This window comes from Lissotriton vulgaris, chromosome 11 (genome assembly GCF_964263255.1).
Source record: "Lissotriton vulgaris chromosome 11, aLisVul1.2, whole genome shotgun sequence".
NCBI classification, from domain to species: domain Eukaryota; kingdom Metazoa; phylum Chordata; class Amphibia; order Caudata; family Salamandridae; genus Lissotriton; species Lissotriton vulgaris.
In genome coordinates this window covers 501480344-501552432 of record NC_141699.1, presented here as the reverse complement: position 1 = coordinate 501552432, position 72089 = coordinate 501480344, and positions in this window count along the sequence as shown.

Sequence of the window (72089 nt, the reverse complement as noted above, 5' to 3'; positions counted from 1 at the left end):
CAGGTAGCGGCGGAACACTGGCTGACCTTACCGGTACCCATAAAAGAAGCACTGTACACACCGACAGAGGGTAGGGACAAAACGCCGACCACTGTTATGAGCACAGTGCATGCATGATCTTCCCTTGGGAAGATGCTGGGCTTGACAAGGCTATACTCCCCCCTACTGCCATTAAGCTACCACCCTGCTATGCCTCTACTCCAGGAAGCACTATTCCGTAACCTTAAGACGCGCATACGAGTCACAACTTGGGGAGATCTTTATCACGAAGGCAAAGTCCGGACACTAGACCACCTTTTTGCGGGGGTGACCAGAACACCCCTAGATGTCTTTTTATACATTAGACTCTGACAGGGAATGAGAGCTATTGCTCCAAGCTGGTATACACTGTTTACAACGAAGTTTTTACAACGCACTACCATTACAACGCAGGCATTACTACGCATACCATTACAACGCATTACGCTGGGGGGCGCTCTAGGATAGGGAATAAGTTTAATTTTCTATCCAACACCTTCCCTAGTGTCCACGGGGACTGGAGTTGGAATAGAAAATTATACTTACCACTATCCAGCACCTCTAAGCGCTATGCGTGGTAACGGTATTCGTTGTAAATACCGCGTTGTAAAGGTATGCGTGGTAAAAGTATGCGTTGTAACGTCATACATCCCTCCAAGCTTTCCCGATGAACCTCCGGTCTTTGAGCCCCTACAGAGGATCTTGCAGGGGGAACAGGCTAAAAAATTGGTGTCAGTAATCTACAAAACGGTACATGGATTAAGAGATCGCCCAGACCCCATTGCTAGAGCCACATGGAACCAAGAGCTGGGAATAACACTTACTGACGAACTATGGGACTTCTGCGCACAGCAGACAGAGAGGGTGTAGGCTAACAGTAGACTTAGAATTATACACTATAGATACCTACATAGGCTTTATTGTACACCTGCACGGATGCCCAGGCATAACCTGCGTCACACAGATAACTGCGACAGATGTCATGCTCCAGGAGCTAATTTTCTACACCTCGCTTGGAACTGCGAGAGCGTCAAGGCATACTGGACACAAGTCTTCAGCGCGTTATCCACAATGATAACTACTGTCATGACTTTATCACCAGTTTTTGCACTCCTGGGACACGTCACACCACTACCAGCAGTGAACCATAAATTTGTTGCCTTTGCACTGCTAATGGCAAAACGACGGGTGGCTTGTCGAGGGGGATGAGGGAGGGCACCTTAGTTTAAGGATTGGCTGAATGACCTGATTTATTGTCAGGAACAATTATTGACATATGCTGAACTGTTACCTGTGACCTCCAGACCGACCGACATCTGGGCCCCCCTGAATTGCTACCTGCTAGGGCAAGATAGGTCCGATACCCCGACACAACAATGTGCATCTGCATAACATACCCGCTGATCTGGTGGGAGTGACCACAGCACATACAATGGCGTGATGATTGAAATGTACAAGAATAAGATGTGAAGTGGTGTCTTGTCGCTCTATATGCCCCAGGACGCACTACTTATGACCAGTATTTGTTGCCATCTGCATTGCTTATAATATGCTGTCTGTGCACTGTGTTTGTTATGATAACCTATTATGCTGTGTATCTGCACCTTCTTTCTTACTTATGTACTCTGTATGCTCTACAAAACCCAATAAACAAAGTTTAAAAAAATAAAATGTTACACACTGGTCTCGAGAATCCCTAAGGGATGCAATCTTTGGGGAAGCCAGCCTCTTTGAAAACTGGGGCAAAGAACTGTGGGTTCCTCCACAACAAAAACATCCCCACGTACTTCTTCAGGATGACTTTGTGGGGCCGTACATCAGTGTTCTGAAGGGGACTCGGGGTGCAACCCATGTCTGGCTTCCAGATGCTTCGAAAGCGGATAACCTCATAAACATCTCATGTAACAACAATCAACGTCTGGTGAGCTGTAAATCCAGTCGCCCGGTCTCCCACGCCACTCACAGCCGCTATGGGTACTCCAATCGAGAGCCTTCAACCGCATTCTTCCAGCAGCACTCCTCCTAACGGGGAAGCTAAATGGTCAGACTCCAAACTGACCATTTCATCTTGGAATGTGGCTGGGTTATCCAAATCAGCTGTGGAATTTCTGAATAAAAGTGATATCATTTGTTTTCAAGAGACTTGGTCTCTATCTCCATCGCCTCTCCACGGCTATTACAAACTTTTTCAATCAGCTTCCAGGCCTAATTCCTATGGAAGACCCTCTTGGGGCCTCTCCATTTTCATCAAACACAGGTGCAAGATCGCAGTCACTCCCATCTATCGGAACTTAACGGCAGGGCAGACGGTATTAATGACCGGTCTTTCAACCTAAGGCATGGGCATTTCCTTGCTCTTAATTAACTGTTACCACAACATAGCCAAAACTTCAAAATCAATGGCAACAGCTTTATTGGGCAAACATCTGGAAGAACCTTTATTGGAATTCGCCTCTGCAGAAGTACTGTTACTAGGGGATTTCAACATCAGAGACCTGGCTACCAACTCCCTTTCATTCACCAAAACTAAAGAGCAAGAAGCCATGACTACTTTTTTAACCAACTACAACTTACGTTCTGCAAAGCAAATCACATTGGAACAGAATCCTGGCGCCCATCTGTCGCGAACATTTAGGAATCTTTCGACCATTGACTATATTTTTTTATCACCATCTCTGGCCAATAAATTAATCATGATGGAAATCCCCACTCGTACCGAGAGCGACCATAACCTTTTAACTGTAACAATGGGCCTGCAAGTGCCTGCCGGAATAACTGAAGTGGGGCACTCAACGCAGGTCGAACTCCACACCCTAGTCAGACGAATTAAATGGGACGCCTCAGCTTCTGATAACGTGGGCTCCTGGCTTATGGGAGAAACTCCAAACTCCACGCACAATGCCCCCACAGACTTTCAGCACTGGTGGGACAACGCCATTGTCAAACTACGAGACCTCTTAACAGGCCCTGAAGCTCACCACAGACCCCACGGGCCTCGCCTGAAGCAGACTTCTGACCCGGTGTTAGCCAGTCAAAGAAGAGCCCTAAGGAGGGCTGTTCGCCTGCACAAATCGAAAGGCACTGGGCACTCTGCTAACAATATGGCCTCACTGTGCAAAGCCTTTAAAAAAATCATCAAAAAATCATCATGGGAAGCTAAGAGACAAAAAGAACAGAATGAATGGCTAAAAATATTTGCCTTGCTAAAGAGAAAAAACCTGTCCCAGTTCTGGAACCACATGAACAAGCTTCGTTCCTCCAGCAAGAACAGAGGGAAAGCGGTTCCTGAAGAAGATTGGGCTCAGCATGTGATTCAACAATACTGCTGTGACAACGTGGACCCTGCGGAGACCGAACTTAGAGACTGTGTATTTACTAGGCAGATAGAAATCCATGAGCTGACTACTCCAGCCGAGGTCTCTAAGTACCTGAAAGCCATGAAAAACGATGGCGCTCCCGGGCCCAACGGCCTTCCATCTGCGGTATTCAAATGTGCTCTGGATGAGTGGGCCAAGCTTTTGGTCCCCTTATACTACCTGTCGGCTACCAGACTCATGGTTAAGCTCGATCCTATGCCCAATATTTAAGAAAGGAGATCCCTCGCTTCCAGCTAATTATCGACTCATTGCCCTATTAGATCTCGAGGCTAAGGTATACGCCCGGTGTCTTCTTAGGTCGCTAGAAAAATGGGTAGCAGAAAACAACATCCTACCATATTTTCAAACTGGGTTTTGATCCTCGGCCTCCACATTAGATAACATCACCACTCTAGCTATCCTGAGTCAACAAGATGCACAAAAAAATCATCTACCTCTTTACTGCTGCTTTATAGACTACAGCGCTGCCTATGATAAAGTGTCTCGTAACACCTTATGGAGGAAACTAGGCAAGTGGGGGATCCCTCAGAGTCTGTTAGGAGCCCTTATCTCCTTGCATAAGAACACATGGGTGCGAGTTAGAACTGGCCCAAACACAGTCTCTGCAAAAATTCCAACCTCAGACGGCCTAAAGCAAGGTTGCGTTCTCGCCCCCCTCTTCTTCAACCTTTACACCGCTGACCTGGGAACATTCCTGGAGAAAAGCAATCTCCTTCCGCCAAAATTGGGCCTTGCAAAAACAAACCTGCACATCTTGCAATATGCTGATGATATTGTTATAATGGACAAGGCAAAATCTGGTCTTCAACGAGCTTTAAGCAGGCTCCACAAATATAATACTGCTAATACTTTAAAAATCAACCAGGAAAAGACAAAGGTTCTGATAATCGGCTGTTGCAAGAACAAGAAAAATGTAAGGTGGAATATCGGGCCAGCAAAGATTAAAACAAAATCAAAATATAATTACCTGGGGGTCTGGTTTAGTGAGTCCTCTAGACCATCAGCTCATCTAGCTGCCTTGAAAAAGAGAGCAGGAGCAATAACATGCTCTCTGATCCCACTTAACCAGTCCCTGAGTAGTCCTTCTACAGAACCTATTCTGAAAGTGATTAAAGCCACTCTTCTCCCCGCCTTAAATTATGGGCATCAGGCCTTCCCCGGCACATGCTCTGCCCGGCTAAAATAAACTCTTGCCAGCCCTGGGAATCCATGGGATCGTCAAATCACAAAGGCCATAAGAACGCTAGACATCGATAACTCATTACTAACCACAGACGTTATTCCATACACAGTCTGGAAAAAGGTTATCAATAAGCAGGTTAGACGAATTTCCCATCGGATGAACTCCCGGGCTTTAAAAACATCCACTGTCTTGCTCCCCCTGAATAACTCATACCTCCCTGGGGTACCTCAATCTTACCTCCTGGAAAATATGAATGCAGTGGCTCAGAAGAATATAATGCTCATGAGTCTGCTAGGTCTGTGCTCCACTGCCTTCAACCAATGGGCTTCAACAAGTGAGGATGGGGCCTGCAGACTGTGCAACTACAGGTCCGAATCATGGTTGCATCTTTTGTGCTGCTGTCCCGCCCTTGACGTTCCCAGAAGACTTCTTTTAAAACCCTTATATTTAAAATGGGGCATCAGGTCATGTTGGGAGGCATCGGCCCTGTGCTTTACTTCCTTAGACACTCAAGTGCTTGTAAGGACTGGAAAATACGTGAGACTCCTGGACAATCTTTTTTTACCCTCCTTGGCCCCTGCTCTTCCAGTTCCTTCCCCCCAAAAACTCATCACAGACTTTTTTCATCCCCTGACCTAGTATTCCCGTATTCATTTATTTTATTTTAGGCTTTTGAATTCTGTATGTGATTACAATGGTAACTACATGATTGCCTTTTTAGTTACATGTATAGGAACTCAAACCTTGATGGTTTTCTTAGTTTTGATTTTTAACGTGATAATTGAGCTAATGTTGATACTCTATAGCAATGGTTTTAATTAACTGTGCTAATTTAATAAAACCTTCACTCAACCAGTGATTTGGCCGTCTCACTTATCACCGCCTGCCAGTAGTGGGTCAGGGCCTGGCAGCTCCACATCATATGAATAAAATTTGCTCACATCTCCCTACATCTTGGGCACTCCGATTCATCCCTATGGAAAAAGCGAATGATTCAATTTGGGGAAATATATGCCCAGTGAAGTATTTAGAAACTAATCAGGCAAAATCAGGCATTTCTGGAAATTCAGGCATCCTCTGTAAGATGTTCTTCCAGTCCTTGTCCTCTATGGGCCTTCCCAGGTCTTCTGTCCAGGAGTTTCTTAACATGTCTAGTGTCTTAGTAGAGTCATTACATATCACCCCATACAGGCAGGTGACCACCTTTATGGTGCCCCCAGCTATTCCTATGTACTCTCAAGTGGCATGTCATCTCAAGTGTACCTGTTCTCCAGTGCTGACTCATGGCTCCTATAATTGCCCAAAGGAGCAGGAACTGACCCTGAGGGATGTCCCAGTCTTTGCTAAACTCTTCAAAGAGTAACAGTTCCCCATCTCTGCATAGGTCCCTCATTTTTGTGGCCCCCACCTGTTCCCATTCTTCCAACCCTCTCTAGTGCCCTCCATGTGGTAATGCCTGAAGCATTGTCAGAGGCAACTCCGGTGAGTATGGATATTTGGTCCATGTCTTCTGGAGGCATCTATTTCAGCATTGTTGTATCATCTTATGTTCCATTGTGTATATATGTGTTGTGGTTTTGCAGTTTTCAAGAGTGTGCAGGTTAAGGCATCCCGTTCAGGGTAAAGTGGCCCACTCTCTATCTCGTGTCATTCTCCCTGCTATCTATTGCGTGAGTCTCTGTAACTGCCCTGCCAGGTAGCACGCCTCAAAATATTGGACCACTAATCCCCCCTCCGCCGATGGTCGCTTTAATGTTGCCAAGGCCACCCTCTTCCTGCCTGCACCATATGAATGCCGAGATGCATGAGTCTAGTTCCCGGAACTTTGCACCGGTAATCCACACTGGCAATGTAGTAAAGAAATACAACAGTCTGGGGAGGGCCACCATTTTCAACAGATCAATCCTTCCCGCTACAGAGATAGGAAGTCTCCCCCAGAAGATCATGTTGTCGTTTAGTAATCTCAACTCTCCCCCTATGTTACTAACCTGTACATCCTGCAGATGCCCCAAACTCCTGCATCATATCTCTAGCCCCTCGCAACAACTCACCAGGTTTCTTCAGGAACAGGAGGAGGTCATCAGCCTATAGGATATGGTGTGCACCTGCCCTCCCAGATGAAATCCACTGTATCTGCTGCCTGTCCCTGCCAAGTTGGCCAGCGGCTCCACAGCTAGTGAATAGCAGGGGAGAGAGAGGACACCCCTGCCGTGTGCCCCTCCCCACCCAATATTATTCTGAAATCGTGTGACCCGTCTGCACCCTGGCCAGTGGGCTCGAGTATAACAGTTTCACCCATCCCAGGTTGTCAAAGGCTTTCTCTATGTCTATGGTTAAGATCACCCCCTCCTGCTCCTCAATTCTACCACCCTCTAGGATGGAGAAAGGCCGACGTATGTTCGGGCCGTATTTCTACCCGGTATGTACCCCGCCTGGTCCGGGTGAACCAGAGGGTTCATGTGAAGGAGAAGCCTTGTTGCACATAATTTACTTAAGATTTTAAAGTCGAGGTTAAACATCAACACTGGCCTCTACACCGTACATTTGAGAGGGTACTTGTAGGAAGGTAGGATCTAACTGCATGGTTACCCCCACTTTTTTGCCTGGTGTTTTGCTGATTTTAGACTAGTCTGACTGGGATCCTGCTAATCAGGGCCCCAGTCTATCTCCTTTCTCCCTAAATGTGTTGAGTTATATACTTAGGTACAGGATTTAGTGTATTGGGGCTGGGTGGGTGCACTGCCAAAGTGCCTGAAAATCTGCATCTGCAGCACACTTGGTGTCCCTGTGCATAGTCCAGTTCAGACCAGTCCTGGGATACCGTTGACTCTTGCTCTGGCGCAAAACTGGACAAAGGTCATGGGAGTATCCTCCCCACTATCAAACACTCTCCTGTGGGTACCAAAGGGCTTACCTGGCTGTAGGACCCTAGATTTGTCGTGGACAAGATTCTGATCAGAAACCACTGAACCTCGACCGTCTGGTTACCCTGGACTTTGCTGGGCTTCAACTGGGCCTGACTTTATCTCCCTCTCTGTTCAAAAGCATTGTCTGTCCTGTGCACCATACAGGCTCCGTGCAGAACGTGTGGAGCATCAAGGACAACTGAAGTTACACCCTTGGGGGCGAAGAGTCACTCCCCTGCATTTGCAGGCATAGTAACACAACTGACTGGTCTGCTGATCCTGATCTCCTGCAAACGTTGAAGGCTCCAGCAAAACAGGATGTAGGGTCCTATGTTCCTAGAGCAACCAGGGGAGCCCAGGAAAATCAGGATTGTCCCTCAAATGGATCCACAGGCCGAAGGCATAGAAGTTGCAAGGGGACCTCTAGCAGTTTCACCAAGCAACAGCTTGCAGGGCACAGATTGTGAAGAGGCCAACGTCTTTGTACAAACTGTGCACATAGAGGGTATACCCTGAAGATTCCAGAATATTAGATGATATGTTGTCTTTTTATTCATTTTTCCTTACTCTCCCCTCTCTCTACCTATCCTGTTATTATGTGCCTCCAATGAGTAATATAAACAGGTGTGATTGGCTTACACTGATATCGATTCCAGGGTGTGCTTTTTGCAGTGACCCCAACTTAAAAGTATATAAACATCTCAACTCCCCCTCCTCAGGACAAGTGAGGATCTCTCTCCCATCCAAACTATGCGCTTTACGTCCCGATCTGGGAGTCACAAATGGAAGTTCTTGGCTAGCCCCACTGTGCTGGAGCTTTGTTCTGAGTCCGAATCCCTTGGATCGTCTCCGGCCATTGATGTAGCATCTTGTCTTCCAAGTGCGCTGAAAGATGCTGTTGTGTTTCCGCTGCTGTAGGAGGACTGGCAGCTCTCCCTCCTCTCCCTCTGTGTCTAGCCATGCTCTGTTCCTGCTTCTCTTGCCTTAATTCATCTTGTTCCTGTGAGGCATGCTGTTCGATCCATTCCCATACTTCCTGTGGTGAATTGAAAAATGTTGTCCCCTCATTAGATATCATTCACTGTTTGGAGGCGAACACCATGGAATATTGCAAGCCCAACAGCTGCAGCTTCTTTTTGGCGGTAAAGTACGATGCTCTCTGTTTTTGTACTTCAAGAGAGAAGGCTGGAAATATTCTGACAATGCTATTGGCCACTTTGGGTTGTCCTTTCAGTCAGGTCTGGCCTAGCATGTGGTCCTTGTCCTTATAAAATAGCAGGTGTGCCACCAACGGTCTCAGTGGTCGTCCAGGCGGGGGTGCCCCTGCAGGGACCCTATGTGCTCACTCCAGAGCAAGTATGGGGACAACCCCTCCTCTGCCACACAGGTGTGAATCTACTCTTCCAGGTATACCCCCATATTGCCTCTCTGTCTTTTTCCGGCAGACCCACTATGTGCAGGTCGTTGTGCAGCGCTCTGTTTTCGGCATCTTCTGCCCTGATTTCCAGTGCATGTATTCGCTTCTCCATGTCCGTAAGATTGTGCATATTTTTGGTCACCTGAGGTTTCATATCTTGGATCTCCCCCTCAGTTTCAGTGACCTGCTCCACCAGCTTCCCATGATTCCCTCTTAGGAGTCCTCTCTGAGGGTATCAATTTTGGTTTCTTGAGGTCTCAATTGCTTGAAATATGTCATAGAGGGAGGGGTCCTACTGGGCAATCCTACTGGTATTGCACCCGGATGTCTTTGAACCTGCACCCCCAGCATCTTCCCTGCCTGATCCTGCTGCTCCAGTAGCATTTCTTGGACACCATCCCCATGGTGGCTAGTGCCATGTGTCTGACCCCACTTGTGCAGATTTCCTGTCTCTTCTTGGCCCTCTTATTAAGCACAGAGGCCAAAGCACTGGTTCAGCCCTTATTCAGAGCCCTGCTTTTTTTCGAGGGCCCCGGTGGTCCACCAAAGCAGGTCGCAGTGGCTCCTTTACAATCCAGATGCAAACAAGCTGCACCATCCTCTCTCCTTCACGCCACTCCTATTTCTGTGTGCTCAGCATTTCTCCCAGTCACCCCAGTTGATGACTCTGTGTGAGGCTCAGCAAAGTGAGTCAGCGTCGCCTCTCTACCAATGCCTTGAAGGCCCCTTCTGCCGCATCCACTGATCCTCTCTGCTGGGGTCGGCTCTGTCACCTTCCCCACGTGAGGTGAGGGAGATCACAGTGCACCGTTTTCTCTGCACCTCCGCCTTGGCTAGTGTTCTTCCCAGCCTTCAGCCCCTGCTCTTGTTTGCTGCCTCACGAGGGGGGTGCTGCCAGCTGACACACACCCCAGCACCGGTGACCCTATATGTGTTCACCCTGGGGACTAGTTCCACTCTCCCCACGCTTTCAGGATTATGGGCTTCAATTTCAGTGAGTTCCGCTTTTGGGTTTTCCTTGCCGTGCTGCGGCCACTCAGGAACAACCCCCCGGGTCTACCGACCCACCGTCGGTGCCATCTTAATTTTCTTTGTGGCTCCGCTATCTGGGCTTTCTTCACCCCATTGTAACTTGCTTCCTGCACCAGTGGTAGCTGGTGACATTTGAAATTGGTGGAGTGAAAAAGTATTGTCGTACTGCACTGCGGCGAGCGAGCGTAGTGAGCGAGCCTGAACTACCAACATATTGAAAAAAGAGTGGGCAAATGGTGCGATTTTAAGCAAATTTGAGGAAGCAGGAAGTTTAATAAAGCAATATGATTTAGTATTTATCATTTAAGAAATTGCTAATTTTTTTTAGCTATAGAGGACGGTCTTCGTGTATGCTGATGTTATCATTTACCCATATAAATTTTTGAACACACTGATACACTTGTAATGGTTTTAACTATACAATAAATACATTCATTGACTGTGTAGTGCTGTACATCGATACGATTACACTATATCCTTACATCAATTTTCTGTTTTCATGCAAGAAACACCATTTTAAAAAGTAAAGTGCAGAAAATATGAATGCATTTCAAATAGTACTCTGTGTAAAAAATGCCTGCATATAACAGCAAAGGCTTCCCATGTTATTGTTTCCCAAAATTCTCAGTAAAAAAGCAATCCCACGTTGTCAACAGAGGCTCCCAAATTATCAGGTATGAGCAGATTAATAAACCCTAATAAATGGAAGTGGCCAGGGCGTTCATGCAAAGGATTCACCTGCACTAATGGACTCAGTAGACCTGCGCAATCAAATAAACTGAGGTGCTAAGAGTGGTTTAAAGCAACACACAACATTCAGCAAAGCATGAATTTCTGTCCAGACCTCAGGCTACTTTGACTTTTTATGAATTTGTTTGAGGTCTGGCCTGATAACTTTAGCTGCCTGCCTGGCTCTTGCAAATAATAGTACATACATACAGAGAGGAGCTATTAATACTGGTCAGATACTTTTGCCGTCCTTCTGCGGAGTGAGGGGCCAGAGCGGAGGAGGAGACCATCAGCAACTGCTTGCCTCAATTATCGGGACCAGCTTTCTGGGCAGACTCGAGGAGTGGTGTGTTTGGCAGGCAGAGAAGCGCTGCAGGGACTCGCTCTCCCAGGAGTCCCTGCTTGACCGTTTGCACCTGGTCAGCGCTCCCTGCCCGACACGCCCACAGCCCACAGCAGCACTTAAACCTCACGGTGTTTATCTGACAGTGGGATACTTTTGCCGTCCTTCTGCGGAGTGAGGGGCCAGAGCGGAGGAGGAGACCATCAGCATTGCCTCAATTATCGGGACCAGCTTTCTGGGCAGACTCGAGGAGTGGTGTGTTTGGCAGGCAGAGAAGCGCTGCAGGGACTCGCTCTCCCAGGAGTCCCTGCTTGACCGTTTACACCTGGTCTGCGCTCCCTGCCCGACACGCCCACAGCCCGTCACATGCTCTATTTGTTGGACACAGACCACCGCTGCGCGGGGCGAAGCCCGGGCAAAGGGCGGGCCATCTGTGGCCGTCCGGGGACGACCAGGGACTTGACGGGCCACCCCTCTTGGACATATTGTGACAGGTACTGTTCATCGTGGTTCTGGACTGGTCACCTCCATTTAAGATTACTAACGAAACTGTGATTCCAAACTGTCGCGGTATGAAGAGGGGGGTCAGGGGCCTAAGTCAGGATAGTCATATGTTAAGTATGTTAAGTGTTGAATCACTGAGCAACCTAATATAAGGATTCGTGGCTGCCATTTGGGGGAGGAAAAGAGGAGAAGAGCTAGACTATAATATGTCCAACCATCCTAAAACACGCTCGGTCATGAGTAAAGCCCGCAAAACTGAAACCCCCAAACAAACGGTGGCGGAAACAAAAGACTTAGCCCCAAGCAAAGGGAAGAAACCCACCGCAATTGACCTGATGCTAAAGAAGGTATCTGGGGAAATAGAACGCATGGAAAGGAGCTTATCTTCCTCACCTAACCCCATTGTAGCTACTCCAACACCCTCTAGAGATCCGTCATTAGCTGATAGCCCAAATATGACGGGGAATGTAGCCTCACCAAATAAAGCAACTGAGAGTGTTCCCTGTGCTCAACCCCCACCCTCCCCGGGGATAGAAACCCCCGGGCTTAGCGAATTGACCCCTCAGAGAAAACCAAAATGACAGGGGAGGACTAAGGGAAAACAGAGACAAAATAAGCCACACACAGGAGATGGCCGTGCTAAAAATAGGCAAGAGGTTATCCTGGTAGAAGATAACGTGCACACAAATATAAACCCTCCAGGATGGATTGAGCTAGTCCTAGGAGACCTCAAAAAACATCTAGAAACCTTTATAATTGCTCAGTTAAAACCCATTATAAGCAAGGTGGACAAAATAGCGAGTGAGCTGTCTAAACAAAGCAAGATAATAGAACTCACAACCAAGAAACCCCCCACTGGTCCTAACCAACCAAGTAATTTGGTCACTAATGACAACACTGACAAAAACACACTGCCAAACAACAACTGTGTTAGCCACACCCAACACACAATTGCCCAGATACATGATGTGCCGAAAACTCCCCAAGACCAGAGAGGGGGATCCAACCAAGATCAGAGAGGGGGATACAATCACCAGATGAGCTCTAAAAACATGGATAAAGCCCCTCTACAACCTCTAACGCAATGGGGGCAGGAAGACTACTATCCAAGAAATGGTATTCACAGCTCATCCCATATGGATTTCGACCCTTTCCCCATCACAGATAGCCCCCCCCACACATAAATCTTCCTCCAGATGCCAGTCCATTTGTAATAGTATTTGCAGAGGTTCCGGAAATTAGGGCCTCAGACAAAGAATCACACTCCCAACTACATGCGAAAATCTCCAAGTGTTTGAACATACTTAGACCTTTAAATAAGGGGGAAAGAGGAGAGATAGTCCATGTAAGAAGAGTTAATTGGCTTGGTGGTAGGAAAAAGGACATAAGAGGGGATTGCATAGTAGCAAATTTCAGAGACACTAGACTTGTGGATTATATCCTGAAGAACCCCAACAGAAATCACACTAGCACAATCTGTGCGCTCCCGCTTTGGTATTTTTACCCAAGGAGTTGGAGTAGCAACAATGCTGACTATGTTGGGTGGAACCCCTGGAGACCACAATACACACATAGAGCCAGACCCACAAGCTACCCTGATCAGTTTCTACCCCTACAAGATTATTCTCAGTGGAGAAACAGATTTGCCCCTCTGCAGTCGCTTGAGGAAAATGACTGACTACCTTCTATGAAAAATAAGCCTGTAACACCCTCAGCAACCGGGGAATCCTTATGTCCTGCAACAGAGGTTGGTCGTGTCAGCGCTGGGAATGAGCAAAAATTGAGGCTAGAAGAACCCCCTAAACAGTGGGATGAGACTAAAAACGCCACAGAGCCCATAGAATCAGGTGACTGTAGAATAAAGGAACCCAGCACAGAGGGTAGGAAAGTGAATAGGGCCGGACTATCCGTTCTGTCCTAGAATATAGCAGGCCTGGGGGCTAAACTTAAGAACAAGGAGTGGAAAGAATACATAAGGGGCTTTCATATTATAGCTATTCAAGAAACATGGGCGCGAGACTCTGACTCCTGTCAATTGGAGGGCTATAAATGCTTTTTTAGACCAGCCAAAGAAGTGAAATCTGGGAGAGCAAAAGGAGGCCTAGTGATATATGCTGATCTAGACCTAAAGGGCACTTGGTCACAACCAGACTGGCCGTCAGATACATTACAAGCAGTCTTACTCCAGGGGCAGGGGCAGAGACTTCTAATCCTAAACTTTTATAATCCGGGCCCAATTGATGGAAATTTCACTATATTACTAGAGCTCGAGAGTAGGCTAAATGAGGAAACAGATCTAAGGCAGAGAGGGCTTGAACTAACTGTCCTGCTGATGGGGGACTTTAATTGTCATCTGTGCCCTAAGCTACTCCCCATCTCTCCTGATTGGTCTTCCTGCCCTGTAGAAAAGGGTCCCCATTTTGAACACAATAAAGAGGGCACATTGTTGATGAAGCTTCTAGACAGCTTTGCGCTTACCCACACAATGGATCTGGTTCCATTGAAAGCAGGGGAGACTCCCATACCCACATTCAAAGGTAGAGGCTGTGTGTCTATAATAGACTTTATAGTAATCTCTGCCTTTGCTAAAGAACAGATCATAAGAGTAAGAACGGAGTGGAGCCCCTTTAGCGATCATAATCCCCTCTCCCTGGAAATTAAATATAATGATCTACCAGTGAAAAACTTGGGGGGCGATATCGCAATCCACCCAACGGACCAAGGGAGGCGCATAAGGTGGGCAATGATCAACCCACAAGAATTCTACACCAACCTAGTGGGTAAAGGGAAAGAGCACATAGAGACCTGCCTAGACCTCGCCATAGAGGACAGAGGAGTGGTTCTGGCATTTGAACCTCTAACCAAAATAGTGGAAGGGTTATTAAAAACTAAGAGGCCTATCAAGGAACCACCTTCACCAAGATGTTTCGATACGAACTGCTCGAGGGCATTAAGAGAATTAAAACAGAGTTTAAAGAAGGCCCCAAGAGACAAGAATGAAATCGCCCATTGTAGACAGAATTACAAAATGCAGGTTAAGAGAAAGAAGAGTGTTCTCCAAAAGGAAGTCTGGGCAGACCTTAGAGACGCAGGAGAAAATAGGGACTATGCCCAGTTTTGGAGAATTATAAACAGACCCTGTTACCAAGACTCAAACTCCCCAGTAATCAGTACCAATATACTACCAGACCAATGGATTAACCACTTTAAAACTCTGTATAACCAATAGGAGGTAGATATTGGAGATGGGATTTGGGAGGGACCTAGGGCAACCGAATTCGAATTCTCTTCGGAGGAAGTTCTAAAAGCAATGTTAGGGCTGACGCGAAATAAGGCTCCTGGCCCAGACGGCACCCCCCCAGACCTATTTTTAAGTAATTCTGATCTATGGGCACCGATTATGACTCGAGTACTTAATGCTGCAATTAAATCTCGTCTACCGTGATCTTGGTCAACTGCAGTCATCGTCCCCATATACAAGAAAGGCTGCAGGGACAACCCACAGTGTTACAGACCAATCTCGCTGATTGATGTCTCAGCCAAAGTACTAGGTAGGGCAATTCTTAACCGCCTGATACAGTGGACTGATACTCATAATACCTTGGCGGACACCCAGTACGGGTTTCGGACAGGCAAGTCAACAAGTGACCAATGTCTTAATTTATACCTTCTAGCGGCTAAATACATCAAGTCGGATGACGGGACCCTGTACATGGGATTCATGGACCTGGCAGCGGCATTTGATAATGTTAATAGAGCTAAACTCTGGGCACTCATGTTTAGATTGGGAATTGATCCAGACCTGAGCAATATACTTAAGGAACTGCATTGGAACACCACTGCCAAGGTCCGTTACAGCGCGGGGGGGGCTGAGCACTGATCCCTTCCCGTGCTCTGGCGGGGTGAGGCAGGGGTGTATCCTGGCTCCATTCCTATTTTCCCTCTACATAAATGACCTTGAGAGTGCCCTGCTGACTCTGGGGACTGACTGCCCGAGAGTGGGATCGCGCCATATACCGGTACTCTTGTATGCGGATGACGCGATCCTCCTCGCCGGAACAGCAGTGAGTCTCCAGCTTCTAATCAGTGGATTTGCCGTATTCATGAGGAATCTGTATCTTTCTGTTAATCTGACTAAGTCTTTCATCATGGTGGATGGGAAAAAAACCACACAAGAGATTTGTGTTCAAAATAGGAAATCATGTCTTGGACACTGTGACCACTTTCCCATATCTGGGTCTCTTGTTTGATGAAAAGATTAAGTTTGCCCCACTGATTGAGGAAAGGTCCAGGAAACTTGTTTCAGCAAACTGGGCCATACTAAACTTCGCACGAAGGATGGGCCGTTGGTCTCCTGAGCAGGTGATGACACTGTACAGAGCGGTCAGTACCTCTAAAGCCACCTACGGAGCAGAGGTGTGGGGTTTTAGGGATGCACACCAGATACAAGGAGAGGAAGACAAATTTTTAAAGAAACTATTAAAGCTACCTCAGAGCATCCCGGCAGCACTTACACATAAAGAGCTTGATACCCCATATATATCTGACCTGATTAGAGTGAGACCAATTTTGACCTGGTTTAGAATTTGGCTAAACGCAAACGCTGAATTAACTAGACAGATCATCAAGGATTGTCTCTGGAGAGACAGATGGTTGCAAATCCCCTGGTTAAAATATATCAAAGAAACCTTAGAGTCTATCGACCAGGAAATGTTATTTTCTGACCCCTTAAATATGGATACCTCTTGCAAACATTATGTCCAAAAGCAGCTAATGGAAAAATATGATCTCAGGAGGAATGAACTTAACTCTAATAAATCCTCGGTAGTAGCCTACTCGCTTGTAAGCAATGAAATGGGCATGGAACCGTATCTCTTTTTAATGTACAGTCAGCATGAGAGGTTTTTAATGACCCGTTTTAGGCTCAATTTGTTGCATAATATTTTAGCTTACCCGTCTGGTTTTACGTTAACAACTGAGCAGAAGGGTGCCTGCGGCTGCGACAATGGGTCTCCGCAGGACACCCTTCATTTTGTATTACTTTGTTCTTTTTATAAAATTCCGTGTCGAAGATTTCTGGTGGACATTTTAAAGGAATCTAAAATTTACCATGCCAAATCTGCTTTATTATTCTTGCAAAGAGCAACCGAGATGCGTACTTTGTGTGCTATCATGAGTTTTTTTAAAATTGTGGTCAAACTAAGAAATACAAGGGGTTGATGGAGGATGATATGAATTTATTGCTCCCTTTTTTGGTCAAAGCTTGTAAATAATAACAATTTTTTAAAATTTGTTTTTATTAATTGTAATGTTCAGTATGATTATATGTGGATATGTAATGTTATGCATTTTTATGATGGTTTTTACCCACCGAAATAAATAAAGAACTGAACTGAACTGAACTGAACTACTGGTCAGTTCAAACAAGGCCCGTGACTCCACATAAGTTTTATCGAAACACAGAAAAAGAGGTTTCAAGATCAAAACAACTAGCTGCACAAAAGCATGGCAAAGTGAATAATGTAAAGCCACATAGCGTATTTTAAAAGGAAAGAAATACCTGCGGCCTAGTGCCACGCTCAGAGACCCCTGGAATACTGCACTCCTCCAGCAACACCAGCACCAGTGGTCTTCTTTCTGAAGAGACTCCGATAGAGGTCACACCCTCTCCATCAGGCAGTGCAAGGTGCACGCTGCACCTTCACAAGACAAGCGGCTCCACAATCCAAACAGATGCAGCTCCGAGGTAAACACGCACAGAGGCAAACCTGCAACCAAGGGGTGGCTGCACACATAGGTCAGTGAAACGCTGCTGTTGTGAGACACAATAGCCTTTCTAACTATCTCCGAGTTCCTTTGAGCACTAATCAAGGACCACCTGCTTGAGTTGCCCGGTTGCTAACAATTTGTATCACTGACCAGGACCCTCGCCCTCCCACAATCAAGGCGCAGCACATGATTACGTCATTTCTTATAACCTTTATCACTGCGCCCGCACAGCACCGTACCCAGGCCAGAACCTCAATTCACGGGAGCAATATCACACCAGGCAGTTGTTTTCTATAATTCACAATAAATATATCAATTCAGTGACTTGCATATATTTTTTTAAAAAATGGGACCCTTCCGATGTTACATTAATCATGAAATACACAAGGCCAGGCGAGCAAATCTTTTGTTCCCTAAAAACACCCAGAGGTTCTAGGGAAATGTACCAGTCATGGGTCAGCTGTCTGCTACTTTATGGTGTAAACAGGGCACCTGAGAGGTATGGTAGGGTCAAAACACAGGGGACACGTTATATATTCGCATACACAAAAAAATGGATGGGTGAATTAATGCATGTTTGGCTGGATGCACTGATGGTGTGGATGGATGGGTATATGGGTACGTAGGTTGGTGACTGGACGCGTGGATGTATGATTAGAGGTATTGAAATGGATGGGTGACAGAATGGATGCCAGAGTGGAGGAATTGATGGTTGGTTGTATTGATGAACAGCCGGGTAAATACATGGTTGGATGGATGGTTGGATGGGAATATGGATGGACTAATGAGTGATTGGGTGGATGTATGCATGGATGGGTGAAATAATGGGTGGATGAATGCATGCATGTCCACAGGACGGATCGATTTGTATCCCTGAATATAGCAGTTTCCTTTTCACTGGTTCTGTTCAGTGCACTTCATTCTGTCTTTGCTGTGGTACACATTGCCCATCTCGGCCAGCATGCTCATATTTATGCCAAACTTTTAAAAATCGTTTCACACACTACTTTTAAGGAGGGCAAGCTAAATAAAGGGTGTCGGTTTCTGAAATATATTTACATTGTACATGCACGAACTATAAATACGTCTTGGGGAGGGACTCGTACCTCTGCCCAGTCCCCTCCTCCACCCCCTTGGTTCAGGCTCGACAGAGAAAGAGCACAGGTCGAGGAAAGAGTGCAGCACTTGCACTTTTCATGTTAAGGCTTTTAATAATACATTAAAAGTATTATCTAGCGAGCATTAAAAAGAATATGTTTAATGAAAATCTATTAGCCTCGTGTCCTGTACACGAATTCTGGGTGGAGGGGTCGAAGATAATCCGCACACAAAGGCTCCGAAGTTAGGTTTCTAAATAACCCAGCGAGTACCCCCGCCTTCAGATGTGTCAAGAGGCCTGTACAGTCGTGGCTCAGTCGCAGTACTCGTGGGAGGGGTCCGGGTGGGGGCGTAGAGGGGTGGCGCGGGGTTGGGGCCGAGCGAGAATAACATTTATAAAACTTACCTGACCGCCTCTTCTCCTGGTCCGAGCCTCTTCAAACAGGAACAGCAGCACTGGAGTGGCAACCCCTCAGCCAATCCTGGCAATGGGATTTGGCTTGGGGCACAGATTTCTCTTTGCCCGCCACCTGCCCATTAGGACACCGGGGGCTTCTAATAGGCATGCGCAAGTCAGTGCAAACATAACTGCGCATGACTGGGCACGGGCAAAAAATGTGCTCACCTTCCCCACTCATGTCCACTTGTGCTGCTGCCTGTCCCTGGCTGTTCAGACAATCATGTCAGTCAACATGACGCCGGACTGCCCACCCCCTTCAGATTCTGAAGGGGGTTGGAGGTCTGACGTCATGCTGACTGACCTGATTATCAGTTCTCCCTTTGCACTTAAGTAAACTGAGTCAGTTTACTTAAGTTCAGAGACGCCGAGGGAGCTGTGGGCGCGGGCTGGCAACGCCCCACGCCCTAATGGACACACCACGCCTGGCCTGCACTACTGGCTTCAGGGTATTCAGGCTCTGCACTCCCAATGCTCAGCGGGTTTTGGTGGCCTCAGGGTTTCACTTCTGAGTCAATTCCCGGTCGTCATCTCGCTATTTCTCGCGGGCCCGCAGCCGACAGTTTTTTGGCTTCTTCCTGCGCCTTATAAGCCCACGGTGTTGGGCTATTTGTGGCCCCTAATCTTTGGGAGTTTGGAGGGTAGTTTTGTCCGCTTCAGGACCACGTATTATAGTCAGGATGGCACCGGATGGGGGATCGCCAGTGGGAGTGCAGCGCAAAGCTCCCCACTACATTGGTGCTTGGCCATGCCACCCAAGCAACCGCTAGCTTGGCGGTCCTTTATAAATGTGGCGGCAGGTCCCTCTATCAGGGTGGCGTAATAGTATACTCTGCACCCCTGGCAGAACAACGAACCAGCCATCTGTCCACATTTAAATGGGTCCTTTAGTCTTAAACAAAAACTATCAGTGATTAGTGAATGCTCTGTTAATACAAATTTCACAATTAATGTGGACACCACTAATATATTGATATTTTCGAATAAGACAAAACACATGTGCTTGCTAACGTAAATTAAAAAAAAGGAAATTCCTAGTAAATAGCTAGGTCTCATATTATCTAAATATCTGTATTGGGATGGCCATCTTTCTGCCCTTAAATCTAAGCTTTTGGCCTGAACAGCTGCTCATTTTAGACTTGATAACTCTTATGGGGGGCTTTGCATTGATCCTTTATTATAGGTATTTAATTAAAGGTTAATACTTCTAGCACTTTACGGAGCTGAATTGTTAGTTTTTGACAACAACTGGTGAAAACTAGAAAATTGGGGTTCGAAGAGACTACTTCATCAGCCTTCAAGTGCAATGATATAAGTAGTGCAATAGAAAAGCCGACGTCTAGAATGGGATCAGTGGACTCAATTATGAAATCTTTAGGTTAGGTTTTACTTCAGAATACGAGATTGAAGCAAAAAATTGTGTGTTTGTAGGAAGGAAATATCGCCTTTACTGCCAGTTGATAACATTTATCAAAATCTCTTGCAGATAGGCAGCGTGTCAGTGTCTGTACGATTCCTCTTCAGTTGCTGTTTTTGAACATAGTACACAAGATGTATCTATTGAGTTCAGCAAAACTGGAGTTTTCTCGAACTATTTGAAAAGAAATCAATTGATCAGATTGTGCCCTGGACAGGGCAAAATTAGGTTTTCCCATATCTGAGATGCTTACCCGACAGGCAAAACTGATTACACATGTTATCTTTACTAAGATGGATACATCCATTCTAGCGGATTAAAAGGGCAGATGGCAGTAGTTAAGAAAAATGCTGGCATTTTGTTTGCAATTTAGGAGTTACATTTGATGTAAAGCATTTAGTTTTCGTTTGTATTCTATTCAAGGTAGAGAGCCAATAACTTTAGAAATTAAAACTATAAGGAACTAGGAATTGAACAGATGCACAGCTATTGTTTTGTGAATTGAAATGTATGAATATCAGTTACGCAAATGCATTATTTTAAAAGCTGTTCATAAAGTAAATCATGAACTTTGATCAAACTTTTTTCATTATAAGTCCCTATTGGGATGGGATTGTCCCCTGTATGGTATATAGGATTATTCGCCTGCTCGGAATTCCCACCTGCCTGTAAAACTGGTATCCTGACTTTTATTTTTATTTTTGCAGAGCCTGGGCTGTCCCTTACTATGCTAGGTCTTGTGACCTGGAGGGGTGCACTAGGCTTTATAATGGACAAAGGACAATTGTCCCTGTCCTTGGCATAACTTAGAAAGCACTGGCGGTAGAGACTCAACCATTTTATCCAAGTTACTGAAAGTGTGGCCTACCTCCCCATTTTATGTGAAGCTATGATGTTATGTGTGTGGCAAGAACCTTGCGCAGCTATCCAGTGTGCAAGTTGAGCGCATGTGAGGGCACAGTGTGTGGGCACAACCGTGCAGAAGTAGTTTGTGTATAAGTAAGGCTTGCATACTGAAGCCAATTGAATCTATTTTTGATGCCTCTAGGCTGGCATGTCAGAGGGTGGAGATAGAAGGTAGTAGGGGTGAGTGCTGGTACTTCAGGGAGTCTAATGACAGCCAGTTGCATAAACATTTCACTTCATTGTGCATATGGTGCGGGAGCCCCAGTTTAAACTGAGCCCAAAGCTACCTATTTCTGTTTCAATGTGTTATTTTCTCTTGCAACATTATCGTTTCGGGCTTTTTTCTCTAAAGCCTCCTTACAAAAATTTGAATAGCAAAAAATGTAAGAAACGTTCATTTATATAGTTTGCAGAAGTACATTTTCAAAATCTATATTCCATACCATTGATTATATCGCTCCATTAGAACAATTTCCACGCAGCTCAAATATATTTTTAGGGTGCATTTCTACTATCCCGCTAAGTGGAAGGAACATTTACACAAGATCAGTTTGAGTAGCCAAATGGTTAAGAATGGCAAATCAGTATTTATTTTTCCTTTTCTTTTACTGAGGTGCCCTATAACAGCATTATATTTTAAGGAGAAGTTCACTTACCCCCACACTGCCCTGCTTCCTAATTCCATTCCAGCCGATTTTGGGGCTGGGGAGATTCTCTCCCGGGCAGGCAGAAGTGCTGCGGCCATCTTGGGTGGGGAAAGCATCTCCACTCATTCGAGTGGCCAGTACATAAGGGGCACTGGGAGCCAGGCTCAATCCTAGCTGTTTGTGTTTGTGAGTCCCTCCTGAGGCGGAAGCCGGGAGGTTGTGGTTGTGCTGCATTCTTTTATCTTTCTGCTTGAATTTCGAAGCACTTAGATTTCCTGCTGCTAATTTTTAATAATCTTTTTAAAAAAATCGAAAATCGTTTTTAATTAAAACAAGTCAACCAGTGACTTCTGCTCACTTACCCCCACACTGCCCTGCTTCTTAATTCCATTCCAGCCGATTTTGGGGCTGGGGAGATTCTCTCCCGGGCAGGCAGAAGTGCGGTGGCCATCTTGGGTGGGGAAAGCATCTCCACTCATTCGAGTGGCCAGTACATAAGGGGATGGACTCTCCTCCGCGCAGTGGACGCGATCAGCGGATGCACCGGACCCGCGCCAGAGTCGCGCCAGAGTACAGCCCGTCTGCACCCGTCCGCGCTGAGGACGGGCTGCAGGACGGGCAGCCCTTTGCCATCATGTCCTCAGGTAGGCAAACTCTGGATGGTCGCGTATATTACTCTTCCACAGCACTACTTTCACTGCGACCCTGCACCCCCACCTCCTGCACCTCATGCATCTTGCCTCGTCATTACTTCCTATGTGATGGTTGTGGCTTCTCTACTGGCAAAATGCAGCTCTCTAAGACACAACAGAGCGTTAAGCATTATAGGGGAAAAAGGAAGCCTACCAAGGGTCATACTTCTTCTCCTTTCCCGCTCCATCTTTGGAGCCTAAATTGTAGATCGCTTCCTAAGAATAAATTAAACATCTTCGATTTCATAACTGAGGAATCCCCTGACGCTCTGTTCCTGACCGAGACTTGGATACACGCCAGCTCGGGTCCGGACATTGCTGCGGCTATTCCTCCCAACTATGTTGTGCTGCATCAGGATAGACCCTCAGGTAAAGGTGGTGGAATTGCAATCATTTTTAAATCTATTTACCAATGTAAACTGGAACTATTACATCTTCCAGGTAGTGAGGCAGCATTGTTTAAACTCATGATTAATCCTCGAATGACGCTCTCCGGTCTGCTAATTTATCGGCCGCCCGGTAATGCCGCGTCATGGATTACCTCACTCATTGATTGCCTATCAGCAACACTACTAAAATCGAATAATTTCACCATTCTCGGTGATTTAAACATCCATTTAGACGATGTCAACAATCCCCTCAATAAATCGTTTCTCTCTGATCTTGAGGTCTTTAACCTCAAACTTTGTAATTCCGGAGCTACTCATCTTGCTGGTCATCTCTTGGATCCAATCATTTCTACTCTTTCATTTGACTGCACTTACTCGGCGCGTCCGCTCGTCTGGTCTGATCATTATGCGATACATTTCGTGCTACCACCTGGTCTATACTCGGCCAGTGTTTACGTGGAGGAAATTAAATCATCTTATCGCTGGGACAGACTTGATGTAGCCGCTTTTAATCTGCGTCTGACTGAGACAATTCCATCCTTTATCAACACTGAGCAGAATCTGAATGCTCCCATTTCTGGTTGGTTGACAGATGCAGTGTCGGCTCTCGTTCCTCGGTCTAGCAGCAAATGTAGTTTATAAGCCGAACGTTGCCTTCCTTCAAAGAGCGATGACCCATAAACACGGGTCGCCTTCTGACCACGCCTTCCCCCAGGCATCAGAACGCGATCAGGCACGTTTTGAGCTGAGCACTCTGTAGACTCAGGAAACAACACGTCACAAGATTGCGCCCACCAGTCAGGCAGCTTCCGCACCTGCATCTCATTGCCTCTAGCCTTACAAACTATTTAAACAGCAAACCCGGTGCTGCATTTTGTCGCCGGGGAGGAAATGAGAGCGGTACTACGCAGGTGATTCGACGGGGAAGGGCCCCACACACAGTAAGTCTCGATCTTTGCGCCCAGATACACCCTTTGGTGACACTGTGACCGCGTTTTAAAATAGATCACAGCTTAAAGTCCATTGTTTAATCCTCCCTCCATAGCGGATGTGACCACGGGGTACCCCCAGAACCCTCGCCTCCCATGGGGCTAATTGCTCCCAACTAATGGGTAAGACTCTCCTGCCCCTTCTGCTTGATTCTCAGTACCTTGCCTGTTTACATAAGCATTCTTTCATTGGGGTAAAACTCCAAATGGAGCTAAGCCCCCCACGTATATTTCCAAGTATGTCTGAATTAACCTTGCACATACTCAGCATTGTTTAAAAATACACCTTTGGTTTCTTTTCATTTCTGCAGGTCACTGGACCTTTAAGAGTGGACAAGGACTATAGGTCATATCCACAGAGTGGCACTACCTATACAGTAGGGTAAGATTGGAGCCCCCTAAATTGGTCCTGATGAAAGCCATGTACCTCCAGGACACTATGGCTGAAACATGTTGACCTTATGTTTGAAAAACTCACATAGCGGTGATTGAATAATTGATTTCTTATTCACCGCACCTCTTGCTTTTAAATTCCACATGGTTCCCCTACTAAATAAAGTTTCATGGGGGAATTCTAGATGGCTTTTTAACTCACTTTTCCCTTTGGGCCCCCACTCACTTTAGATAAGTGCATCCCTGTCGTCAGGTGTATGCCCGTCCTCCACCAAACGGGGTTTCTGGAGGGCGAGGACTGGCAGATGATGAAGCATGACACCTGGTGGTGTGTGATGCCAGTCCATCACTTTTTGTGAGATGCCCTAGTATTGCTTGGCTATCCACACTAACTTGGTCCTTTTTCTAGAAGCGGTCTATTTGTGTGATACATATTTAATTGGAGGCTGACCTACTTCTAGAGCCCGTTTTGCCTCTTGTTCCCTTCTCGGGTCTTTACCTGAGTTCTTGTGGTTTTCCAGAATGCCGCTCACCATTTTTGGGAGGTGGCCATCTTCAAGATTGTGGCGCTGCCGAGGCTTCTATACCAACTCCAAAACTTCCCACACCCCATTGGAATGGAGTGGTTCCGTCAGGTTAACTCTGTGCTGGGCCGCTTCCTGTGGGATGGTGGTGCAGCCAGGGTGGCCTTGAAGACGTGCTTTCTATCCACGTACTGTGGTGGCTTGGCCACCTCGGACCTCCTCTCCTATTACCAGGCGTCTCACCTACTTGTCCTTAATGAATGGTGGTATGGGGACAGGGGTGATCCGGCCTATGCCCTGGAACGACTGCTCATGGGTGATCGCACGCTTCACACCATTCTTTATTCGGCTCGCATACGCCGTGGCTTGCCGTCGGTCACTAAAGTAGTATTTGCGGTGTGGCGGCAATCCCTACGCCGCATGGGTTGGTGGGGCACATTAACAGCTGAAACGCCGCTATGGCACAATGGCCTGCTTCCAGAGCTGGTGGCCCTGGCCGGGTTTGAGGGCTGGGAGGCCATTGGAGTTACACAACTGGGCCAGGTCATGTCCGGCACCACTCTCAAGTCCTTCGAGGAACTCCGCGCGGAGTTCCAGATGCCTCAGTCCCAATTCTTCCGCTACCTCCAGCTGCGGCATGCCCTCGCCTCGAGCATTACCGGCCTCGACTCCCTGCCGGAGTTCAGCCCGATTGAGGCAAAAGTGTTTATGGGAGACTTGGGAGACAGGAAGGTCTCTAGGATTTATCAGACGCTTGTTATCCACTGCTCCTCCACTCTCCGCTCCCTTCGGGAGGCGTGGGAGGTGGACGTGGGTGCCTTGGACGAGGACGATTGGAGGGAGGCGCTGGAGTCCCCGCGCGGCACCGCCATTGCGGTCCGGCTCCGCCTGATTCAATTCAAGTACTTGCACCGTGCTTATTATACGCGTGAACGTCTGTGGAAGGCTGGCTTGATTGCGTCCCCGGAATGCCTGCGGTGTGGGGCGGTGCCTGGCTCCCTAATGCATACGGTGTGGTTGTGTGGTCGTCTGACTGAATTCTGGAGGGGCGTGTGGAGTTGCCTGGCTGAGGTCCTGGGTTGGGATCTTCCTTGTACCCACCGGCTGGGCCTGCTGCATATTATGAAAGGGGTTGGGGGCAACATATATAAGCGTCACCTGTTGCTCCGAGGGTTGGTGGTGGCCAAACGAGACCTGGCTCGGGCATGGAAGTCTGTGAGGGCCCCACCCCTGTCTGCATGGAAGGCTGGGTTAGATTATTTCATGGGCCTGGAGAAGCCGATCTTTGAGGAGCGGGGCTGCCCGTGCAAACATTTCAAGATCTGGAAGCGGTGGGCCGACTACCGTGGCCTGTCCTTGGACCCCCCGGCGGAGCAGGAGGAGGACATTTGAACACAGTGACACTTCTGGCCTGCGGCGGCAAAGCCCTGGCGGCGCTATACCTGCTTATTCTTTGAATATTTCCTTTCTGTTGCCTTTCTGTACACGTGTGGTGGGGGGGTTGGGGGGGAGTGTTGGTACGGGGGGGAGGTGTAGTTGGGGGTTAGAGTAGATTGCTGGGGCATTTCTAAACTGAGCTTATTTTGTATTTACTTCATCCTTTCTTATATATGTCATAGATGCATTGATATTGTTGTGGTGATCTTGGTGTGTGAAGATACCACATTCTTGATACTCCTATGCTCAATAAGCTTGGTTTTGGAAAAATATAGACTAGACATAATATAGACTAGATAAAATATAGACAACAAAAATATCGAAAATAAGGTAAGTTATTAATATTTAATAATATTTGTGTATTATAAATCTGTAGCAGGTTGTGGGTTTATAGGGGAATAGGGTGGGAAGTAATTTAATTATAAATATTTAATTATGTAAATTTAATCTAATTGTTACTTAAATAATAATTGGTAATTAATTAAAATATAATTGTTAAATAATTAAAAATGATTAATTGATAAATAATTAATTTTTAGTAATTTATTTTCTGTAGCGGGTTGTGTGTTTATAGGGGAATAGGGTGGGAAGTAATTTAATTATAATTATTATGTAAATTTAAACTAATTGTTAATTAAATAATAATTGGTAAATAATTAAAATATAATTGGTAATTAATTAAAAATAAATAATTGATAAATAATTATTTTTTAGTAATTTATTTTCTGTAGCGGGTTGTGTGTTTATAGGGGAATAGGGTGGGAAGTAATTTAATTTTAATTAAATAATTATGTAAATTAATTATATTTTTAAATTAATATTAATTGGTAAATAAATAAAATATAATTGGTAATTAATTTAAAATAATTAATTGGGAATAGTAATTTTCACCCCTATGCTATCCAATGCTTTCCCTACTGTTGCACCCACTGGAGTTGGAATAGTAATTTTTACCCCTACGCTATCCAACGCTTTCCCTACTGTTGCACCCACTGGAGTGGGAATAGTAATTTTTACCCCTACGCTATCCAACGCTTTCCCTACTGTAGCACCCACTAGAGTGGGAATAGTAATTTTTACCCCTACGCTATCCAACGCTTTCCCTACTGTAGCACCCACTGGAGTGGGAATAGTAATTTTTACCCCTACGCTATCCAACGCATTCCCTACTGTTGCACCCACCGGAGTGGGAATAGTAATTTTTACCCCTACGCTATCCAACGCTTTCCCTACTGTAGCACCCACTGGAGTGGGAATAGTAATTTTTACCCCTACGCTATCCAACGCTTTCCCTACTGTTGCAACCACTGGAGTGGGAATAGTAATTTTTACCCCTACGCTATCCAACGCTTTCCATACTGTAGCACCCACTGGAGTGGAAATAGTAATTGTTACCCCTACGCTATCCAACGCTTTCCCTACTGTAGCACCCACTGGAGTGGGAATAGTAATTTTTACCCCTACGCTATCCAGCGCTTTCCCTACTGTTGCACTCTTTGGAGTGGGAATAGTAATTTTTACCCCTACGCTATCCAACGCTTTCCCTACTGTTGCACCCACTGGAGTGGGAATAGTAATTTTTACCCCTACGCTATCCAACGCTTTCCCTACTGTTGCACCCACTGGAGTGGGAATAGTAAATTTTACCCCTACGCTATCCAACGCTTTCCCTACTCTTGTACCCACTGAAGACGGAATAGTAATTTTTACCCCTACGCTATCCAACGATCTCTTTAATGTAGCACCCACTGGAGTGGTTACATTAAATTTAAACCGTTTGCTATGCTACGGTAAATATATTCTATATGTTTTATTAATAACATGTATTTATATATATATATGTATTATTATTATTAATTTTTAAAGTTACATTAATTATGTAATAATGTTACATTTATTTAATAATTTTAACAATGTTTATATTAAATATATGTAATAATATATTAGTTTTAACTTATTTTCAAGACATAAAAAAATCGATATTTTGACAGTCTATATTTTTAACACTCAATATTTTAAACTCGATATTTTTGTACTTACCTTAGTGAAGATAGAAAGTCGATATTATGTCCCTCGATATTTTTTCATCGATATTATGGGAACTCGATATTTGGTAGTAGATATTATTTCAGTGATCCATTATTGGTGTATTCACTCACATATTTAGTTATTCATGGTATTGTAATGTACTGTGAGCATGTGATGATATTCTCCTAACCTTGTTTTTGTGTTTAGCCTCATATTAAATAGAAATGGATGCCACTAAGTACCAAGAGCTTTTTTCATTATGTGACACATACTGTGTATCCTGAAGTTTTCACTAAAGTCCAGAAGCATGGATTGCATAGACTGTCTAAATAATTCACCATTGATGGTACTATCATTTTTTAATTAATAAAGTTGTTATTGGTGCTGAAGCAGCCCAAAAAGTTTTTTCTGAATTCCATTTGTCTCTTATTAGTGGGTATCCTGGTTTCAACAAAACGAGAAAAAAAAGCATGTCCTCATGATTTTATTGGCCAAATATGTCCATTGAAATTGAACAATGTGTGAGTTATAATTTTTCTTGCTTCTATAAATATGTTTTCAATGTAAATCTCCATTGTGATAGTCTTATAGACGTTTGTTTCTGAAACCCATATATTTCTCATTTAAATGCTTGTTACACGTTTCCACATGCACTTGAGATACAAAGTGAAAATGTTGTTTTGAATTTTTTTATTTTTAAGACATGTCTTTCAATTTTCCTTGATGTTTATTTCTCAATTTCTAGATCATGGAAGTCCAAAAAGGGTTCTATCAGATCAATGCCAGGAGTCTGTGAATGAAGTGAGTGACCAATCTCGTCCTAACATTTGCATAATGCAATGCTATTTCTTATTTTGCTTTCCAAATACCATTATACCTATTTTTTTTAGGTTAATTCATAGTTATCTAAGCATTTACAAATAGAACGTTCTGCAAGTGCAACCTATCACCCACAGACAAATGGTTTAGATGAGCATATTAATATATAAGCTGTACACTTTCAGAGAAGGAAAGTTGCAAATTGCAAGCGAACAACAAGAAAAGGAGGCATTTTGGAGCATAAGTTTACTGGACTGGACCGTATTGCCGATATGCAAGAAAAGCTTATAAAATTAGTCTATAATGTTAGCAAGATGCCTTTAACCTACAATTTATAATCTCGACATGTTGAATCAAAGCGAAATATTTAACATAACCATTCGTATGTCTCTACAAGGTTTTCCTACAGATATTGAAGGGTCCCGAATATGACCAAAGGCAGTTAGTGATAGAATCTAACAAAAAATAACAGGACAGCTACAATTGTGGTGTTTTTCGCATGCTGGTAATAATACTTCCATTATGGGTTTTTTAAACATTAATTTGTTGAAGATACATTACTTTATGTTATTTTAGGTTAATAACTGTTTTTGTCAGAATAGTTGTACATAAGAAAGAGGGCTTTTAGGGATGACACTTGTGAACGCCTACCGAGCGCGTCCATAGTGCCCAGCGGAAGCATATTGGTATTTGCATATGATTTTCTCTAACCACTAGTATGGTCCTAACACGGGTGGTTTGAAACCTCTGATGATTGCTTTTCAACCCCAATCCTATTGAGAACAATTGTTTTTATGTACATTAAAATTAAGCTTGGACATTTGTACACCATATACATTTTTAACTCTTTTTTCAGTTTGCAGAATGTTACATAAGTCAGAAGCCAATTGCCGAGATTGAAGAAAGTATGTCCCCCTGTTCTAGGTCAATATACAGATGTCTCAACCTTGGGAAGAACTGGTCGCCACAAGCTAAATGAAAATTGCAATGGACCTAATGGAGTCATCTGGTTTGACTTTAACATTTCATGATAGAAAATGTATAATACCCTACTGATGTCATAAACTTCGGATTACTTGGTAGTTTGTATTGTCTTTGTCTTTCTCTACTGTGTGCAGCCAAAAAGATTCACAAATTTTTACAGACAACGTTAAGGTAAATACTCTTAATATGATTAGTTGACGAAGTTAAAAAGTAACGGATATAAGAACTTGAGGGTTTTTTGGTGGCAGATAATCTCCAATTTACACTTGTGAGGATGGGTCTGATACAGGGTGGATCTCAGTATGACTAATGGATTTGCAAGGGTCTTTTCTGACTTGCATCCGCCATGTTGGTTCACTGGCTGTACACCCTTCTTAGTAATGGACTCATTACCACTTTGCCACTGACTGGGGACAGTGCACTATGTTTAGCATGTAAATAAATGTAAGTTAGCAAAACAACAAACTATTGACCTGTATACAATCCAAACAGAATAACAAATCAATTTTCACTTTCTTCCCAACAGGCACTATGTCAAGAATGCAGCCGATGAGTGCACTTTAATGCACAGAAACAAATGCAACATCCTAGTTACCTTATTCAGATTACAAATATAAGAAATGTATGAATTAATAAAAGTTTATTTACATGGTAAAGATGTGCTCACATGCTAGTTGTAGATTTAAATACTCTGCATACTCCTGCCATTTAGTGTTGTGTCCAGATTATCATAAGTAGTATTTCTTTGAAGAAGTCTTTCAAGTTGGGAGTAAAGTCTCTCCACCGTTTTAATTAGTCTGTTTGGGCACCGACTCCATTGTTACATTCTATTCACACATCAGGTTGATAATGGAGTAAGTAAGGGTAATATAGAGTTGCCCATGCGTATGTAAAATAAATAATAACATGAAACAACCACAGGTGTTGGTGGGTAGGTAGGAGGGCACATGTGAATCAATATTTAACATTCCAAGAGTAGAAGCTGACACTGATAATGCCCTAGATATTGACCATGTTTGCAGATTCCTACATAAGTCATCAGCCAATGCTAGACAATGCTTGATTAGCGAATGCAGTATTTTAGCACGCTCTCCAAGTTTTTTAATAACAAAAAGAACAAAGCTAAAGAAGTGTTTCAGAATCCCTACTGTAAGGCTGTTCTGTGATGCAAGCAAACCATAACTGCGATTAATACAAACTTTAGAATGGCTACATGGTCAAACATGAGATATGTACCAAATTGCCCAAATTAAGTTTACACTTCTTACAATAGCAGTTAAGATGTGCTAATGTACGTCTCTTTTACATTTACATTCTCTTGAAGAGTTCTGCGTTGTCTACAATCCAAAAATTCAGACATCAACTCAATTGGTGCGTTTTGAGTGAAAACAAGAATCTTACTAACTTTATGTTCAACACTATTGCTTCCAAGCGCCCTTTCAGTAGTTTCTTCCGTACAGCCAGAACTTTTTCCATGGATTTAGATGCATAATCTTTCACGTCTGTACAACCATAAGTGAAACAAAATGTCAAACTTATGGTAGCGCGTGACGTCATATGCATATTGGACGCAGTAGGTTAGCAACTCCTGCGATTTTTTTAATGTTGAAAAACGTATTTATATATATATATTTAATATACATATTAAGACAAGAGGTTATCTGAATATTGTTTAACTTTATTAAAAAGTTCATCACTTTTTAATGCAATTGCTGGGTGCAACCTACGCGTACCCCATGTGACCTCCAAAAAGTGATTTAATTGGTTCATTACACTTTCTATTGAATCTATCGAAGGACCTCCATCCCCCGGAGCTTTTAAAAAATGTGGGAGGGAGGCCGCACGGCCCCCCTCCTGGAGGCCTTAATGGCCCTGGGGACCATCACCCCCCAGGGCTGGTGTTCTATCCATCTGTGGACCCCTATGTATCTGTATACCCCTCTATGTCACTGGAGAGCTGATATAGACAGGTTCTGTCTGTCTGCTGCTGCTCCCTTTTCTGTTTGTGATGACTAGTACATTTCCTAGTTGAGACATATGTGTAATGAACTGGAAAGGAGAGATATACTTTCTTCAACCCCTGTAGGAAATCCTTAATCTGCAACTGTAAAAAAGGTTTGCTGGGCTATTTTCTATATGCAGTAATGGCCAACATATGATCTCTGATTGAGGCATATTTTAGACCTGCCCTAGCTAAATAAAGGAGGTAATGAAGAATCTCTACCTCCTGCCCCTTTTGTAGGGTCAAAGTAATTTGCAACACACCCTAGGTAGAATCTCTTCCACTTAACTGCATATGACACTCTTGTGGAAGGCCTCTTAGTCTCTTTCAGAATGTGCATGCAGTCCTGTGGCAGATTTAAGTGTCCATATTGTAGGAACTCAGGAGCCATGCTGCCAAGTTCAGTGAGGGAAAGCTGGGATGGAGAATCTTCCCGCCCATCTTCATCAGTAGGTCTGCCCTGGAAGGTAGTCTCCTGTAGGGGAGTACCAAAAACTACAAGTCCTGTAGTGCCGCTCGCAGCAGAGACTCTTGTGTACTTTTGTTGCTCCCAAGGCGCTTGCTACTCTCCCCGGCAATTTACCTGGACGAGGATACTTGGAGGCTTAGGGGAACTGTGGCAAATCGCGGGACTGCGAGGACCAGCAGGACTAGCGCGATAACAACGGTGTCGGCTGGGGACTCTTCCCGCCCATCCCTCCCTCCCTCCTACTAGGTTTTGGACCGTTTGCAGGTGGTGCAAAATACGGCAGCTAGGCTGGTGCTAAATGCACCCCCTAGATCCCCCTCCAGACCGTTACTTCATGAGCTTCACTGGTTGCCAATACGTCAACGAGTGAAGTTTAAGACTTGCTGTACTATACACAAGGGCCTCAACCAATTGGGACCTGAGTATTTGGCGAACAAATTTATTCCTTATGTTCCCATCCGTGCCCTTAGATCTAGTGACCAATTGCTACTAAATGTTCCTAAGATCACGAAAACCAGGTTAGGTGGTAGAGCATTATCTGTTGTAGGTCCAAAATTGTGGAACTCACTTCCGTTGTCACTAAGGCAATGTAATGACCACTGTCAATTCAGAAAACATTTAAAAACGTTTTTGTTTGGTTCATTTTAAATTGTTCCTTGTTCACAGTACTTTTAACTATGTGCTCCTTTTTCAGTTCTGCACTGGCAGTTACAGCGCGGAGATACTCCCTAGGGAGTTTATTCATAGCGCTATATAAGCCCATAAATAAAATAAATAAATAAATAAATAAATACTAAACTGCTTGCGGCCCCCGCTTCGCGGGAGCTGCTCGCAGCAGAGACTCTTGTGTACTTTTGTTGCTCCCAAGGCGCTTGCTGCTCTCCCTGGCAATTTACCTGGACGAGGATACTTATTTATTTATTTATTTATTTATTAGAAAGTTTTGTATAGCGCGAACAAGACCCGTGGGTATCAGAGCGCTTAACATATAGGCGTATGCGACATACATTATATATCACTCAGTTATATGGGCATCGGAACGAATTACATATGAGGCGTGGACAAAGACATATATATCAAACAGTTCAACAGACAACAAATATGAGGTAGAAGATAGGAGGAAGGTAATAAATATAGAACAGTGTTGGGTATATTTCACTCACGAGAAGATGTGTAAGCAACTATGAGGTAGATGATAGGAGGTAGATGATAAATAAGGTCGTAGGTGGATATATATATATCATAAGTAGAGTGTGTAAACGGGTATGATATTTAGTTCATTGTCATTTCGAGACTGATTAGATCTAGGTAGTGTATTTTTTCATCAGATAGCTCTTTAGCTCTCGCTTGAATGCTTCTACATTATGGATCTTCCTGATGATAGGAGGAATAGAGTTCCATATTCTGGGGGCAGCTCCTGAGAACGCTCTGTCATAGGTTTTTTTCTTGTGGAAAAAGGCTGGCCGTAGTAGAAATTCTTCAGTACTCCTCGCTGGCCGATTCCCTCCCGACAGCTGTAGTTTCTTCGCTAGGTATCCCGGGGTGTTGTGGTGTAGTGCTTTATGAGTGATACAAGCTATCTTCATTTGGATTCTGGCTTCATATGGTAGCCAGCTTAAAGCTTTCAGGTGTGGCGATATGTGGTCGTATTTCCTGGATCCGGTAATAATTCTTGCTGCAGCGTTTAGGCAAGCTTTCAGTGGTGCTGTGGACATTTTTGGTAAGCCCGCTAAGGTGGAGCAGCCATATTCAATCCTAGAGATAACTAAGGATTGGATGGCCAATTTGAGATCAGCCTCTGAGATGAAAGGTTTCAGTTTTTTTAAGTAGTTCAGGTGGAATCGAGCATTCTTGGCCATTGCGTTGATATGGGCTTTCATGTCTAAGTTCTCATCCAGAGTGATTCCTAGAGATTTCGCTGACTTGATTAGTGTTGGGGTGCAGTTTAGCGCAGTCAACACTTTCGTCCATTCCTTTATTTTCGTACGGCTCCTTGCTGGTGAGATTAGTAGGAACTCCGTTTTGTTGGCGTTAAGCTTCAGTTGGTTGGTAGTTAACCATTGCATAGCCATTTTTAAAGCCTTGTTTCCTCGTTCCAAGTCTTGTAGGGACGAGATCTTTAGATAAATTTGCGTGTCATCTGCATACATGTGATACGATATCCCTGCTTTTTGGAAAATTTCTGTAAGCGGCTCAACATAAAGGTTGAACAGATCTGGGGATAACGTAGACCCTTGAGGGACTCCGATTGAGATAGGACAGGGAGGTGAAATTGACTGGTTGACCAGGAATCGTTGTGATCTGTTCTGTAGAAAAGAGATGAACCACTTCAGCACCATTCCTGATAGACCCATCCTATCCCGTAGCCTGGACAATAATGCTTCATGATTTACGGTGTCGAAGGCCGACGACAGATCGAGGAGAATCAATAGGCACGCTTTGTTTTGGTCGAGTGCCTGTAGCGCATCGTCAACAATATGGAGGATCGCAGTTTCAGTGCTGTGGCCTGTTCTGAATCCTGATTGGCATTCATCAAGCAGTGAGAACTTGGTGATGTGTCGGCTTAGTTGGATCTGTACGCATTTTTCAATTAGTTTGGCCAATAGTGGGATGTTGGTCACTGGGCGATAATTGTTTGGGTCTGATCTATCTGCTGTAGGTTTTTTGATTAGGGGGGCAACTTGACCTGTTTTTAGGCAGTCAGGGAGGATCCCTTGTGACAGTGAAGCATTTATAATTTCGGTCCATATCGGAATCAGAACGTGATTGATTTCTTTTACACATTTTGCGGGAAGGGGATCTTGATAGTGATTGTTTGGTTTCATTTTAGAAAGCGTTTTGGCGATACTGTGCTGGTCATACAATTCGAACGTGTCCCAACTTGCCTCATTTTTTGTTATGGTACTCTCCGTTGTCACGGCGATATCCAACGTAAGCATTGGTTCAGTGGGATTGTTTGCCACAGCGTCTTTGAGCTCAACTTCAAGAGATTTCGCCTTCTCCGTGAAAAATGTAGCAAATTCTCCGCAATTTAGGGGTGTTTTTGAGTTCTCATGGGCAGATTTGGCTAATTTGTTTGATTGTTGCTTTAGGATTTCAAAGAGTTTTCGTGGTCTGTTTTTAGCACTCTCCAGTTCTGACCGTATGAATTCCTGTTTTGATTTGATGATCATTTTATTATAATGGCCTCTGATTTCTCTGAGTGCTTTCAGCTCTGGGGATGATGGGTGTTGTCTCCATTTTCTTTCGGCCATTCTCAATTTACGCCTTTCTTCATTTAGTGATTCATTAAACCATGGATTTTTAGTCTTTTCCGAGATGTTTTTCAGTTTTAATGGCATGGTGTTATTTACAATAGTTTCGACCGTTGTTAAATAGTGTTCGGTCAATTTGTTTACGTTCTGCAAGTTGTTATGAGTTTTTAGGTCTCTTTCACAGCTTTCCACTAAAAGCTCTACGTTTGCATCTCTTGTGTCTCTTGCCCATTTTTTGGTCCTGAGGGGTTGTCTTGTTGTGCCTTTTTCCATTATAGGTAACGTGAATATAATGGCCTGATGATCCGACCAATCACATGGTGTTATAGTTTGTATTGCTGCATCGTTGTTTCGCGCAATAATCCAGTCTAGTGTCGCTCCTTTCGAGTGTGTGGGTTGTGTGCATAGTTGAGTAAGGTTCAGTTCGGCGAGGAAATCTTTCAGCGATTTGACCAGTTTGTCGTTGTGGTCCTCCCAATGTAGGTTGAAGTCGCCAAGAAATATATTCTTTGCGCCGTCATTAGAGTTAGTCGTTATGATCTCCATTAGCTCCTCTGTAAACTTTTCGCTGTCTCCTGGTGGATGGTAAAACGAGTGGAGGTTGAAACTTTGTTTGGTAGCTGTTCTGAAGTTGAGACCTAGGTATTCACTTGATTCTAGGGGTTCGGCTTGGGTTTGTTTGACCTCGATCTCGGATCTGTGAATGCAGGCTATGCCTCCTCCTAACTTTATAGGTCTATCGAGTCTCAAAATGTTGTACTGGGGAGGTACTAGGAGATCCATGATAGGTGATGAGGATTCCGTCAGCCAAGTTTCAGTAAGAACTGCTACATCAATGTCCTTGTTGATGATGAGGTCAGCTATATCCGATGCATGTTTCGATGCCGACCGACAGTTGAGCAGAAGACATGTCAACGGTTTTTCTTTGTTGCTGAGGTTTACATTCATGTTCTCTGTGGCTGTTAGCTGTACATGTTGAAGATTGTATGGATTAGCTGTTCTATCATTCTTTCTAGATGTTCTGTTTGAGTCGAGTGGTACTGTTTCCATTCTTTCTTCTCTCTCGTGTTCCGGTGTTTCATACGATCGGGTCAAGGCCAGAGTTTCCTCCTTTCCTACTTGGAGGCTTAGGGGAACTGTGGCAAATCGCAGGGCTGCGAGGACCAGCAGGACTAGTGCGATAACAACGGCGCCAGCTGGGGACTCTTCCCGCCCATCCCTCCCTCCCTCCTACTAAACTGCTCGCGGCACCCGCTTCACGGGAGCCGCTCGTAGCAGAGACTATTGTGTACTTTTGTTGCTCCCAAGGCGCTTGCTGCTCTCCCTGGCAATTTACCTGGATGAGGATATTTGGAGGCTTAGGGGAACTGTGTCAAATCGCAGGACTGCGAGGACCAGCAGGACTAGCGCGATAACAACGGCGTCGGCTTGGGACTCTTCCCGCCCATCCCTCCCTCACTCCTACTAAACTGCTTGCGGCCCCCGCTTCGCAGGAGCCGCTAGCAGCAGAGACTCTTGTGTACTTTTGTTGCTCCCAAGGCGCTTACTGCTCTCCCTGGCAATTTACCTGGACGAGGATACTTGGAGGCTTAGGGGAACTGTGGCAAATCGCAGGGCTGCGAGGACCAGCAGGACTAGTGCGATAACAACGGCGCCAGCTGGGGACTCTTCCCGCCCCTCCCTCCCTCCCTCCTACTAAACTGCTCGCGGCACCCGCTTCGCGGGAGCCGCTCGTAGCAGAGACTATTGTGTACTTTTGTTGCTCCCAAGGCGCTTACTGCTCTCCCTGGCAATTTACCTGGACGAGGATATTTGGAGGCTTAGGGGAACTGTGTCAAATCGAAGGACTGCGAGGACCAGCAGGACTAGCGCGATAACAATGGCGCCAGCTGGGGACTTTTCACGCCCACTTCCTGCCTGTTTTTAGCCCCACCAACACACGCGCCTGGCAGGGGCCCGTTGTAGCCTGTTCGAGCCCGAGAGAGACTGGACTGGGCCCACGCTCTTTAGAGTATAGTAGAGGACTTACAGGTATCTATTGAGGCGAAAGCCCTGTTTGGAACTTTTTCTTTACATCATGCCTGCATGGGGGGGTAAGAGTAAATGTGCTGCGGGGGAACCGTCTTTAACTGGCACCTTAGATACTTTTATAACTAGGGCAAATTCTGTTATTGACCAAGAAATTACGTTGATGGAACAGCGGGTTTCACAAGATTTAGCCATGGCAAAACGATCCTCCATGGGCTATCTTGCGAATGCCTGTACTCCTGAAAATCATATAACAAGTAACATCATTGAAACCCAAGCACTTGTACATAGCTCACCCACGCATGAAGTAGAGCCCCACAACCAGTCGGTTATTGACCTAAATTTATCACAAACAATAGACTAATAAAGGTCAATACAGAAGCTACAGAGGGTAACGATAAAAATACAGAAACACCTAATATGATGCAATTACGTTAGAGGAAGGAGGGGGCAAAACCAAAGAGAAAAAGGGTAAACACTGCTGTAGGGGGCGGAAGAAAATCGAAAGTAGCCAAAGGTTGGAATAATACTGATATATCTCAAAAGCGTAAAGAGACTGATGCGAGGACTGTCGCCCTAACATCGGATACCCAGGGTGAGGTCTCATCTCCTGGTGTGCGGGTAGATACCGTGGTAGTGGGTGAGGAGGATGATGATCTTTTATTACAAAAATTTGGGGCTTTGCTTAAAACCTCTCTTGGCCCCCTGGAAATCAGACTTTCATGGATTGAAAAACAACTTTACCACCTGGAATCTAATACTAGAGGGTGGACAGAAACCATGAAAGCAAACAAAGTAGAATCGGGCTTAATACCAACAATTACTAAGCAGGTTGTACAGGAAACTAGTACTACACGGGTCCCGGTCCAAAAATCGAATCCAACTAGTACACCTACAGTAATGACGAAAAATCCGGCTGCACTACCCAATTCTAATCAACCCATAATGGGAGATGAAAAGGCTCTGAGTAATATTGAAAGGGTACCAAGAGGAGATATGACATTGGGAGTTCCGCCAAGAAGGCATTCTTTAACCGCATGCGCGCTAGCGGAATTCCGCTAGCGCGCTGGGTTTTTCAAAATCGCACTTTGCGTGACGAGCTGGGCTCGTCATCAGTGTGCGAGCGGGCTACACCATGATGAGCCCAGCTCGTCATGAGTGTCGAAGGGGTTAAATTTACCCCCAGAAGTTAGCCCATATATGGTTGTATTAACAGGAATTCCAGAGTTAAGGACCCCTATGGAAGAATCTTTTGCGTCCTTGAAAAACAAAGTGGCCCATTGGCTAAACACAAATCGACCATTACCCCCCTACATGACAAGTAAAATTCTGATGGTCCGCAGAGTGGCATGGTTGGAATCGAGAACAAAATTAATACCTGGTGACTGTGTGTTAGTAAACTTCAGTGATCCACGCACGGTTGAACATATTTGTAGCTGGGATAACCATAATAACCATACTAGCCCAGTCTTCCATAGAAGCTCGACCTCTTTCTTTCTTTTACCCGCCTACTGTAACACCTGGTCATGAAAGTAATTGGACGCGGGTCACGCATCCTATACGGGGTAGGATGGTAAACCAGGATTATGGGCAAATGAACAACTGGATGGGTGTCTCTTTAGAAAACAGGTTCAGCTGCCTAGAAATGGTAGACTGACGTCAGATTCCAGGAAATAAAAAACTGGGGAGAGCAAACAGGATAATGCTATAGAATCCCCCCAAAGCCCCTCTACTGCACGAGGTAGTAGAAATTTAAGTATTGTTGACTACATCACGGGGAAGCATCATAATTTGCCAAGTAACCCAATGGTCTTTGCTCGGGATCAAGGGAGGTCAGATGACCACAGTGGAAAGGAGTCTTGCCAAGCAATAACTTTCTTAGGCACTAGCCCGGGGGCCCCAATCAATACTAGGGACACTACAATGATTACAGACAATAAAGACACTATTACATTCTTATCATGGAACATAGCATGGCTATCAAATAAACTAAAGGAACCAGCGTTTCTGCCCTTTATAGACCAATTTACAATAATCTGTTTACAAGAATGTTGGGACAGGGCTGAAACTCATATAAATGGTTTCCGCACGTTTTTTGTAACTGCTAAGCCGTCAAAGAAGGGCAGGAACCCTGGCGGATTATGTATTTCTATATCTAATACTGCGAACATTGTAGTTAAAAAGTACTTTGCAGGATCAGACTATTATCAAATTTTGACTCTATCAATTAGGGGGAAACAAGTCGTCACCCTGGTTAACCTTTATAATAATATTCCAAGGGTTGACTCAAATAAGACATTAGATGGACTTACCCAAAGCCTGCAGCAGATAGCGGAAACTACCCAGGGGGCCGACTGTGTTGTTCTATTGGGGGACCTAAATTGCCACTTATGTACTCATAGCCATTTAGGTGTTTGTGGGATGGTAAACCTAAAGGGCGACCCTTGTACCCACTTTGAGCACTCAAATGTTGGGACTAATTTTAATTCCATGCTTTATCAGTTAGACCTAGGGTTTGCAAATGAGCTTTGTACCCCACAGGTTCCCTTCACGCCCACTTTCATTGGAAGGGGTTGTAGATCGGTGATTGATTTAGCTCTGGTTTCCAATAGTCACTGTTGCAATGTCCTTAGCTGTCAGACGGGAAACATTGGATTAAGTGACCATTTTCCAATTTGTCTTTCTATAGCCTCTGTTATGAAAGTTAATCATTATAGCGATGTAGCCGGCAATCTTTATAACTATGGACTGACATTATCGAGATTAAACGGCTATAATATAAAATGGAATAAAGTTGATGCCATGGCATTTATGGCAACTTTATTAAAAGAGCAGTATAATGACGTCATGACCAGTTTATCAGAAAGCACTGATTATTCCCAAATAGTGGCAGCCTTTCATAGGATCTCTAGTGAAATTAATAAAGCATTTACTAGGACACCTAAGAAGGGCCTCAAAAACAAGAGGGAGGGGTGGTTCGACCCTTAATAAAGAGCCATAAAACAATCTTGAAATCAGACAGGCCAGAGCTACCTAATATTCTGTAATCAAAAACCGGAAAAACTACCTAAAACAGAAAGCATGGCGAGTTTTACACCAAGCATGCATTTTGAAGGATAATGTCGGCTTTTGGAAGGCGGTCAATGCCCCCTTCTTTGCAGAAAGAAATACGAATTCTTTAGAGATAGCGATAGACGAAGCAACATGGGTAGACCACTTTACTGAGTTGTATAAAAAAGACGAGAAGGTGGAATCCATACACAAGGCTAGCAGGGGGATGATAGGGGGTAACGAACAGAGCTTGTTCCCAGTTGAGATTGAATTTACCCTACCTGAAATTGAATTGGCCATAGCAGAAAGTGCGACAGGCAAAGTGGCAGGTCCGGATGGGGTCCCAGTAGATATTTTGAAGTCCAATACCAACCTATGGGCCCCTCTTTAAACCAATGTTCTTAATAGTAGTAACAGAACTGACTTCATTAGCACCTGGCAAGAAGCGGTTGTGGTCCCAATATTTAAAAAGGGAGATCGTGATGATCCAAAGTGCTACAGACCTATTTCCTTGCTAGATGCCATGATGAAAGTGGCTGGACGAGCCATACTGAACAGACTGCAATTATGGGTAGAGGAAACAGGTGTTCAGTCCAGATTCCAGTACGGCTTTAAGACGGGTATTGGCACCATTGAGCAAGGATTAAATCTGGAAACGATAGTCGGGAAATATGTGGTGGCAAAAAAGGGTAATCTATTTTTAACATTCGTCGACCTGAGTTCGGCATTTGATTGCCTGGGTCATAACATTTTATGGGACACTCTGTCCGGTCTCGGCATTGAACTTAATCTGCTGAATTTTATTAAGGAACTTTATCGGGGGGCTGGGGCCAAAGTTCAATTTGGTAATAAGGGTGAATGCACACCTATCTTTCCTATAAGGAAAGGCGTTGACAGGGTTGCATTCTTGCGCCTTTTCTATTTAATCTTTATATAAATAGTGTGGCCAATCACCTAACAATGGTTAAATCGGATTTCCCTCAAATTAAAGGTAGCCCAGTCCCTATTTTGTTATATGCCGATGACGCAGTAATTATGTCTAGAACTCAGGTGGGCTTACAGAAAGCACTCTCCACTTTTTCAGACTATATGGGAACCAGAGGACTGAAAATTAACATTGGTAAAACTTTTAACATATGTTTTACACTAAAGAAAAATGTGTATTGCAACACGTTTTTAAAGAAGTCTAAGATAGAAACAACCCGTAACTTCTCCTATTTAGGGAATTTTTTTAATAATAGGGGAACCTGGACGGCGGCAGCCGAGGCGAGGAAATTAGCTTTCTCTCGTGCTATAGGACTCGTCAAAAAATGTTCAAATAAATTGGGGGGCCGTCCGGTACATATTTTAAGAGACATTTATAAATCGAAATGTGTTTCAACTGTAACATATGGTGCAGGGATTTGGGGAATTGTTGATACCACTGATATTCAACTATGTGAAAACTCTTTCCTTTGGTTTTGATTAGCAATCCCAAATTCGACATCCACCTATGTATGCCACAGAGAACTAGGTTTGCCATATGTGTCTGATCTTGTTAAAATGGGCCCGGTGCTACAGTGGCATAAGGTGTGGGCAGCAGAAGAAACTGAACTCAATAGGGAGATCCTTGAGGATTGTCCTGCGCTTCAGGGTGCGCACAAAATTAGGTGGTTTTCTTATGTGAAGTCATTTTTATCAGAGATTGGGCATCCAGAATATTATGACTCCCCCAACATTTTAGCATCTATCTCCAGGAAAAAGTTGAAGGAATCGTGCTTTGAATTACTAGAGACAAAACAGTGGCAGATAGAGGGAATTCAAAACCATTTAATGACTCAGGGATACGGTCTTCAAACACGCTTTAGGGTAGACAGTTTTTTAAAAATGGTAACCTTCCCTGAAATAAACACATGGTCATAAGCTTTGCCTCCGTGCCCCTCTGATGATGTCTCACAACAGTCTACAATTCATCGTGTACTGTTCTGTAAATTTTACTCATTCGCCAGGAAGAAATATTTAAAGTTTCTGCTGAAGAAATGGGACTTGAGGCAGTACTGACCTGCTCTCTTGAGACTCCAGATTTTTTTTCTAAAATAAATGTTTCAATGCATTTTTCCTGTAGTTTTTTTTTAATCATTTTACCTTGGAGCGCTCATCGTTCGCGCACCCGTAAAAGCACCCCTACACGTAGCAAGAGCACTATTTCCGCGTGCGAAAAAAAATATACGTTTGTATTTAAAGTAAATAATAATGCAAGACATTCAGTGGCATACTTATAAAAGTAGTATTTTTGATTTTAAATAACCGTATTTTAACTTTAAACGCATTTCCTAAAATCTAACAAAATTTCATGCAGGCGCGCCACGTATACGCCCCCGGAAGCGCCTATGTACGTGCTGCGTAAGCGCCCCCGGAAGCGCCTACGTACGTGCCGCGTAAGCGCCCCCGGAAGTGCTCCGGAGCGCGTAGCGTAAGCGTGTCAAGACACGTGACCTTAAAATAACACTTTTCATTGGTTGTTAACAGTTTTTTTTACAACTAATGAAAACCCCACCCATTTCCTTCACTACCTCCTTCACTTTGGAGAGAGCAAGACCTGTTCCCTTTTTATCCTCTTCAATTCTTTGGAAAGAGTGGCTGCAAGAGCACCAAGCAGCAGTGACTCTGATGAGTTTCTCCATGAGGACTCTCCTCAACCAAAAGTTAAGGAGCACTTCATCTGGACATTTTTCAGCATTCCAGAAGGTGAGAAGAAAGTAAATGCTCCAAAGGTGGAATGCAAGATATGTCACACAATTCTTTCACGTGGTGACCCCAGAAAAAAGTACAGTTTTGGGAACTCCACCATGATTAGACATGTGCAAAGAAGGCACCCCCAGAACTATGCCCGGGAGAGTGTCAGGGACCTGGCACGGAATGCACTGAGAGATGGAGCCAGCACCTTGACTGGTGGTGCAACAGCTTCTGGAAGAGAAGGTGGAAGAATGATCCTGAACGTGCAGCCGCAGTTTGCACGCATCAAAATTCTATGCATGGACTGCGATGAACTGCTCTGTTATGGGGAGCAGAGTATTGAACTGATTGCTCGGAAGAGAGAGGAACACCGCTGCCATCCCCATCCCTAATTTTTCACCTTATTTTTGCTCCTGTTGAGCAGTTTTGGAATCCCTAGTTTTGTTTATCGCCTGAAAAAAATACAAAAAAAATATTAAATCGTTATGAAAAAGTTTAAAGAAATATAAAAAGAAAAGAAGAAAAAAAAAGTTATTTTAAGAACTAACTCTAATTCTCCAAAAAGAGCTATATTGTTTACAGATTTTGCAATTCTTTTTTTCTGAGAATGTGTACTGAATAAATGAATGAATGAAATGAGTGAATGAAGGGGAGAAAGTGGCAGAGCGAACAAGTGTCAGAAGAGGAGTGGGAGAAGGTGAGTTGTAAACAAGAGTGAGTTGAAGTGGAGTGAATGAAGGAGAGTGACAGGGAGTGACGGAAAGAAATGAGTTAAGGTGAAAAAAGGGGATTGATATTGAGGGAAAGAGGGTGAGGGAGGATAAAGTAATGGGAGTGCGAAGTAAGGCTAGTGGAGTGAGGAAGAAGGAAGGTGGAGTGAGTGAGAGTGAGTTGATGACAGTGAGGGTTTGAAGATGAGTGAGGGTGATTGAAGGGAAGTGAGAATGAGGGGACAGAGGGAGTGAGAGGAGAGCAGTGAAGAAGTGAGAAGACAGAATGTGAGGAGTGAGTGAAGTGGAGTACGGTGAGTAAGGGAAGGGGAATGAGTGAATGAGTGAAGGAAGGGAAGAGAGGGGAAAGGAAGTAAAGAAGGGGGACTGAAAGAAAGTGAGTGTGGGAGGGGAGGGAGGGGAAGAGGAGTGAACATGGGGAATGACGATAAGTGAGGGAAGTGCGGTAAGGCATCTATAGGAGAGATGGTGTACATTTTACAGATGAGGGGAATAGAGTCTTCCTCTTGAATTTGAGACGCTGCATAACATCCACATAACACAACAGCTCTTTTCAGAGCTACCCTACCTCTAAGCACTCAAAAATTTTTTTTACTCACATTTTTTACACTGTTTCCCCCCCCCCCGTGGTTCGCTTAGGGTGCGCGTACCGGGAAGCGTACATGGGAATGCACCCAGCGCTTACCCCGTGAACATTTTAAAAAAAAAATGTTTTTTAGCCCTTCAGGGTCCTTCTAGGCCCTCCTCAGAAAACCTAGGAGGTCAGGAGGTGTCTACCCTGCCCCCTGACAATAATTTTCCCCTTTTTATTTTCACCTCTTGTTTTTTGATTCTACCAAGACACAAGATGGCGGACTCTCCGGACTGTTTAGAATGTTGACCGAACCCGATAGCCAATCAGCTTTCCGCTCGCACACTTCTGTGTCGCGCCGGGTGGCTCCCCGGTACGAGTACCTGTAAGCGCTAAAAGCGCACATATAGATATATATGTGTTTTTTAACCTAATTTTTGTAAAAACCACTGGAGCAATTTTCACCAAATATAGAAAAGGCACTTCTGTGTACCAGTCCCTAAAATTTTGCAAAGTTTGGTGTAATTCCGTTCAGCGGTTCAGGCTGTAGCCTTGTCTATTCGTCCTATGGAAATCAACATGGGGAAAACACGTTTTGGGACCACCCTTTTTTCTCGGCCCCCGCTTGACGAATCCCCCCAAAACTTCCAGCCAGGGAAGAAGCGGAGCGGAGCTGGCCTAAATGTTTGAAAATTACACGCAAATTCCTCCACCGGCTCCAAAGTTATTCCCAATAGAATGTTGCGGAGTTCCTATGGTAGCGACATTGAAAGTATTTTAAAAACTTCTTTACTGTAATATCAGTGTACGATGTGAATTAAGATACATTGAAAATATTTTTACAACTTATTTACTGTAATATCAGCGTGTGCGGTGCTTAGTATAACATTTATTTAATATTTATTTTGTAAATGAAGAAACAAAGTTTGTACTTGTGGAAATTACTTTTAAAACATTCAATAAATATTTACAATAAATAAATACGGTGTCACTATGCATTGTGTCAAGTGCTTTATTAAAAATATGCAGAAAATGGTCCCTTTAATTATTGTGACGCACACAGCCAGACAAGAATGGACAGTGCAACTGAAGTGCATTACAGAAAGGTAGCAAGCATGTAATTTTATGATTGGGAATTGTGGATGGCATACAGAGCCCACATATAAAGTGGCTTTCCAGCCTTCTTAATTTTTCTCTTGAAGGGTTGATAAGGTCTTTCCAAGAGAATTTGAAATGAGAAAGTAGGAAATGAAGAACAGAGGTAGAAGGTTATATCTCAAAGTGCAAAAATGGATAAAAAGGGTGGACAAACCTCTGCATGTTTAATGGCCAGTGAAAGCGTTTTGAGAGCGGGTACCCCCAAGGTGGTGTATAATGTGCAATATTTGGTGGTGGTACCACCACGCACCTTGTGGGCAAGGGCACATGAATTGATGGATTGTATGGGCTTGGACTATGAGGAGAATACCCTGGAGGAGGAGCCGGTCAAGTGATTTCATTGTTAAGGCATAGCAAAGGAGGTGGCAACAATGGGGAGGAAGGTCCATGGGTGGTGGAGGCTGGGTTTGTAAATCTGTGTCCTACCTACTGTGTTGCAAGCTTAAGACACAGTAACAACCAGAGCCCCTTACTTTGAGTCCCCCCATTATTTTGTCAATTAGGGTGGAGGGAGGGAATGGAAATGAGTAAACTACATGTCTATAAGTGTACTGGTATGTTCAGAACACTACATCAAGCGCTGAAGAACAAAGGTCACATATAAAAGAAGAAGTTACACAAAGGAAGGCTGCACAAGAAGGTAGGCGGATCTTTTACACAAACAGGTAAGTGAGCAAAAGAACAACAAGTGAACAAGACTAAAAACACTGGAACGAACGGACACTGTGGAATAGATTCAATAATAGGTAGAAAGATATTGAAAAAAAGCAGAGTTCAAATAAAGAAAAGTTCAGAAAAATGTCATACGTGATGACAAAGATGCTGGGGTAACACTGTTGTCCAACACTTTTAATAATGCCACCTGGATTTGCCCCCCCCCTGGTCAAATTAAAACAAAAATGCTTATGAAGGACATCTTTGGAGAATTGATGTCACTTTTCCCCCAAACTGCCTTTTTCTATTCTAACATATGCCAAAGGCAGTAATGGAACTGGTCCAATCAATTTTGTCCACAGATTGAGAAAGCTAGGAAACATGTGAATACATCTGTTTCTGCTTTTATCCAAGACTATAGAATGGGGTCCGTTTACAACAACAATCTGCGTTTCAAAATGCATGACATCTATAGGAGAGATGGTGTACATTTTACAGATGAGGGGAACAGAGTCTACCTACTCTCTCTTCCAAATAGGAAAGCAGTTTGCAATGACAAGGTCGTGTGTATGGGATTGGGACCCCCCCCCCACACAATTTTTTTTATAATGCCCCTGGAATTTGGCCGCCATCGGGACTAATAACCTTTAAACCGTGGGAGCCTGCGCTTATTTATTTATTTTTTCGGTGGCAAAATGTGCGGATCCTACACGCATCCCATGATTTAAAAATAATAATTGCCCTAGAGGTCCTTGTGCGACCCCCTGAGCTGGCCTAGGGGGGCAGGGTGTGTCTACTCTGCCCGTGAGCCCCCCGCATATATTAACTTAGAGCCCCGAGGGGTGGTGGTCCCCGGGGCAGTTTTTGGGGGGTGGGGACCCCCCACCTTTTTTTTTTTTTTTAAATGCCCCCGGAATTTGGTAGCCCCAGGGATTAATAACCTTTAAACCGCGGGAACCAGCGCTTCGTTTTTTTTTTCAGCGTCAAAATGTACGGATCCTACACGCATCCCATGATTTAAAAAAAAACAAAAAATTATATTTTTTTGCCCTAGAGGTCCTTGTGCGACCCCCTGAGCAGGCCTAGGGGGTCAGGGAGTGTCTACCCTAACCCCTTTTCATGGTTTGCACACATATTTCACAGACTTCTTCACCCTCGCTTCTACCGAGGCACAAAATGGCTGCCAACAGTTCCTAGTTTCGAATGTTTACAACCGCTTGACAGCCAATTAGCATTGAGCACGTGATCGGGATGGTGCGCTTATGCTACAATGCCAATCCTCGCACAATCCGCGGATTCTCCGCGCCCATAGATATATAAATGACTTTAACCGTAATTTCCTCAGGAACTACTGAACAGATTGACACCATATAAGCAAAAGGCACAAGTCGAAACTGAGGACTACCCCTCTGCCAAATTTTAACAAGCCCCAGGGAGAGGCGGTCCGCCAGGGCTGTGGGGGGGGACAGTGATCCCCCCGCATATATTAACTTAGAGCCCCGAGGGGTGGCGGTCCCCAGGGCAGTGTGTTGGGGATTGGGACCACCCACAATATTTTTTTGTAATGCCCCCGGAATTTGGCCACCCCGGGGACTAATAACCTTGAAACCGTGGGAGCCCACGCTTTAGTTTTTTTTCGGTGGCGAAATGCGCAGATCCTACACGCATCCCACATATTTAAAAAAAACTATATTTTTTTGTCCTAGAGGTACTTGTGCGACCCACTGAGCAGGCCTACCAGTAGGTAATAAATGTATATATACAAATATTAACAACAATGTGGTAAATTTGCATCCTGACGCACATATGTGAATAAGACCTCTGTCAAAACATGTTATTTGATGAAACATGTCATTTGATATTGCTGAATTAAAGTAATAGGTGAATTTTAACTATCATCCTGGAGTGCAGTATTTTAGTTTGCAAAAAAAACACACACACACAAACTATCCACAGTAGATATCCAAAAGGTATTTACAGGAAGCCAGGATACTTTAGGTTAAATCCGTGCATTAAAATTAAACCAAACAAAAAAGACCTGAAGACAATAAGCAAAGCTGTTTTCCTTAGTGAAGTCATTGTATAGTGCAATCTGTGAGACAGTTTTCTCCGGTCAGGTACGTTTTACTACTGTAATAACAAGGAATTTGACCGTTGGACTCTAATAATACATGCATAAATGTGCCTTTATTAATACACCTGCTCAAAATAAAGTGTTGTTGGGTTACATTTATTTTCACTGGCAATCAATCCATCCATTCATCTCCGTTCAAGTGTCTGTGTTTGAGAGTACAGCGTCATGAAATAGACGAATGGAGGTAACCTTGCACATAGTGAGAGACACTACAATCTCCTGCTCCTGTTGCTGGGGTAAAGTCCATGCGTATGTCTCCTAAGGACCCCCTCTCTGTTTCTGCTGCCTTATCACTGCCTCTCCCTTGTTGAACTAAGCCCAGTGTTACTGAGGTATGACGCACGAGGATGAAATGACGAAACAGTTGGTTGCTGGATCATATACTGCACAGAGTGAGGGAAAGATGGAAGATGCTACCCTCCAGGAACAACAATCGCTAATTTCAGGCAAGCTCCAGAACCAAAGTATGTTCTATTCTTAAAAGACGTCATTATGTCTCAATGCAGATGGGAGCCTTGGCCAGGATAAAATATGTTATCATTTAAATAAAGCTCTTGCTCGTCTAGTGGATTAAATAAACAGAGACAAGCATAGTGTGCAGGTAAATTATTTAGTATGGGAGCGACTAGTAACGACGTCCCAGTGACTAGAGGGTCATTTTAAACAAAAGGGGGTGGATAAGGCTCCTGTACAATTCTTTGATAAGACTCCTCTTTCAAGACCGAGTAAATATGGCTTCTGTCTGTGCCTACTACACGTCTCCATAGGCACATCTAACCAGTTAATACTATTCTTATGTCCTGTCGATACCCAGAAAACAAAATATTTTAAAAATAAAATATGAGTGAACGAGGGGGTCTGTTTGTATTTATGTATACAATTAATAATTGTGTTGTGGACATATTTATTATTTGATGTTTTGAAAAACGCTCCATGTCTTCTAGGCCGCGTCAGAGCACTTCACTTTGTCCTTTAGCCATCTTCCCCACACAGTTATTTGCAATTAGTAATGTATACATTTGCTTCTTTTTATACATGAATTTGGTTGTTATCTTAAATAGACTTTTAACTCGTTTGTTTATTACATGTTTTTATTTCAGAGTATTTTATCAGAACCTTATAGATTCAGAAACGATATAAAAAATAAAAATAGACAAAGGTTCATAGTATTATAGGTGTGTGTAGCACATGTGAAACGAAATATAGAAAGTATAAACAGGTTGTGATACAAGCGTTTGGTTAAGTTTTATAAAACACACTATACATTGGCCAGATATTTATATTTTCTTTGCACAAGAATTTGGCTCCGCTTGCATTTTCAGTTTTATAAAAACACACAGTATGCATTTGCTAGATAATTATATTTTCTTTGCTCAACTAATGCAAAGGCGATACATGTATCTGCATTAAAAATGCTATGTTATTTCTGTAAATGTGTGGGTGCCGGGGAAGGTGACCATATCTACACATATTACACAAACTGATGAAACACCCACATGTTTGCAGTATGTTGAAACAAACCCCGCTCCCACGCACTGCCTCCCCTAAGACGCCTGGAGATCTTTCGTTGACAATATTTTTTTGGTACCTTTCCTCAGGGCTTCTCTTTGGGCCAGCAGGGTGAAGAGCATGTCCGTGTTGGGCGAGCCCTTGGGGTCGTTCTGCTCCTTCAGGGCGTCCATCTCCAATCAATTCCCCTGGTCTGCCTGCCTCTCTCAAGCAGGGTTCAAGGGAGGCAGCCGTGGGTTTGGTCCTCCGGTCTGATCCCACCCAGGCCTGGCTCTGAGGGAGGATGGCGGCACAGGCAGGGTTCCCGGCCCCTATGGTGGGTGCAGGAAGGGAGGCTGCGGACCTGCACACGCAGTTGGGGGAGGTGGTGGGAGGAGACGTGGAGCAGGCACGAAGGGTGGGAGTAACTGGGAGATGAGGAGTTCACGTTGCATGTAGAACAGGCTCAAGGGTAGTGTCTGGGATCAGGTACAGGTGAGGGCTGCAGGGAACAGAAGGAGCAGTGTGAAAGTAACTCTGAAACTTAGCTGATCACAGGGAGCGGCGCAGTGGGAATGCTGGAAGCAGGGAAGCATGCAGGTATGGACTGGAGGGGAGTACTCCTGTTGTGCAGGGTGTTCACAGGTAACAGGCAGGCGTTCTGCAATGCTGCAGGGATGCTTGAAGCAGGCCGGTATGGACTGGAGGAGAGTACTCCTGTTGTGCAGGGTGTTCACAGGGAACAGGCAGGGGTGCTGCTGAGATGCTGGGAAGAAGTACGTCTGAAGGGAAGTGATCCCGAGTGCAGGATGTCCGCAGGGAGCCGACAAGGATGCTACAAACGAGCAGGTCTGGAAGGGAGTGACCCTGAGTGCATGTTCTTCACAGGGTGCAGGCAGGGATGCTGCGGAGACGCTGGAAGCAGGCAGGTATGGAGGCGTCTGTTCATATACAGGCTGCTCACAGGGAACAGGCAAGGGTGCTGCGGGAATGCTGGAAGCAGGCAGGTATAGAGAAGTCTGTTCCTATGCAGGCTGTTCACAGGGAGCAGGCAAGGGTGTTGCAGGGATGCTGGAAGCAGGCAGGTATAGAGGAGTCTGTTCCTATGCAGCCTGTTAACAGGGAGCAGGCAAGGGTGTTGCAGGGATGCTGGAAGCAGGCAGGTAAGGACGAGTCTGTTCCTATGCAGGCTGTTCACAGGTAGGAGGCAAGGGTGCTGCAGGAATGCTGGAAGCAGGCAGGTATAGAGGAGTCTGTTCCTATGCAGGCTGTTAAATGGAGCAGGCAGAGGTGCTGCGAATGGTCTGGGAGCAGGCAGGGATGGTAAGAGTAGGCAGGGCAGGAGAGGTTGGACTGCACTGTGTGGATTTCACAGCTCACCGAGAGCAGACAGAGGCGCTAAAGTCAGCTGAGTTTGGGGGGAGGCATGAGGGAGGTGCAAAGGCATTAAATAATGATTTTTGTCTGCTTGAAATTTGAGGAGTCTCCCTGAGTTCAAGATGAAAAGGGCCCTCACTCTTGTCATACATTGTAAGGCAACTCAGGGTGCGTGTGTCCGATGCAGAAGCAGGAATTCATGAGAGCCCCTCTATGCTGCAGATAGTACAGTTGCGATAACATGATCTGTGAATTATAGCTGTGTTTATACCTGCACCCTCCATGGAGGGCCTCTTGAGGGCACCTCTCCATGGAAGGGCCTCTTGAGAGCATCATGTGCACCAGCCCGCAGCCCCCTCTACAAAGGGTCTCTTGAGGACACCCCTTCACGGGAGGGCCTCTTGAGCGCACCTGCGGACCCTCCAGGGGAGGACCTTTTCAACGCACTCCACGAGAGGGCTTATTGAGGACACCCCTCCACAGAGGGCCTTTTGAGGGCCCCTGGTGTTTCTGCACTGCTCTGCCGGGGTACAAGAGCTGCTGCTCGGTGCCTTTGAAGCACTAGTCGGTGGTGGGTGAATATCTCCCATTCACTTCCACAAACAATCCTTGTCTGAAGAGGAGAACCATGTCTGTGTTTATTTTCAAAAGGAGGACAAGCAGTGAATGTCTTAAAGTGAGTGACCTGTGTGATGTGCAGCGCCTTCATTCCGCGAGTCACAGTAAATGAGGGGTATTATATGTGTGTGCAGGGCTCTGCTGACTCTACCTTATAGCAGTCCATATTTAGTGGATTTGTGCACCTAGCGCAAATTTGCCCAATTTCTTCTTTTTAAAAATGCTTTTGTTGGCCCTGGGGATCCCTGGGGGTCCCTCGTGGACCACCTAGGGGTTCAGGGTATTTCTACCCAGATATCAAAAGTTTACTTTTTTTAATTTCTCAGGAAATATTTAACGGATTTAAGCTATTTAAAATAAAGGGCGCTTTCTGAACCAAGCGCTACCTTTTTGCCAAATTTGGTGTAATTGCGTCCAGCAGTCTGGGCTGAAGCTTTGTCTAAATTAACATGGAGAAAACACGTTTTGGGACCCGCCTTTTTCTAAGCCCCTGCTTGACGAATCACCCCGAAACTTTCAAGTCCGAAGCTGACAGGAGCGTCCCATTCATTTCAAGAATTTTGCATAGAGTTGTCAAACGGTGCAAAAGATACTGACAGATCAAAAAACACTTTTTCTATGGAAACTAGGTCCTAACGATAACTACCTACTGGCGACAGCCCGTAGGACAATAACAGAAGGCAATGATAATAACACCATACGCCTCATCCCAGAGTTTAGCCGTCAAGCATGCCAGATCACCAAATTGGTTAAACAACAGTGGCCCATCATCCTCACAGACCATGTACTAAAAGAAATAATGCCCAAAACCCCCACAGTCACATACAGGCGTGTTTATGCGATGCGCAATGATCTAGTGGTAAACAGTCCAGAAACCCTCAAAGAGGAGAATTGGCTGTCCCCACGTAAAGAGTTTTTTCTTTGCAGGTCGTGTAGGGCGTGCAAGTTTGGGATAAATATGACCACCTGTCCAATCCCATTTGACAACATGCCCGTCACATTGAAGGCACATTATACATGCCGCACCGAACTAGCGGTTTATGTCTTAAAATGCAGCTGTGACCTCACCTACGTTGGCAGCACGAAATTACCCGTCCACATGCGCATCCTGCAGCATTTAAGAGCCATAGTGATTGCCGATCAAAGCTACCCAGCAGCTCGGCATTTTCAGAATGTACATGGACAAAACCTGACCATCTAAGGTATTTTGTCATCGATGCAGTCACCCCGAGTAAGAGAGGGGGAGACAATGAAAAACGTCTCAGACAGCTCGAATCAAAATACATTGTGCTTCTGAACAGTAAGACCCCAGGAGGTTTGAACATGGGGGAGGACCTTCATAATTTTTTATAATGAAATCGCGAAATAAATTTGTTGAGATGGTCCAACAATAGTTAATAAGATATACCCCTTGTTGACAGGAGTTCCGTATTTCAGTGTCAATAACAGTGTAATAAGTCTTTTTTCCAATTAACCTTGTCACTTTTTAGGCAGATCTGAGCAAGAACACACGAAAAAAAAAAAGAAAACTTTTTATATAAAAAAATTGATATGAATTTTATATTCATTCCCTTATTTCATCACTTTGCACTTATCCTTAAGGTACTCAATGATGTTAATGAGTCCCTATTTTTGCACCTGCCACTTGAGAGCACCGTCACTTTAGTAATGTAAGAACGCACGTCTATGGCTATTTTTTGCACAAATTAAGCGTAATGCAATTTGAGAATTCTTATTTTTTCTAGTATTTGATTTTAGCATTATTTTTGATGCCCGTCACATACATTTATTAAAATGAACTGTTATGACAGTTGTTATCAATAGTGATAAAACTGCATACGTTATAATCGGCTTTTCACATATATCATTATATCAATTATATGACTTGGATCATTGTGGATCATGTGATTCAATATTTGCATGAGGGGTTTACACCAAATGTAGATAGATTTGTAATATAACATTGAGGGACATTTTATTTTGAAATGTAATAAATGTATTTGTACAGTTCAAGAAATATACCCCTATGTAACACATCTACTCGTAACCTCTTATTGTAAAGGCTTTTATGATTTTAAAGAGTCGTTTGATGAATTTTATATATTTTGTGCGTGTTAAAAACCGGCAGTTTTACGGGCAATCCATCACATATGAGTATGTTATATGAAGTACTATGAATTTGAAAGTTTAATATAATTTTAGTTGCATTCCCTATATATTCAACATTGATTTGTTCTGTGCTTTAGTCAGAGTCGAATGTTTATATCGTTTTTAAATGATAATGAACATGTCTTAACATGGCGTCCTTATTAACATCATCTTAAGGCCCTTATGTAGTAACACAGTTCTATGTTTGTGTTGTTGCAAGACTCTGACAATTGGCAATATGTATATATTGGCGGCTGCTCGTATTTTCCCCATCTGTGAGCAAGGATGTCATGTCCGAAACGCATCTCATGGCTTGCACCACAATGGATTAAATTATCTTGAAAAATTGAAGACTGGCTTTTGGGGTTATTTTGAAGTCTGCAAACCTGTCAGTGCAACAAAGCACTATCAAAGACAAGTCGGAGAGTCATATATATATATATATATATATATATATATATATATATATATATATATCAAAGCTCCAAGGTTCCCATCTGTTGGAGACACACTCTGACATCCACTGCTGCAACCTTCATGAGGTAAAAGCCGGATCGTAAGGCGGATCCAGTTTACAGCATGCCTGTCGATTCATGCCGGACGCGTTTCCTGCTTATTGCACTCTTCAGCGGCGCAACAGTCATTTCGGCATAGAGGCCACACCTCCTCATGAAAGACGCTGCAGTGGATGTCAGAGTGCTTCTCCAACTGGTGGGAACCTTGGAGCTTTGATTTATACGTGGCCTCCCAGCCAAAGGAGATGCACCACCGGGAAATTTGGGGCCACGAAGCTCCGAATCACGGAGTCACAATGTGGAGGCATCCATGGAGCATTGACAAGACAGATGTGCGAGTAGAGGTCCATTCGTTGGCTTGAAACATCTCAGACAACTGAGGCACACACTACAAGACCCACAAACCAACGTGGACTCATTCGAATCGCCCATTGGAGAGCTCATATTTTTAAGTGGGAGGTGTGGCCTCTATGCCAAAATGACTGTAGCGCCTCTGAATAGTGCAATGAGCACGAAACGCATCAGGCGTGAATCAACAGGCATTCTGTAGACTGGATCCACCCGCGGATCTGGCTTTTACCTCATGATGGTTGCTGCAGTGGATGTCAGAGTGCGTCTCCAACTGGTGGGAACCTTGGAGCTTTGATTTACACTTGGCCTCCCAGCCGCGGGCTATGCACCACCCGGAAAGTTGGGGCCACGGAGCTCCGAATCACGGAGTCTCAATGTGGAGGCATCCATGGAGGATTGACAAGCTGGATGTGCGAGTGGAGGACCATTGGTGGGCTTGAAACATCTCAGACAGCGGCACATAACTGAGGCTCACACTACAAGACCCACAAACCAACATGGACTCATTCGAGTCGCCCATTGGAGGGCTCATATTTTTAAGTGGGAGGTGTGGCCTCGATGCCAAAATGAGTGTCGCGCCTCTGAAGAGTGCATTAAGCACAAAAGGCATCAGGTGTGAAACGACAGGCATGCTGTACACTGGATCCGTCCGCCGATCTGGCTTTTACCTCATTAAGGTTGCTGGAGTGGATGTCAAAGTGCGTCTCCAACTGGTGGGAACCTTGGAGCTTTGATTTATACGCGGCCTACAAGCCGCAGGAGATGCACCACCTGGAAATTTGGGGCCACTGAGCTCTGAATCACGGAGTCTCAATGTGGAGGCAGCCATGGAGGATTGACAAGCGGGATGTGTGAGTGGAGGCCCATTGATGGGCTTGAATTGTCTCAGACAACGGCACATAACTGAAGCACACACTACAAGACCCACAAACCAACGTGGACTCATTTGGGTCGCCCATTGGAGGGCTTATATTTTTAAGTGAGAGGTGTGGCCTTTATGCCAAAATGACTGTCACGCCTCTGAAGAATGCAATGAGCACAAACGCGTCAGGCATGAATCGACAGGCCTGCTGTAAACTGATTCTGCCAGCTGATCTGGCTTTTACCTCATGAAGGTTGCTGCAGTTGATGTCAGAGTGTGTCTCCAAATGCAGGAAACCTTGGAGCTTTGATTTATACGTGGCCTCCCAGCTGCTGGAGATGCACCACCCGGAATTTGGGGCAACGGAGCTCCGAATCACGGAGCCACAATGTGGAGGCATCCATGGAGGATTGACAAGCCGGATGTGCGAGTGGAGGCCCATTGGTGGGCTTGAAACATCTCAGACAGCGGCACATAGCTGAGGCCCACACTACAAGAACCACAAACCAACGTGGACTCATTCGAGTCACCCATTGGAGGGCTCATATTTTTAAGTGGAAGTTGTGGCCTCTATGCCAAAATTACTGTCACGCCTCTGAAGATTTCAATGAGCACGAAGCGCGTCAGGTGTGAATCGACAGGCATGCTGTAAACTGGATCCGCCCACTGATCTGGCTTTTACCTCATGAAGGTTGCTGCAGTGGATGTCAGAGTGCGTCTCCAACTGGTGGGAACCTTGGAGCTTTGATTTACACGCGGCCTCCCAGCCACGGGAGATGCACCACCCCGTAATTTGGGGCCACGGAGCTCTGAATCATGGAGTCTCAATGTGGAGGCATCCATGGAGGATTGACAAGCCGGATGTGTGAGTGGAGGCCCATTGGTGGGCTTGAAACATCTCAGACAGTGGCACATAACTCAGGCAAACACCACAAGACCCACAAACCAACATGGACTCATTTGAGTCGCCCATTGGAGGGCTCATATTTTTAAGTGGGAGGTGTTGCCTCTATGGCAAAATGAGTGTCGCGCCTTATGAAGAGTGCATTGAGCACGAAAGGCAATAGGTGCGAATCGACAGGCATGCTGTAAACTGGATCCTTCCGGCGATCTGGCTTTTACCTCATTAAGGTTGCTTGAGTGGATGTCAAAGTGCATCTCCAACTAGTGGGAACCTTGGAGCTTTGATTTATACGCGGCCTCCCAGCCGCGGGAGATGCACCACCTGGAAATTGGGGCCACGGAGCTCCGAATCACGGAGTTTCAATGTGGAGGCATCCATGGAGGATTGACAAGCCGGATGTGCGAGTGGAGGCCCATTGATGGGCTTGAATTGTCTCAGACAACGGCAAATAACTGAGGCACACACTACAAGACCCACAAACCAACGTGGACTCATTCGAGTCGCCCATTGGAGGGCTCATATTTTTAAGTGGGAGGTGTGGCCTCTATGCCAAAATGACTGTCACTCCTATGAAGAATGCAATGAGCAGGAAACACGTCAGGCGTGAGTCGACAGGCATCCTGTAAACTGAATCTGCCAGCCGATCTGGCTTTTACCTCTTGAAGGATGCTGCAGTGGATGTCAGAGTGTGTCTCCAACTGGTGGGAACCTTTGAACTTTAAGATATATACATATATATATATATATATATATATATATATATATATATATATATATATTCACTGAAAAAACCATAGGTTTCACACCAGTTATAGTTAGGAATTAGCATTTAAAAAACCTATTAAATTCACTGAAAAAACCATAGGTTTGACACCAGTTATAGTTAGCTGGAAATTTTACTGACATAAAACCATTGAAATTCCCACGTTATAGTTAGTTGGACTCACTATAACTTGCGCGCCTGCAATGCACTGATGATGACGTCACATATTACATCACTCATGACATGGTCAGTGACATCACTCATGACATCACTGATGACACCATCCAGTGAATGTGTGTCTTTCTGAAAAATAAATATGTTTTATTTATGTATATGTAAAGGTCGATGGAAGAATAAATGTTTAAATAAGTGTCTAAATGGATTTTTTTTTAAATTGATTGGTTAACTGGCTTATTAAGTGTATCTTAGTGAATACATAAATTAGCGAATAATGTTTAAATATTTAAATATATGTATCAGTGTTTCACTTTGTGTATAAGTGGCTGCATGGGTTGGTGAGTAGCTACTTGTGTGTGTATATGGGTTATTAGATGTATTTTTTAGAATCAGTATGAGTGTCTGTATGGTTTGGTGGGGGTATTACTTAGCACATAGATGCATCAATGACTGACTCACTGTTTGTATGTGTTTTGAAGACAGCATATGTGCAGGACTGTATGGGTGGATGAGTGTGTATATGTGTGTGTTAGTGAGCGAATGACTGTCTCACTAGTGTCTTTATCAGTAACTACATATATTTTAATCTAGTATATGTGAGTATTGATGTATATAAGTGAGTATATGTGAGAGTGAGAGACTGTAAGAGTTCCTGTTTAAATAAGTATGTGTTTCTATAAGTGATTGTTTAAGAGAGTATGTGTAAGTATGTGTACGTTTCCCTAGAAGTAAGGTGGTAGTTGGTGTATAGCTGTATATGCAAATAAATGGATGTTTAATAGTTTATTTGCATGTGTGAGTATGTGTGTGAGTAACTATTGGATGACTGTCATTGTGTAACAGGATGTATAGGTATTTTACTACATATGATGAGTGAATATATGTATGAGTGACTATATAGAACTGTTGGTGAATGAGGGGATGAGTTTATAGATGGTGGAATTACTGAATTGGTTTTTGTAACTGGTATGGGTATCTCCATTTTTTTGAAAATGTTAGTTTCTATTTTTGAATATGTGTTTCAAGGGTTACATTTCACTGAAAGGAGGTCGGTCACTCTGTCACAAGGATGGTGTCATCAGTGATGTCATGAGTGATGTCATTGACCATGTCATGAGTGATGTAATATGTGACATCATCAGCAGTGCATTGCAGGCGCGCAAGTTATAGTGAGTCCAACTAACTATAACGTGGGAATTTCAATGGTTTTATGTCAGTAAAATTTCCAGCTAACTATAACTGGTGTCAAACCTATGGTTTTTTCAGTGAATTTCATAGGTTTTGTAAATGCTAATTCCTAGCTATATATAGGGCCTGAAACCTATGTTTTTTTAGTGAATTTCAAAGGTTTTTTAATAGCAAATTTCTATAGCTATGAAATATATATTTTTTTTATAATGAATCCTATATTGTATATTTATGTAATACTATTTTTTTATGTATATTGTTCATGTGGCTTTTTTTATTATTTTTTTTATTTAGTTGCCCTGGAATGCTCCCCGTGCGCGTACCGGTGAACGCACCGGTAAGCGCAGTCTTCCGGTACGCCCCGGTGCGTGCACGGGTGAGCGTCCCATTTGCGCTATTGCCATGAACGAAAACATCATCGTGACGTATCGCGTAGCCGCGTCCGCGTGATACGCACGGCGTAAGCGCACCCGGAAGCATTCAAGCGCACACGATCGCGCTACGTAAGCGCCCCGGGGCGCGTAGCATAAGCGCGTCGGGTCATGTGACCTGAAAATAACACTTTTCATTGGTTCAGGACAGTTTTTGTTTCCAAATGATGAAAGCCCGGGTCATGTGACCTGAAAATAACAATTTTCATTGGTTCAGGACAGTTTTGTTTGCCAAATGATGAAAGCCCCCACCTTTTTTCCTCATTCTCACTTTTTACTTTGACTGAGGAAGACCTGTTTGCAGAACTATTTGTACCTATTTGTACTGAGAAATGGCTACAGTAGCAGCAGCAGCAGGAGCATCTCAACCACCACCACCACCACCACCACCACAAGGACCACCACAACACCACAGTGGTGGAGAAGAAGAAGAGGAGGAGGAGGAGGAGGCGGAGGAGGAGAGGCGGTACCTGCCTGAAGATACTACCACCTATAATCCAAAGGAGCACATTGTCTGGGAGTCTTTTAAAATCCCAAAGGGCCTCAAGAAAGTTAATGCGCCAAAGGTTACTTGTCTGATCTGTGGCACTGTACTTTCCAGGGCAACAACACCATGATTCGCCACATGCAACGCCGGCACCCAAACAACTATGCTGCGGCAGAGGTCAGAGAACTGACCAGACACACTCCTCACTCTTCTCCCAGCACCTCCCAAAAAAACAACCCACTCCATCGGGTCCAGAGACAAGGGAGATGGTCCCAAACATCCAAACCCAGTTTGGAGATTTCAAAATAGTTTGAAAATTTTGTGGAAGGACAATTTGCTATAGTGAGCAAAGTATTAAACTCATCAACCGTACTGGTGACAATCACAAGTGCCAAAAGAAACCTTAATTTTTTCCTGATTTTTTTTGCTCCAGTTGAGCCGTTTACAATTCCCTGTTTTTTGTTTGTCCCCATAAAAATTCCAGAAAAATATATAAAATTGTTCATAAAACAAAAAAAGTACAAAATGTTCCAAAAAACAATAAAAAAATATACAACAACAAAAAAACAGTTCTTTTTAGAACTACCTCCAATTTATAAAAAAATGCTACATTTTTTAAAAAATGTGTCATTCTTTTTTCCCCATGGTACGCTCCCCCCGCGCAAATCAAAAAAAATATATATATTTCCCCGCGGTGCCCTTTTATGACCCCCAAATCCAACCTAGGTGGTCAGGGGGGGCTACCATGCCCCCTTTTGGTCATTTCCCCCTTTGTTTTTGCCACCTCTTGTGTCTCGATCCTACCGAGACACAAGATGGCGGCCACTCCGGACTGTTTGGAATGTTGACAGACACCCGAGAGCCAATCAGCTTTCCGCTCGCGAACTTGAGTAGCGCGCTGGAGCACGTCCCGGTGCGCGTACCGGGGCGCACTTATAGATATATATATATTTTTTTTAACCTAAATTACTCAAAATCCACTGGAGCACATATCTTGAGACATAGCAAAGGCACATCGGGCTACCAGTCCCTACAATTTTGCCAAGGTTGGTGGAAATCCATTCAGCCGTTCGGGCTAAAAGTGAGTCCCACTGCCCTATGGAAATTAACATGGAGAAAACACGTTTTGGGACCCCCCTTTTATCTTGGCCTCCGCTTGACGAATCCCCCTCAAACTTTCAGGGAAGGAGCGAGGCAAATTTCAGGAAATTTTCAGGCAGATCCCTCAATCGGCACCAAAGTTATTCCCAATAGAATGTTGCAGATTCCCTATAGAAAATAATCCTAACTATAACTACCTACTGGCGACCGCCAGTAGGTAATATATATATAGAAGTGGTTTTTCGAGGCGGCCTCGCAGAGGAAAAGAACGCTTTTTTCTCGGCTAGCCAGCCTGGGACACAGTAATCGGCAGTGACCCAATCATGTCAATTGAAGAAATGAGAGAGAGAGAGCTCGCGGCGGAGGAAATGTTTAACAAGCGGACTAAAGAAAATGTCCCGCCTGCAAGCGTAGAATCTAACAAGGACGCTAACATTGTCATTTTGTATAAAGAACTCGAAAAGAAACGCAAACTTGAAATTACCAAGTGGTGGGAACACCGATCGCTATCAAAGTATGCCGAAGTGGGAAGGGTGCCCAGGGGGTTACGTATCCTATTAGCACCCAGCTTCGATAGACCTAACCCCAATATGCCACGTGAATGGGGGGAGAGTAATCTTGCTGCCTCGATGAACCTGGTCAAAATTTTGATTAAATATGCCCACATTGATCGAGAAGAAGTATTAAAAGAAATTGACGTCATTCTAGAAAAAATTAATGCGGTCAGAACAACGGATAAAACTATCAAACTGAAGGAAACAATGTTAGAACACCTAAAAAAACATGAAGAGAAAATTAAAATAAGGAAAGCTAATAAGTTCAACCGAGATTTACAAGACTATGAAAATGGTCTAATTTTTACGTTTTCTCGCAAGTTTGATCCCATAAAGCGCCAACAATATAATGAGAAGGCCAACAGCAAAGAAGCAAGTGGTGTGAATCAAAGCAATGAAAATGAGGATGCTGACAGCTTAGACAGCTTAGACACCATTTCGCTCACTAGTGCGTCCAGCACAGAATCGATACCTGTGGTGAGAAGGAAAACTGTCCTAAATGTAGGACAAGAAATTGATTTTTTAGTCGAGACGAGACTGCAAACCTTGAGGCCTCGACGGAATCCAACAGCAGAAAATGTAGGCGAACCAAAAGAAGACGTGACCAACGCAAAAGAGGCAAAGAAAAACACAAAGAAGAAAACAAACGGGAAATGGCAAAAGAAAAAACAACAATAAGAGACAATACTGTGATCAACTTATCAAACATCACACTATCCAAGGCGGAAGAACAACTACTGGCCTTGGGTCTCAACTTTTGCCCTGGTGACAGTTTCAATTACGCTAGAACTCGTATCGATGTATATTGTTACATCAGAAAATTGAAACTGAAAAAGTTCTTTGCTCTAAAAACTATAAAAGATGCAGGAGGCAGCAATGAAACTGAAGATAACAAGTCCATGATTAATTTAGCAGCATCGGATATCCCTAACCTATTGATGGTACATGATCTGGCTGATGAATCAGATAATACTGAGGAACATGAACAAGACACCAATCAGGCCACCCAAGACCGACTACGCAAAATCAACCACAAGCAAGAGGGTGCTGGGATCAGCTCCTTTAAAACCAAGTCCAGTTTTGTGCCATTTATGCCAAAGGACAGCATTGATGTGTTTCATGACCTTATTGTCAATGACCTTAAACAATTAAATCATACTGTTCATAAAAACAGAAGGGAAAGGAATCTGTTTTTTAAAAGAAAAGCATACTATGATTTAGTTAAAAAACTGGAAAACAATCAGGAAGTGGTGGTAAAAAAATCAGACAAGGGTGGGAACCTGGTATTGTGTCCCAGAAAAGACTATATAGTTGAAGCACTTCGCCAGCTTCAAGATGCACAATGTTATGTAAAATCAAATGTTAAAGAGTATGACAAAGCCAAATCAGTTTTGCACAAATTGCTAGCAACATGGAAAAGACAAGGCCTTATCTCAACAGAGGAACATAAGTTCATGGTTAATGAGTTTCCTGTTCTACCGGTCCTTTACCTAATTCCAAAAATACATAAAAATGTTTCTCCAATCCCAGGTAGACCAATAATATCGGCCATAAATAGTCTGGGTGAACATGTAGGCCAGTATATCGATTTTTTCCTTCAGAGCCTGGTGATGGCATTGCCAAGCTATGTTAAGGATACTGGAGACTTTTTACAGAAAATAGACAAACTCCCATGGTCAGACAACTTGCCTCTTATCACTTTAGATATAGAAGCATTATATACAAGCATAGATCATGTACAAGGATTGGCTTCTGTGAAACACTTTTTGGAAATGCGGTCTAGTACCCTATATGAACATAACAAAGTTTTGCTTGAACTCATTAAATGATGTCTCAATAATAATAATTTCTGTTTGATAAAGACATATACAAGCAGATGAGAGGTGTGGCAATGGGGGCCTGCTTCTCCCCCAGCTATGCATGTTTATATGTGGGCTGGTGGGAGGAGCAGGTCCTCAAAACCACCTTTCAGGTGGAGTACAAGACACATATAAGATCTTATCTCCGGTACATTGATGATGTGTTCATTCTGTGGCAGGGAAGTGACGAAGAAGCTATTCAAATTATAAATAAGATCAATAACAACATATATAACCTGAAATTCACTTCCCATATTCAGAGAAAGGAAATTGAATTCCTGGATGTTAAGGTCTTTGTCCACAATGACAAATTTGAAAGCACCCTTCACAGGAAAGCTACTTCTGGTAACATTACCTTACACGCAACCAGCTACCATCCGAAACACCTCATTGCAAGTATTCCGTATGGAGAAATCCTACGTATAAAATGAATCTGTGGCAATGAGGATGAATTTAACAAATGCCAGGAAGAGCTGGTAGCTAGACTTAAAATCAGGGGGTACTCTCAACAAATCCTACAGGAAGCAATCGAAAAGGCTAAAACTAGATCTAGAACAAGCCTTTTTGCTCCTGATAATGATAGCTCTGATATATCCAGTACTGCCGTTACCTCTACTAGGACCGACACTCCTAGATTAATCACTACCTACAATAGGGAGGAACGACAGATAAGAGCGATAGTCAACAAACCTTGGCCAGTAGTGTTAACTGACAATATTCTTCAGAGTAGAATTGCAGCAAAACCTGTGATTACATTTAGAAGAAGTAGCACTATGGGCACTATATTAGATCGAGTATCACCCGAAGTAAAAAAGGTAACTACTTGGTTGGCACCCAAGAAAGGTTTCACTAAGTGTGCGTTGTGTCGTGCTTGCAAATTTGGGTGCAATATGTCAACATACTTTACACCATTCAGGACTACTCCTAGTTTAATAATGGGAAATTATAATTGCAAAACCGAATATGCTGTATATGTCCTGACGTGCACTTGTGGGCTTAGCTACGTGGGTAGCACGAAGCTACAGGTGCACGCCAGGATATTGCAGCATATCAGGGCCATTCTTCACAGCGATGCAACATATCCTGTTGCTAGACATTTTAAGAGAGTACATGCTAATAACATCAATTGCTTGTCTTATTATGTAATAGACGCTGTAGCTAGAAAAAGGAGAGGTGGCAACAGAGAGCGCCAACTCGGTCAGCTCGAAACAAAATGTATTCTAGAGCTAGATTGTAAATGACCCAACGGTTTGAATACAACTGAAGATATGCGCAGCTTTTTATAAATCACATATAGCTGCTACATTGGGTTTCCCCCTGTTCACTAGTTGAGTTACCTGTAAATAATAATATGAAATACGTCCATTTGTAAATATATTGTAAAAATATTAATTGTTAAAATTTGTATGCATTTGTCTTTCTCTCGTATTGATTTCTCATAGTGTATTTATATATATTTTAAATATATTCAAATGTTTTTAGGATCTAAATATGGTTATTACCTCTGTATGAATAAGAAATACAGTCAGTTTTCTCGTGTACAGATGGTTGGACCTATAATATACATTGGACAAATTGAGAAATGTATACTATCTACACTTGCACTTTAGTTGTTAAGATATGCACTTTTGCACAATGCCTCCCCACTGGTGGTTTATACGTGTACAAAGATGAAATGATGTTAGAATAGAGACAATATTAAGCATATATTTTCTAGCACACGTAATTCACAGGCAGTTTTTTGGTTGAAAGAATAATCGGATTTAACCGGTAATATGAAAACGTTATGGCTATCACCATGTTAGCAGTCTTGGATTTATCCAATGAGACCTTTTAAAATGATTTGTATTTATTATTTTACAAATATTTTGACACTCAGCACTTTACATGTTTTTAAATTATTTCTTGAGCATGTATATATAAATTGTGTGTGTCATACTATATTAATCTGCCTCTATGTAGAAGCATACAATGATGGGAGTAGCCACACAAGTATGTTTTCTGTGCCTATGATCCCATGACCTGTGACGTTAAGATCTGGGAGGGGCATAACTCACTTTAAAATAGTAGATGGTGTTTTCACTTATGACACGTGATCAAGGGCTTACGGGCTTGAAACGCGTTGTGTTTGGGTCACTTGCAATAAAATCATCTTGCCCACTTGAAATACCTCGGAGGTCTGTGTCTCTTTCCTCGCCTGTCTGCTGCTGCGGAAATCAGGAAGTGGTTTGAGTTTTCCAGGATATATATATATGTATATACATACATTAACACAGTTTGGTCGCTAATCCATGCATTGAGTAATACACGATTAATCACTCACTTATACAGTCATTCACGCACCTACTACTTCATCCATTCAGACACTTATACACCCATTCGTTCTTCAATACATATTGGTATATATATATATATATATATATATATATATATATATATATATATATATATATATATATATATATATAACATATTTAAACTTTACAGAAACACACAGTCACTGGATGATGTTATCAGTGATGTCCTTTGAGATTTCATCAGTGATTCCAATGACCATGTCATCAGTGATATCATCCATATATAAACAAAACAGGGGTATACCCAAAACACCCTTCTATACCTGGGTATGGGACGTACTCATATACAAAAAATAATTGGTATGAAGGAAACGATACAAGGACATTTTTATGAGAAGAGCACATTTAATTACCCTCTCCAAAGTTTTGTTATCCTTAACATATATCACAATATATTTACAACACACATAAACAATGGCACCTATTTATTGAAGCAGACAAAAAATGAAAATATCAAATGACATCCACAAACAACTATATACATCAACATAAACACAGTTATATGTTACAAAAAAACCCTATCATTTTATCCTCTCTAAGGTCCACCCAGAAATTCTGGGTGATACACTCCAAGATAGTCAAAGTGAAACACTCTAGGTACAGGGACTTGTTTTCCTAGCTCTAATGCATCACTGCACAATTTAAAGGTTAACTGTGATTCCAAAGACTCCTCCTTAGAAGTGTCAGTGATGTCATCAGCATTGCATTGCGAGGCGCTAGTTATAGTTAGCTAACTAACTATAACAGCCTAATTTCTCTGGTTTTGTACAAGTGGAATGTTCAGCTAATTATAACGTTCCTGAAACCTGTGTTGTTTTCAGTATATATATATATATATATATTCACTGAAAAAACCATAGGTTATAGACCATATATAGTTAGGGATTAGCATTTAAAAAACCTTATTTTATTTGCACAAAACCATTGAAATTCCGTATATAGTTAGTTGCACTAACTATATATCGCGGACCCGCAATCCACTGCTAATGATGTCACATATTACATCATTCATGACATGGTCAGTGACATCACTGATGACATCTCAAATGACATCACTGATGACATCACTGATGACAACACCCAGTGACTGTATGTTTCTGTAAAGTTAAAATATGTCTTACATATTGAAGAATGAGTGGATGTATAAGTGTCTGGCTGAAGGATTTAGTAGGTGCATGACTGACTGTATGAGAGAATGATTAAATGTGTCTCACTGAGTGTATGGGTTAGTGATTAAAGTGTCTTAATTTGGCAATCATTATTTATGTTCTTCTGTAAACTGCTGCATGTTTAAATCAGTAGCTATATCAGTAACTATATGGGTTATTGAATGGTTGCCCAAGTATTTGTAGGCGAGACTGAGTATGTGTGTGGGTGGCTGGGAGGTGTATAACTCTGTGCATAGATGTGTGAGCAGTTGATTCCCTAGGTGTATGGGTTCAAAAGTGCATGTAGAAACAGCTGTATGGACAGTTGACTGTGTGCATGAGTATATTGGTGAGTGAATGGATATCTCAGTTCTACATGTCAAAGTAAGTACATATGTAAAACACACTCTATGTGAGAGTTTACATATATAAATAACTGAACATAAGAGCCAGTGAATGTGAGAGTGGCTGTATGAATCATTGTGAACTTGTATCAAGGATTGTATAAGAGAGTAAATATGTGTTAGTATATGTTTGAATAAGTAAGGTGTGTTTAACTGTATAGTTGAGGAAATGGAGGTGTGATTGATTCTTTGCATGACTGACTAGGTGTGTGAGTAACTCCATGGATGTGTGACAGTCTGTGAGTGCCTGTTTACACTGAGTGTATCTAAGGTTATATTAGAGTCTGAAGATGTATTATCACATAAATGATATCATCAGTGATGTAATCAGTAATGTCAAATGAGATGTCAGTGATGTCATCAGTGATGTCATTTGAGATGTCATCAGTGATGTCATCAGTGATGTCATTTGAGATGTCATCAGTGATGTCATCAGTGATGTCACTGACCATGTCATGAATGATGTAATATGTGACATCATTAGCAGTGGATTGCGGGTCCGCGATATATAGTTAGTGCAACTAACTATGTATGGAATTTCAATGGTTTTGTGCAAATAAAATAAGGTTTTTTAAATGCTAATCCCTAACTATATATGGTCTATAACCTATGGTTTTTTCAGTGAATTTTCAAGGTTTTGTAAATGCAAATTCCTAACTATATATGGTCTATAACCTATGGTTTTTTCCGTGAATTTCATTGGTTTTTTAAAAGCTAACATCTGTAGCTGTAAAATGTATTCTTCTTTAAATCCCAAAATATATTTTAGATGTTTATTGATAATTTTTTTTTTAATATTTTTTTTCTTCGCTTCCGGTAAGCGAACCGGGAAGCTTTCCGTTAGCTCATCTTGATGCCGCGATCTACTACGCGAACCGGTAAACGTTTCGTTAGCGGAACTGTGACGCGTCGCGGAAGCGCGACGTATCACGTTGTCGCGTGATGCGTCTTATGACGCGCCGCGTTAGCGCTCCCGGAAGTGCTCCGGACCGCGAACCGGAAACGATCCGGGACGCGGCGCGCACCGCGTAGCGTAAGTGGAACAGGTCATGTGACTTGTTTATTAAACTTTTCATTGGTTCATTTCACTTTTGGTTTCCAAATGATGTATGACTAGGTCATGTGACCTAAAAATAACACTTTTCATTTGTTCAGAACTTTTGCTTTTCCCAAATCATGTAAACCCCTCCTTCTTTCCTCACTCTGACTTTCATCTTGGTGAGAGAAAGACCATTTTCCAATATTACAGCAATGGCTTCTATCCTTGCTTCAGCTGGTGGACCACCACCACCACCTCAACCTCCTCATGACAAGAGAGGACCACCATCACAATTCATTTCCAACAGAGAGGAGGAAGAGGAGGACCTAGAAGAAGAAGACACAGATGAACCTCAATTTATTCAGGAGTTGCCCCGTGTTTCCCGAAGGAAAACAAGTTTTATATGGCAGTTTTTCTCAATCCCTCGAGGGGAGAAGAAGGTTAATGCCAAGTATGCCACCTGCCTAATCTGCAAATGCAGACTATTTCGAGGCACTGACAAAAAGTATAGTATGGGCAACTATACTATGCATCGCCATATGGCCAGGTGGCATCCATTAAATTACAGCCGGGCAGAGTTAAGGGACCTTCAAGATAATCCCCCGACAACTCCTGTGGCCAGATCAACATCAAGTATATCTTTGACTGGAAGAGAGGCACAGGAAACTGTGCCAAACATACAGCCAAACTTCAAGCACATGAAGTTTACGTGCATATATTGTGGTGCTCTGCTCTCATGTGGGATCAACTTGGTGTTTGAAAACCATGAGTGCCCTAACCCACCCAAGCAGTAATTTTTTTTTTGCTCCTGTTGAGCCCTTTTCAATGCCTGTTTTTTTGTTGTTTCCCCTCCATGAAAAACACAAAAAAAACATAAAACTGTTCTAAAAATACAAAAAAAACAAAAAATGTTCAGAAAAAAAAAAAAAAAACAACAAAAACATTAAAAAAAGTTCTTTTCAGAACTACCTCCCCTTTCAAATACAATTGCTAGAATGTTTAGCACTCTGGCAAGCTCTATTTCTTTTGGTTCGCTTTCCAGTTCGCTGCCCGGTTCGCGAACTTGAAGCGAATCAAAAAAATATTTTTTTTTAAAAAAGAAGAGTTAGTATAAGGGAAGTAAACAGAGAGTAATGTTAAAACAAAGACAGCTATAGGGAGTAAAGCAGAGATACTGTTTAATAGATCTATTTATTAATTCAGGATGACGATAAGGTGTGATCTCTCCTGAGGTTTGTTTAAGGTGAGACCTACTCAGGGTTACAGATCAATTTTACACTTGTTGAAGAATACAGAGCAGATAAAGCATGTGAAGGCCTACCAATGAAGTAAGTCATGTCCTCTTATTACATCATTCATGACATGGTCAGTGACATCATCAGCAGTGCATTGCGGGTAAAAAGAGTAAAAAACATTTACCTTATAATTCTTGTTACCTTTTTAAAATATTTTTTCATACTTTCAATCTGAAAAAGAGAGAACAAACATTTCCAAAAATATTAAAACATGTATTTAAAAATTAGAAAAGAAAAGGGAAAACGTTCAAGAAGAAACAGTTTTTGAACCACTTTGACATTTACAGAAGCCTCTGCTTCTCTACATCCCCTACACAATCCTAAAGATATATATTTTAAACAAACAGTATCTTCATGCTGATGAACTGAAGCCTATTTTGGAACATGGTGCTTCTTTTGCACTGCTGATGTCTCACAATAGTGATGCAATAGCAGCGCAAAAAAGATGTAAAGCCATCATAAAATTGTGTCTAACATTTTAAATGATTGTTTCAGGATGCAAATAAGATGTGTGCTTTCAAGAGCTTTCTTTGAGGTGAGGCCTATTTCAATCTGTTTGTGAATAACATGTTTGACATCCTCCAGTATTGTGCTAAGTACATCAGGGATTGATTCTAATTTGGTTATTATTGGAGCACAGGTGCATTCAAATTTAGATTTTGATTATGCCCTTACACCATTTTTGGGACATTATTAAAATGCCTATGTAACTCCCATAATCAAAATCTAAATTTGCCAACCGCAGGTGGGAGCGTATTTACAAGAAACTTGCCCCATGAGGTACGCTTTCCATTTAAAAAGGAAAAATAACATCATAGACACTCATATGCCTTATAAATATGACCCAAAACAACCTATGAAGCTCTAGCAGTACATATCCAGAAATGTAATTGATTTCAAAAAATCGTTTTTAACCACAGCATATAAATCAATTGTATACCTGCATTCAAGAGGAAATGACTGAAAATCTCCTTGAGAGACATGAAAGCGTTTTCTGGAATGCCCTAGCACCATTTTTTGGACATTATTAACATGGCTATGTAACTCCCATAATCAAAATCTAAATTTGCCAAGCACAGATGGGAGCGTATTTACAAGACACTTGCCCCATGAGGAATGCTTTCCATTTAAAAAGGAAAAAATAACATCAAAGACACTCAAATGCCTTATAAATATGACCCAAAACAACCTATGAAGCTCTAGCAGTACATATCCAGAAATGTAAGTAATTTCAAAAATCGTTTTTAAAAACAACATAACTGTTTCAGCTTACATAAGAGACCATGGAATGGGCTCCATGTACAACAATAACTTGTGTTACTGCATGCCAGAAAGCTACACCGAATATGCAATTACAATTTCTCAAAGAAACAAAATCTATTTGTATATCACTAGAGACAAAGCCACATTTTAAAAACACAGCTTTCTTCAGCATTTTCTCCTTAAATCATACTATTCTCTATCTAAATTAAATAAATCTTTTCTCACCTTAGCAAATACTTTTTGAGTTTTGAAAACAGTCTCAGAAATACACCAAATTGTCTTCAGCAGAAGAAAAAGGATGCACTCCAGAGGCTGCAGCTATTGAAAGCACAGAAATACAGATATTCATTTCACATATCTCTCATATTAGCCAATCATAACTCTTCCCTCACTTTTTTCAAATCAAAACCCTTCCCCCCTCTGCCCTCTCTGCCTTTTTTCCATAGCAACCACCTCCTGGAAGACCTCTCATGTTTGCAAATTCACACAACAATGTTTCAATTGAACTCTGAACTCTCAGTGCACCTGCGTATCCAGTGCAATCTTTCATTAAATGTTTTTTCCTTGACCATTCAAATTACATCTTTCAAAGAACACATCCATGCACCCTAACTTTCTGTTTTAAGAAATGGAAATGCACCAATCACTGCTAATGAATCATTAGCATTGGAAATCCTCAGTTTTTTTTCTTTACAAACTCCTACTGTTTCAACTGCCCTTCATTACCACACTTCATCTGACTGCAGCACAACCTTCTCCAACCATGTTTAAGGTCTGGATTGTTGGACATAGTTACACCCACTGGGCTCAAAGGTATGCTGAGAACAGAAATATACCTAACCTCAATTTACAAGATGTGGAAATTAAGTGGTTGGGCCAAAGAGGATTAAAATGTCACCAATTGATACCATTGGTGAAAACCTTTATGCGTTTGC